At 43.4% G+C, this 72,089-nt stretch overlaps 1 protein-coding gene across 2 annotated transcripts; it reads left to right on the forward strand.

Moving 5' to 3' along the window:
- The first annotated feature begins 1,875 nt into the window (after nucleotides 1-1,875).
- Nucleotides 1,876-44,853, forward strand: LOC121569769 (carnitine O-palmitoyltransferase 1, liver isoform-like). Of its 2 annotated transcripts, XM_045221313.1 has the most exons (19): nucleotides 1,876-2,011; nucleotides 6,102-6,244; nucleotides 9,629-9,768; nucleotides 11,253-11,427; nucleotides 12,197-12,298; nucleotides 15,471-15,608; nucleotides 15,778-15,855; nucleotides 16,869-16,976; nucleotides 18,718-18,805; nucleotides 18,998-19,193; nucleotides 21,534-21,722; nucleotides 22,895-23,000; nucleotides 23,594-23,710; nucleotides 30,505-30,669; nucleotides 35,471-35,599; nucleotides 36,787-36,942; nucleotides 42,528-42,641; nucleotides 42,800-42,892; nucleotides 43,243-44,853. In XM_045221313.1, the coding sequence occupies exons 2-19, from the start codon at nucleotides 6,104-6,106 to the stop codon at nucleotides 43,351-43,353; spliced, it is 2,346 nt and encodes a 781-aa protein (XP_045077248.1). In that variant the 5' UTR covers nucleotides 1,876-2,011; nucleotides 6,102-6,103; the 3' UTR covers nucleotides 43,354-44,853. The 2 variants fall into 2 exon arrangements, with proteins under 2 accessions (XP_045077248.1, XP_045077249.1); XM_045221314.1 differs by lacking the exons at nucleotides 42,528-42,641; nucleotides 42,800-42,892; nucleotides 43,243-44,853 and adding an exon at nucleotides 37,414-37,741.
- The last annotated feature ends 27,236 nt before the right edge of the window (nucleotides 44,854-72,089 follow it).

Consider the following 72,089-nt stretch of genomic DNA (forward strand, 5'->3'; position numbering starts at 1 on the left):
TATTTGCAGATGATGGTGCCTTATGGAAGAGCGGAAGAAATGTGCTATACATAGTCAGGAAAGTACAGGAAGCAATTGATGAGGTAGAGCGGTGGGCATTAATGTGGGGATTCAGGTTCTCTGTAGAGAAAACTCAAACAGTGTTATTTACCAGGAGGAAGGTGGGAGATGAGGTATGCTTGAGGTTATATGGGAGAAACTTGGAGAGGGTGGGGGCCTTCAGGTTCCTTGGGGTATACTTTGATACTAGACTGACCTGGGCAGAACTCATTGAGAGAGTGGTGGGAAAGTATAAGAAGGTGCTAAATGTGATGCACTGTCTGACGGAGAAGGAGTGGGGGGCTGGGCGTTCCTCATTGAAGACCATGTATGTTGCATTGATCCGATCTGTAATAGATTATGGAAGTATAGCATATGGTTCGGCAGCCCGGACCTCACTGGAAAGGCTAAATGTCATACAGGGGCAAGGACTCAGCATATGTAGTTGGGCGTTTTGGACGTCCCCAGTGGCTGCATTACAGGTGGAGATGGGGGATATGCCGTTGCAGAATAGGAGACAGCAGCTGGCAATGAATTATTGGGTCAACCTACAAGGACATGGGGAGTCTCATCCTGCGAAAGGGATTTTACAGGCATGCTGGGAACATGAGCGAAGACCGAACACGAGCTTTGGGTGGGTGGGTAATACCCAGGCGAAGGAGATGGGACTGTATGGAAGGGAGTTTAGTCCAACGGTAGTTATTCCTGTAAATCCACCATGGCTACTCCCGCCTCCAGTAGTTGATCTAGAAGTGTTGGAGAGACTACAGAAAGATAGGGAGGGGGTTGATCCAGCTGATTGCTTTAAGAGACGTCTGGAAATTGTGTATCAGGATTTTGTGGCCATTTACACTGATGGTTCAAAAGATTCAAGGACAAGACGTACTGGGTCAGCATTTGTAGTGCAGGAGTGTGGGGTGGAAGTCAGGAAACGTATTACAGATCATTTGGCTGTATATACGGCGGAGCTGATGGACATACTGTTGGCCTTGCAGTGGGTGGAGGAAGTTAAGCCAGATAGAATAGTTATTTGCTCTGACTCAAATGCAGTGTTAATGATCTCCAGTCCTTTAGCTCACGTAGCAGACAAGACCTGCTTTATGAGGCGCTACAAACCCATGGCAGGATTAAACAGATGGGTATTCAGATAACATTTACTTGGGTTCCAGCCCATGTGGGGGTGGAGGGGAACGAGGCTGTAGATGAACAGGCTAAACAAGCACTTAGTAGTGGGGATGTTGATGTTGAAGTGTCAATGAGCAAGGCAGAGGCAAAAAGACTGATATATATACAGTGATGGTGCAGAGATGGCAGGAGCAGTGGAATATAAATAATAAGGGAAGGCATTTATTTCAGGTACAGAGGAAAGTCGGGGAGGGGGGAACGGCAGGAAGGGACAGAAGAGAGGAGGCTATTTTTACAAGATTAAGGGTGGGACACAGCCAGTTGAATAAGACATTAAACGTGATAGGAAAGCATCCATCAGGAAAGTGTGATTATTGTCAGGAAGTAGAGACTGTGGAGCATGTATTGCTACAGTGTGGGCAGTATCAGAGGGAAAGAGAGAGGATGCGATTTAGTATGAGGGAGAAGGGGATACAGGAAATTAGTTTAAAGATTATTTTGAGCAGAACGTCATTAGATATAGTTTCAAATATTTTGCTATCTTTTTTAAGAGAAACGGGGTTGGCAGGTAGGATTTAGTTTCTCCCTGTCTCTGGCCCACATTCCAGTACGATAGGTGGCGGTAATGCACGATAATGTTGGATGCCAACCGCCGATGAACCCCACTGAAGAAGAAGAGGAGTTGGCAACACTGCATGTACGTGGCTCTCTGCCGCAGCTGCCCATCTACTCCAGTCAGTTTTCACTGGGAGTGAGAGGAGTCGTTGGATGAAAGAGAGAGATTCGGTGTTTGAATAACTCCTTCTTTGGTGTGCTTTTCCGGCAAGACATTTCAAGACTAATACAGGTATTTCTAGCAACTGTTTGGCTATTCGTTGTGGTTTTCCTTGGGCGTGGGTTTTCAGTCTACTTGGATACATGTTCTCCCATATGCACATTTCATTGATGCGCCCGCAACTGTGCATGTGTTGGCTTTTGTTTGTAGCGAGCGATGGATGTGCGATATTGAATGAACCCACCATTCGTTCGAGGGACGCGGAACATAACCGTTTCTGACGAATATACGATACAGTAATTAAATAAAATATTATATTCCAATGGAACAGTAGGCTACTTTGTCAGTGCTTCATGAGTGTCGCGTGCTTTTGGACCTCTAACAGCCAGGTGAAAGAATTATAGAGTCGTTAAAAACAGTACTTTTAATTAATTTGTTATAGGCCTATTTTTCATTTGTCTAAGTGGGGTCTATAATATAATCATAATCATACACATTATGCCTGTAATCAATTAAGAAAACGTATTTTTTATGCTTCTTGGAGGAAATTGAGATGGACATGACAACCTGTCGCTAATGGCAACTATGAAAGCCGATAACGATTCATTGCTGTTGCCCCTTCAATAACTGGCAACACCTTGCAACCAGTGGTGTAAAGTAGGCTACTTAAGTAAAAATAGTTTAAAGTACTACTTTCGTTTTTTTTGTGTATCTGTACTTTACTATTTATATGTTTTAATACTTTTACTCCACTACATTCCTGAAGAAAATAATGTACTTTTTACTTCATACATTTCCCCTGACACCCAGAAGTACTCGTTACATTTTGAGTGTTTAGCAGGACAGGAAAATGGTCCAATTTAACGCACTTATCAAGAGAACATCCCTGGTCATCCCTACTGCCACTGATCTGGGGGACTCACTAAACACATGCTTTGTTTGTAAATTGTGCTGGAGTGTGCCCCTGGCTATCGGTAAAGGAGAAAAAAAAAAAAAAAAATTCTATATATATAATTTTAATTCGTGCCATCTGACTTAATATAAGGAATTTGAAATTATTTATACTATTACTTTTGATAGGCTACTTAAGTATATTTTAACAATTACATTTACTTTTGATACTTAAGTATATTTAAAACCAAATACTTTTAGACTTTTACTCAAGTAATATTTTACTGGGTGACTTTCACTTTTACTTGAGTCATTTTCTATTAAGGTATTTTTACTTTTAGTCAAGTATGACAGTTGGGTACTTTTTCCACCACTGCTTGCAACAAGTAGTTTTTTTGGCTAAAACGTATAATAATTCCCTAGTTTGTAGGAATGTTGCATAAGATTAGACTATTGGCTACAAGTAGGCTAGGGCCTAAGTAGGCCTGTAGTTTTCATATAGAAAAGTCATAACATAACTGAAAGGTGTTTGCTGATAGGCCTACACACATTTCTCTCCCTCCCATCCCTGAGGACCTAAGCCCTAGGACCATGCCTCAGGACTACCTGGCCTGATGACTCCTTGCTGTCCTCAGTCCACCTGGTCGTGCTGCTACTCCAGTTTCCACACTTCTGCCTGCGGCTATGGAACCCTGACCTGTTCACCGGACGTGCTACCTTGTCCCAGACCTGCTGTTTTCAACTCTCTCTCTCTACCGCACCTGCTATTTGAACCTCTAAATGCCCGGCTATGAAAAGCCAAGTGACATTTACTCCTGATGTGCTGACCTGTTGCAACCTCTACAACCACTGTGATTATTATTTGACCCTGCTGGTCATCTATGAACGTTTGAACATCTTGGAGAAAAATCTGGCCTTAATGGCCATGTACTTTTATAATCTCCACCTGGCACAGCCAGAATGGGACTGGCCAACCCTCAGAACCTGTTTGGGGTTTTAGGCTGGGTTTCTGTATAGCACTTTGTGACATCTGCAGATGCTTTATAAATACAATTTGATTGAAAAAAAGGTAGGAAGTGGAAGGGCAACTGTTTAGCCCTAAATGTTAAAATACATCTTCCCTTCACTTGAATTTCGTGCACATTCCATGTCACTGCAATCAGAGATGGGTGGAAAAAGTAGGCCTATCCTTTATATTCTGTATAATACATACCTACACACACAGTTAATTAGTCAATTGATTTAATTTATTATCAATTAACATGCAGTATAGACAACTATGCACGCACACCACATGTTCCCGCAGTTTTGGAGTCTGCGCATTGTGAATAGAGTATTTGTAACATCCCATTCACGTGCAAGTTAACTCCCGGAGCGAGTTCTTTATTTTCTCCCAATGATCACGCCAAACCTGATTTACCACATAGTAGATCATTTTCAAGACACCTGTTTGCATGTTACTGGGTACAAAGGTTATTTTGTAAACATGAAACTTGTTTCACCACCTTGCCAGGAAAAGTAGCCTACTTTTATAGTTGTATTTCCATAGTTTTATTCAGTGTGGTTTACAATGTAAAGCTTCCAAGACCCCACCTAGAGAGCTATAGCTGGGGGGGCTATACACACAGTATTGAACCAGTGTTCTCTGAAACAACTCCCAATGACTTTGAGAATGTAGATTCATAACTCAGTAACTCATCTTGTTTGTTGGCAGACTATAGAATTCAATGTTTGAACCTGTTCAGGCTTCGTGGATGCAGAGCAGGCATGTAGTCTTTCACTTGCAGAGAGGAGAGGAGCGGGAGGCATGCCAGCTGCCTTCCCCTGAGCATGGAAGATTGTTACGCTAAACAACAATCCTCTCCTTCATTCTCTCAATACCTCAATTGTTGTTATTCTCTGTGTGTGAGTGTCACATGCACATTCTTTGTGTATTTCATCAGTGTGTGCACACCTCCACATTTTGGTGTGTGTGCATGGATTCTTTGTAATTTACAGTGTCACCTAGTTCAAGCACCCACTCCCTCATTCCTCTCAATCTCACTGTCTCTCTCGCTCTCGTAACGTGTACGCTGGGAGTCGGGAAGCAAGTACAGGGAGTGAATTGAATAATTAAATAAAACATGGAACAAAACAAACACATGAAACACAGGAACAGACTCAATAACACCTAGGGAAGGAATGTAAGGGAGTGACATAAGGGGAGGTAATCAAGAAGGTGATTGAGTGCAGATGAGTCATAATACCACGCAGGTGTGCGCAATGAACAGTCAACTGGCGACCTCGAGCGCCGGAGCGGGAGTAGACGTGACAGCTCTTCTTACTTTCTCTCGCGCTTCTTACTGTCTCTTTCTTTCTCTCACGCTTCTTACTGTCTCTTTCTTTCTCTCGCGCTTCTTACTGTCTCTTTCTCTCTGGTTGTGAAAGAGACAGATGGGAAGAGAAAGAGAGGGATGCAAAAACCATCAGAGTGAAGGGAGAAATATGCATTGCTTGTTCCAACATACATACCCCATGTCTCGTGCAGTTTGAGCTACTCTAGGAAGTGACGTTGCAAGCTAGCTCAGTGCGGCCCCCTCTCATTGAGTATCTCAAATTGAAGGCCGACAGGGTACTGCAGGCTGCAAATTAACGTTATAACTTCTTCTGTGTGCGATTATAAAAAAAAAAGTAATCGGTTCAAGGATATACTTCTTGTAAAATAGAAGGAAGTATTGGTACCATGATTGTGTTCAGATTTATATAATTTTTATATCCATGAAGACCGCCATACTCCCATTGACTATAATGGGGAATCCTGCTTTCTGAAAACATTGCCTATGGTCGGCCAGGGCTCTCCAACCCTGTTCCTGGAAAGCTACTCTCCTGTAGGTTTTCGCTCCAACCACAGTTGTAATTAACCTGATTCAGTTTATCAACCAGCTAATTTATTAGAATCAGCTGCACTAGATTAGTGTTGGAGTGAAAACCTAGAGGACAGTAGATCTCCAGGAACAGGGTTGGAGAGCCCTGAGGAAGACCATCAGTAGAATATTTTATGCAACTGCGTGGTCCTGTTTCTATAGTGATGGTACTGTAGTTGTAACTGTGATTTCCTGTTTAATAGATGATTGTATGTGACTCTGATCCTGTTTCCATAGCGATGGCAGACGCCCACCAGGCGGTGGCATGTGTGACTAGTCTGTGACTCTAGACCACCAGTAGAGTGAAATATGTGAAAGTGACTAAATAGAGCAGATTATTGTATGTAACTCTGGTCCTGTTTCCGTAGCGATGGCGGAGGCCCACCAGGCAGTAGCGTTCCAGTTCACCATCACCCCAGAGGGGATCGACCTGCGCCTTTCCTATCAGGCCCTGTCCCAAATCTACCTCTCTGGCCTGCGCTCCTGGAAGAAGAGGATCAGCCGCATGAGGGTAAGGAAGGACCAATGGGGGGTGAGGGTGGTTGTGGGTGATAACAAGATGGTGCCGAAAGACATGGTCACCCTATTTTTAGCTCAGAGACAACTTTGCATTCTTTTTGTGTGTGTTATTTCTTACATTATTTGCTCAGAACGTTTCTTGCATTATTACCTACAGCCACTGTACAACAGGATTATAGCCTGCCTGGTTGGCATGAAAATGAACCACGGAAAAAGCGTCCTCCATTTGCTTTTTAAGTGCATAGATGACATGTATTTTCCCCCTGCCCCTGTGCAGAGACAGGTGCATAATAATGGTTCATTCTAAATCAAAACTAATTTCACACATATATATTATTTAGTATTTAGATTAAATTAAGAATAGTCTGATAGGTGACAATTATCACTTGTGAATAATGCCCAGCGTGTGCAGTAAGGCAAGAAACATCACATGCTTTTTTTTGTGTTACTTTTTCAAATCATAGTCGCACACCTCATGTAGCCTAGCCCATAGGCCTATATGTTTTGATAAGGTTTGTATCGCAACTAAAGTGGCCAAATAACTTCTTAAAATGAAGCACATTAATCTGCTTTACAACCAGTGTAGAGCCTAACTGGTAAATGTAGGTGGCGCGTGAGTTTCAAGTTTGGGGAAGATCATTTTCACCTTAAAAATGCACCTTTATATTAAAGCATTACATGCATAATCACATTTCTTTCTCGCACAGAAGGACAAGTTGACCAATAGAATAGGTAAAATGTTGTACTATGGGGGATAGTAGATTGACATAGGCTAGTGTGTTTGCTCTTCGTTAGGCCTACTCATCTTGTTGGCTGACAAAAAGTAAATGTGGACAGTTCTTCTAACATCTTCAATATGCGCCTCGGAACTCGATAAGAAGGACACGCGCAGTTGCGTCCCAGATGTGTCTGTCTCCACTTCGGATCTAAGATGCCTGTGAGAAGGATCCGATCACGTGACAGGCATTGGCTAATAAGAATTGAGATATCTGAGAGAGCCATGTGAGTGATGCTTCGGAGCACGGCAATTGGCAGCTCTGAGAAGGGAATTATAATTATAGATTATATTCAAAATAAAAAACTGATATCACATTTACTTAAGTATTCAGACCCTTTACTCAGTACTTTGTTGAAGCACCTTTGGCAGCGATTACAGCCTCAAGTCTTCTTGGGTTTGACACTACAAGCTTGGCACACCTGTATTTAGGGAGGTTCTCCCATTCTTCTCTGCAGATCCTCTCAAGCTCTGTCAGGTTGGATGGGGAGCGTCGCTGCACAGCTATTTTCAGGTCTCTCCAGAGCTGTTCGATCGGGTTCAAGTCTGGGCTCTGGCTGGGCCCTCAAGGATATTCAGAGACTTGCTCCGAAGCCACTCCTGCGTTGTCTTGGCTATGTGCTTAGGATCTTTGTCCTGTTGGAAGGTGAACCTTCGCCCCAGTCTGAGGTCCTGAGCGCTCTGGAGCAGGTTTTCATCAAGGATCTCTCTGTACTTTGCGCCGTCCATCTTTCCCTCGATCCTGACTACTCTTCCAGTCCCTGCTACTGAAAAACATCCCCACAGCATGATGCTGCCACCACCATGCTTCACCATAGAGCGGGTGCCAGGTTTCCTCCTGACGTGACGCTTGGCATTCAATCTTGGTTTCTTGGTTTCATCAGACCAGAGAATCTTGTTTCTCATGGTCTGATAGTCTTTAGGTGCCTTTTGGCAAACTCCAAGTAGACAGTCATGTACCTTTTTTACTGAGGTGTGGCTTCCGTCTGTCCACTCTACCATAAAGGCCTGATTTGGTGGTTCCAAACTTCTTAAATGTAAGAATGATGGAGGCCACTGTGTTCTTGGGGACCTTCAATGTTGCAGAGATTTGTTGGTACCCTTTCCTAGATCTGTGCCTCAACATAATCCTGTCTCTGAGCTCTACGGATAATTCCTTCAACCTCATGGCTTGGTTTTTACTGACATGCATTGTCAACTGTGGGACCTTATATAGACAGGTGTGTGCCTTTCCAAATCATGTCCAATCAATTGAATTTACCACAGGTGGACTCCAATCAAGTTGTAGAAACATCTCAAGGATGATCAATGGAAACAGGATGCACTTGAGCTCAATTTCGAGTCTCATAGCAAAGGGTCTCAATACTTATGTAAATAAGGTATCTGTTTTTTATTTTAAATACATTTGCAAAAAATAAAAACCTGTTTTTTGCTTTGTCATTATGGGGTATTGTGTGTAGGTTGATGAGGAAATTGTTTTATTTAATCCATTTTAGAATAAGGCTGTAACATAACAAAATATGGAAAAAGTCAAAGGGTCTGAATACCTTCCGAATGCACTGTATATGAGAACATGAGTGTGTGTCTATGTATGAGCGAATGTATGCATGTGTGCTCATGTTCTGTGAAATGCAATATGTAGGTGCTACAGAGCCTGATGCAGAGGGAAACGAGCTGCACTGATGTTTAAAATATGTCAACAAAGACCTTTTTGTTAGCACATTACTTATTTTGCTCTGCTCATGATACAGCTGTGCAGATAAGTGTTCCTGCTGTTTTGTGAGCTTGTGTCGCATGGCTTTTTTCATGCAATGTCACTTCCCTCATGTTGTCTATGCTGTAGTGCTCAACTAGTTTAGAAAACTTTAATGTCCTCTGAGGCAATTCATTTTGCAGCAATCATTACATACAGACAAAACCACATTTAAAACAACAACAACAGACATCAAAGGATATTTACAAGGAAAGAAGGCTCAATAATGGCTAGGCCTACATGTACGTTAAAGTATTGAACTAGTGTTCAAGCCGACACACCGCCCAACCTGATTTCTATGGTGTCCCTTGTGCACGCTCAAACATTGTTATGGGATGTTGACTTGAAGCAAAGCCGCACCCGTTCTTAAAGTTTTTGTTTCAATTCCAACGTTGGATTGTTTACTTTTTTGTGCAGCAGTTCCTTCTTCAAACTCCTGCTGAACTTGCCCCAGGCATGTTTAAGAGTTTGAATTGGGTGATGTTGAGATTAAGGGTTCTCTATGTACAGTATGTACCACATCTTCCTCTACACCTATCTATCTAGGTATATGTACAGTATATTCATATCAATATACAGTATATCACCATCTCTATGGGTTCTTCGCTATTTCACCCTTAAGCATATTTACTACTTTCTTTACTCTTCCTCAGGTAACAATATCCAATTAATCCTATATACTGACACTATATGTTTTTCTACTGGTCTTTAAGTATCCTGTACACTGACCTTTACCTGTATATTTTCTACCAGTCCACTGACCTTTACCTGTATATTTTCTACCAGTCCTACCATTTAATATTCTATGTACAGTATATTCATACTGTGCTCTTCTTCTGTGGTGACAGAACAGGGTGATCAAAGGGGTGTACCCTGCCAGCCCTTCCTCCTGGCTGTTTGTTGTCATAGCAATCCTGGCCACCATGTACACGCGCTCTGACCCCTCCATGGGCCTCATTGCCAAAATCCAGGAGCACCTGCCTGTCAGGTAACTAGCTACATCACTCACTACCTCTCCCTGTGAGGTAACTACACATGAGCATCTACTACACACACTGTCCTAGGGAGGAAGAGAGAGGCAAGTGGGGAGGGAGGGAGGGAGGGGAGATGGTTACTTTGTGTAGTAGATGCTATACACGTTGACTGACTGAATACAGATAATATACCACGGCTAAGGGCTGTTCTTAGGCATTGCCTTATTGCTATTATAAACTGGTTACCAACATAATTAGTACAGTAAAAATACATGTTTTGTCATACCCGTGGAATAAGTTCTGATATACCACGGCTTTCAGACAATCAGCATTCAGGACTCGAACCACCCAGTTTATAATGGGTGTTATACTACACATGACCTATCCTCTTATTAAAGCTACATCCTGGGCTTAGCTGACTATAGTCATGGCTGACTCACTTTACCATTTATGTATACTCACATTCCTGCGCACTCCTCCCTTTCTCCGCCCATGATAACATTCATTGAGTAAATGTAAAGCGTGTGTGAAGTATTTTTTCCCCCTGCCCCTGTTCCTGCCATTTTAATAATGGGCCATTCTAAATAGAAACATTTGATATATTAGTAAAGACAAGATTCAATTGAGAATAGTCTGATGGGTGAAAATATGATCACTTTATGAGAGAAACGCTGTACAGCCTGAGGCAAGGAACAGCTCAAGCTTTTTTAGCGACTTTCTCAAATCATCAATAGCCTGTAGTCGCATCATGCAGCCCATATCTTTTGATTTCTAAGACATTCTAAGGTTTGTATCATTCATAACTAAAGTTTCCAAACAACTCTAAATCTAGCATATAGGACCTTTTTCAAATGATCACTTTTTACACTCAACATATCCACTTCATATGCACACTCGCTCCGGAATGGGAAAAATATATCTTCTATTTTATTCAGCTGTTCAATTATATTCTTATTACTATAAAATCACATAATATAAAATAATGGCATGGGATTTATATTGGCATGGAGCATAGCCAGATAACATACAGTAGGCCAATGCATATTCTGTTCTTCTGAAATACATTTTCTTAATATCCTAATGTTTCTTTAGACCTGACTAAAATAAATAATGGATTTATTGTGATGGGGTATATTAAATTGATTTATTAGACTTTTTTTAAAGGTAGATGTTCCAAAGGTGTGCATCAGTGGCTTGTATGCAGCTTGTATGCATGGAGGCCTGGAGATGCTAAATGTGATTATGTTAATTGCAGTCAATTACCGTGACACTGGCAGTCTTTTTCATGACAATAACCGGCTGACATGGGTAGGGCTCGTTCTGAAGATTCCTGCCAGTACAGGGCTCTAATCTTCTACATTTGACCATATTACTTATTTTTCTTTTATCCAGTGAATGTTTTCTTAGTCTCTCACAGACCTACAGCCATACTGACAACCAGTCTACTAGTGTAATGAATTAATTTGATGTATTCTCTCTCCCCGCCCCCCACCACCAGTAGTCTGTCTCTGAGTGTACAGGGCCAGACCATGCTATCAGTGCTTGTGTTCAGTACCCTGCTGTGGCTATCTCTCATCCTGACCCTGAGGTTCTGTCTCAAGCTGCTGCTCTCCTACCACCGCTGGATGTTCGAGCAGCACGGACGCATCTCCACCACCACCAAAGTCTGGGTGGTATGTATGCTATGCCAGAGACTGTGGAAACGTTAATGAGGAAACACTCTTTGTACTTCTCACTCCAGCACTGTTGTTCGTTTTTCTGTAGTATATGGATGGATGGATTAATAGTGGTATTGTAATTGCTGGTAGTGGTATTTGTGTCAATAGTACATGCAGTGGCAAATGCATTAACAGAAGAGGTAGCTGCAGTTGTACCACAGATAGAACAATGACACAAATATTTCACTGGATGTATAAATGTGAAGCATCCACTTTGCGTTTCCACTCACTACCAAATATGGTAGAGAGAGGAAGCCCACTGGCCGGCAGTGGGAGAAGGTGGATTTTGGCCGACATTCTGCACATTTTCTCATCGATGAAACATTTGATCTCAATACAGTTTTTTTGTTCCCAAAACTAGAATCTGTTATGAACAGAGTGGACAAAGTTTTGTAGACTTTACCCGTTGCAAACGTTTTTTTAAAATCGCGTTGTTTAGAAGGAGTGCAAAGGCGAATTGAGTTATTGCACCCACACACTTCACAGAGTAGGCGTTCTCTAATGGAAATATGCAGATGCATGCTAGAACACGCCAATAGGATTTCGCTAGCTGGTGCTTGGCTTTGCCCACCTCCTTGCTTGTTCTGCCCACAATTACTTATTTGTTCCCATTGGAAACGACAGGCTGTGGTCTATCTTCGTTTAGTTATAAAAAATATTTGGTTGTACTGTGATTGTAGTCTTAAATTAATCTACTATGTTCTCTCTCTCTCCCCTCTCTCAGACCCTGGTGCGTCTGCTGTCTGGCAGGAAGCCTCTCCTGTACAGCTATCAGACCTCTCTACCTTGCCTGCCCGTCCCACCCATCAAAGACACACTGGAGAGGGTGAGTGTGCACATATCCAGGATCAGCTTCCCCCAAATGCACAACCAACCTAAGTGTCCAGTTCACCATAGTGGCGGAGAGACAGTACCTACAGAAAGTATTCACACCCCTTGACTTTATCCAATTTTTGTTGTGTTACAGCCTGAATTTAAAATGGATTACAGTGAGATTTTGTTTCACTGATCTACACACAATACCCCATAATGTCAAAGGGGAATTTTCGTATGTATATATATTTTTAAAGAAATTAATTAAAAATGAAAAGCTGAAATGTCTTGAGACAATAAGTATTCAACCCCTTTGTTATGGCAAGCTTCTAAAGCCATGACATCATTTTCTGGAATTTTCCAAGCAGTTTAAAGGCACAGTGAATTTACTGTATGTAAACTTCTGACCCACTGGAATTGTGATACAGTGAATTATAAGTGAAATAATCTGTCTGTAAACAATTGTTGGAAAAATACTTGTGTCATGCACAAAGTAGATGTCCTAACTGACTTGCCAAAACTATAGTTTGTTAACAAGAACTTTGTGGAGTGGTTGAAAAACGAGTTTTAATGACTCCAACCTAAGTGTATGTAAACTTCTGACTTCAACTGTATATAAAAAAAACGGAAATATCACATTTACATAACTATTCAGACCCTTTACTCAGTACTTTGCTGAAGCACCTTTGGCAGCAATTACAGCATAGAGTCTTCTTGGGTATGACGCTACAAGCTTGGCACACCTGTATTTGGGGAGGTTCTCCCATTCTTCTCTGCAGATCCACTCAAGCTCTGTCAGGTTGGATGGGGAGCGTCGCTGCACAGCTATTTTCAGGTCTCTACAGAGATATTAAATCGGGTTCAAGTCCGGGTTCTGGCTGGGCCACTCAAGGACATTCAGAGACTTGTCCCGAAGCCACTCCTGCGTTGTCTTGGCTGTGTGCTTAGGGTTGTTGTCCTGTTGAAAGGTGAACGTTCACCTGAGTCTGAGGTCCTGAGTGCTCTGGAGCAGGTTTTCATCAAGGATCTCTCTGTACTTTGCTCCGTTCATCTTTGCCTCGATCCTGACTACTCTTCCAGTCCCTGCCGCTGAAAAACATCCCCACAGCATGATGCTGCCAACACCATGCTTCACCGTAGGGATGGTGCCAGGTTTCCTCCAGACGTGACACTTGGCATTCAGGCCAAATAGTTCAATCTTGGTTTCACCAGACCAGAGAATCTTGTTTCTCATGGTCTGAGAGTCTTTAGGTGCCTTTTGGTAAACTCCAAGCGGGCTGTCATGTGCCTTTTACTGAGGAGTTGCTTCCGTCTGGCCACGCTACCATAAAGGCCTGATTTGGTGGAGTGCTGCAGAGATGGTTGTCCTTCTGGAAGGTTCTCCCATTTCCACAGAGGAACTCTGGAGCTCTGTCAGAGTGACCATCGGGTTCATTGACCAAGGCCCTTCTCCCACGATTGCTCAGTTTGGCCGGGCGACCAGCTCTAGGAAGAGTCTTGGTGGTTCCAAACTTCTTCCATTTAAGAATGATGGAGGCCACTGTGTTCTTGGGGACCTTCAATGCTGCAGAGATTTTTTGGTACCCTTTCCTAGATCTGTGCCTCAACATAATCCTGTCTCTGAGCTCTACGGATAATTCCTTCAACCTCATGGCTTGGTTTTTACTCTGACATGCATTGTCAACTGTGGGACCTTATATAGACAGGTGTGTGCCTTTCCAAATCATGTCCAACCAATTGAATTTACCACAGGTGGACTCCAATCAAGTTGTAGAAACATCTCAAGGATGATCAATGGAAACAGGATGCATCTGAGCTCAATTTCGAGTCTCATAGCAAAGGGTCTGAATACTTATGTAAATAAGCTATTTCTGGTTTAAATTTTTTATTAATTTGCACACAAATAAAACTGTTTTTGCTTTGTCATTATGGGGTATTGTGTGTAGATGTGGAAAAAGCACTGTACAATTATCTGTAAGGTCCCTTAGTCGAGAAGTGAGTTTCAAGCACAGATTCAACCACAAAGACCATGGAGGTTTTCCAATGCCTCGCAAAGAAGGGCACCTTTTGGTAGATGGTTGAAAAAATAAAAAGGTATCCCTTTGAATATCCCTTTGAGCATGGTGAAGTTATCAGTTATGCTTTGGATGGTGTATCAATATACCCAGTCACTACAAAAATACAGGCATCTTTCCTAACTCAGTTGCCGGAGCGGAAGGAAACTGCTCGGGGATTTCACCACGAGGCCAATGGTGGCTTTAAAACAGTTACACAGTTTAATGGCTGTGATAGGAGATAACAACTGAGGATGGATCAACAACATTGTAGTTACTCCACAATACTAACCTAAGTGTCAAGAAGAAGGAAGCCTGTACAGAATAAAACATATTCCAAAACATGCATCCTGTTTGCAATAAGGCGTTTTAAGTAATACTGCAAAAAATTTGGCGAAGAAATGACATTTTACCGACACAAAAAGATCCCGCCATGTCAAATGAACAAATTATCTGTCGCCGTTTAGCACATTTTACTGAAACTTCCTGTTTACATCACAGCTGTCGTGATTCTTTTTTTTATACAGTATGATTTTACTCGCATAAAAACTGGATGGATACATGGTTACTGGGAGACAAATTCACCTTTCAGCAGGAAAATAACCTAAAACACAAGGCCAAATATACAGTAGAGTTGCTTACCAAGATGACGTTGAATGTTCCTGTGGCGTAGTTACAGTTTAGACTTAAATCGGCTTGAAAATGGCTGTCTAGCAATGATCAACAACCAACCTGACAGAGTTTGAAGAATTGAAATGGCTGGTTGTCACATGAAAACTGACAAAGATTGAACATCCGTTTTATCTTGGTCATTGCAGCAATTGAATTTTAAATGTATTTTCCTGAATAGAATGTACTGAATCAGAGTGGAATGGGTGCAACATTGATACCTGGGGTGTATTCACTAGGAACCAAATGGAGGCAAACAGAACGAAACAGGGAGGGACCTAGCAGAATATTTCCAATAGAAACTCTTGTTTTTGTTGCGAAAATATGTATGTTCGGAGTAAACGGTTTCTGTTGCAGAATGTTTTGCTAAGGTGCTATACGTTTTGCTATGGCGTACAACTAATGAAGACGCCACAGTACAATGCTTTGAACCGAGGTGTGTGGTGTGTCTCTTTCCCTTAGTACCTGGAGTCAGTGCGTCCGTTGCTGAGCAGTCCAGGGTTCGAGCGGATGACTGTGTTGGCGGCTCAGTTTGAGAACAGTCTGGGGAACAGGCTGCAGCGCTATCTCAAGCTCAAAGCTCTGTGGGCTACCAACTATGTGAGTTGACTCACTGCTGCACACACACACTGTTTGTTTGTTCACAAACACACACACACACACACAGAGTTCGCTCATTCACTTAGGCTCATAGTTGTTGTAGTATAATGATTTCACTTCTAATCTCTCGCTCTCCCTCTCGCTCTCCCTCTCTCTCTCTGTCTGTCAGGTGAGTGACTGGTGGGAGGAGTACATCTACCTGAGAGGACGAGGCCCCATCATGGTCAACAGCAACTACTATGGCATGGTACTGCTCTTCCCACGATACACTATAGATATACACTGGGTATACAAAACATTAAGAACTCTTTCATTTTACATGTTAGATTTTTAAAACATTTTAGTCATTTAGCAGACGCTCTTATCCAGAGCGACTTACAGTTAGTGAGTGCATACATTTGTCATACTGGCCCCCCGTGGGAATCGAACCCACAACCCTGCCATCGCAAGCACCATGCTCTACCAACTGAGCTACAGGAGGCCATGACATTGTCTGACCAGGTGAATCCAGGTGAAAGCTGTGATCCCTTATTGACGTCACTTGTTAAATCCACTTCAATCAGTGTAGATGAAGGGCAGGAGACAGGTTAAAGAAGGATTTTTAAGCCTTGAGACAAATGAGACGTGTATGTGTGCCATTGAGGGTGAATGGGCACGACAAAAAATGGAAAGTGCCTTTGAACAAGGTATGGTAGTAGGTGCCAGGCACACCGGTTTGTGTCAAGAACTGCAACACTGCTGGGTTTTTCACGCTCAGCAGTTTCCCGTGTGTATCAAGTATGGTCCACCACCCAAAGGACATCCATCTAACTTGACACAACTGTGGGAAGCGTTGGAGTCAACATGGTGTTCCTAATGTTTGGTATACTCTGTGTACACTTTAAATATACTGTTATACTGTCTATGTGATACACTCTCCTCTCTTCCGCAACATATACCACCCTCCTTCATGCCTTCAGTTCTCAGACCTTCACTCCTACCTTTCTCCTTCCAACCCTCCCAAAACCCTAGAGTGCCCTCTCCCTCCCCTGTCCCCTCTCCATTGGCTTATTGTGACATTCCAGAGACAGGGCTGGGGCAGGAATTCCTCTACTACCGGAAATGCTGGGAATGTTGCCCCCGGAAACCTGCTCTAGTGCCACATGTCCTTACCGGTCTCTCTACCTCTCTGTCTCTCCCTCTGTCTGTCTCTCACTCTCTTTCTATTTCCTTTTTCTCTCTCTCACCTCCATCTCTGACCCCTCCCCTCTCCTTCACTAGGACTTTCTGTATGTGACTCCCACGCCCATCCAGGCAGCGAGGGCCGGCAACACCATCACTGCTCTGCTGCTCTACCGACGCAAGGTCAACACTGAGCAGCTCAAACCTGTGAGTACTGCTACTAGTACTAGTACACATATACACTGCACTACACAACCACCAGTACAGAGCTGTACCCTTTTCTCACTACTAATCCGAGCCAAGCTGTACTGAGCTGACCTGGTTATGCATGCTATTATTCAATGAGAATTTATCAAGTTAACGATCCAAGGAACCCATTGGAATAGTAGTGAGATTCCCCTAACTGTCTGTATTGGACTGCTGTTGCTGCAGACATAGTTTATATGAATAGAACTGACGTCACTATGGGAAATGATAGTCATTCATAAAGGGTTTGTCCAAAATGGCACTCTTTTCTCTATATAGTCCGCTACTTTTGACCAGAGCCTTATGGGCCCTGTAGCGGCCTATAGTAGTAGTGCACCTTACAGGGAATATGGTGCCATTTGGGACGCATGCTGTTACTGTATGAATCACATTCATATTGTGCATCCGTCTTGGGTGAGTCAGTGGGGTAAAGGCCACAGATAATATAGGTCAGTGAAGAGGTTTATGTAAAAGAGAGCTCCTCATTCCAGGTGTGGTTCCTTCCAGCCTGTGGCTGGTCAAACCAGATTCTGTCTTACTGTCATTTACAGCATTTTGTCAGTTTGTAGATGTGGGTGGGTGTTGTCAAAGAGGAAGAGAGAGGCCCAACTCGGTGCAAAATCTGTCTCCCTCCAGCAGGTGGCGATTTTTCATTGTTTCACCCACAAAGCAAGAAGTTTTTGTATGGAGGTCAACGAGTGTTGAATTGGTCAAATAAAAAATGTATGGCATATTTGCTACATGAGGTTTATTTGATCTAATAAAAGTTTCGTAATGCTTAAGTTGTTACGAGTGTACTGATATAAGTAGGAAATGTGACATCCTGGCAACTTTGAGAAAAAACACTTTATATCAGACTTGTCTCAATGGCTATGCATATTCATGGCATGAGGCTAGTAGCATAACATCTCTCTTCATTGAATACAGGTGGTTGACATCAACAACCCACATCGAATATTCAAAAAAGGATTACAATAATGAGATGTATCCACCAATCTAAAGAAAGGATAGGCGGGAGCTAGAAGCCCGGCGTGCCGCTTTGTGGAAAATGACTCACCCAAGACGGATGCCCAATATGAATGTGATTCATACATTGTTAGGGCGGAGAGACATGTATCTTGTCAGTATATCCATCATCTTTCGTGTCATGAATACTACAGTATCTTACCAAACTGGAGCACTGAGTTATGAATTAGATAATAATAAAAACAAATATATATTAATAATAGATTATTATTATGATAATAATAATAATAGAGAAAACATCTCAAGAGTTCATCCTGCAAAATGCCAAATAAATAAATGAATAATAGCCAGCCAACTTTGTTAAACACTGTTTTCTTCTAATTCTTCATTGTCCTCCTTTCCTCAATTCCTACTTCATGAAGGATATTGAAGATGAACATGGGTTGTTTTGGTGTATCTACTCATATTAGCTGGCTATTTCATCGAAGCAGCTGTGTGAAAGTGTTGTTTGAAGGATCTTTAACCGAGTTCTATAGAATTTTTCTGCTGATGTGGTCTTTTTTTTACGGAACTCTGCCACTGACTGTCGTCAATGACCTCTGCCACTGACCTCTCTCTTTCTCTCTCTCTCTCTCATTCTTAAATTCATATTGTCATGGATGAAATTAATGGCATTTGAGGTTAAACAATGTGAAGATAATATAACTACCAAACAGTTTTTCTCTCACTCTCTCAGAGTCGTGTTCCAGGTACAGTCATCCCTCTGTGTGCAGCTCAGTGTGAGAGGATGTTCAACACTACTCGCACTCCAGGAGAGGAGACTGGTAATACACCCACACACACACACTCACAAAAGAGACTGAGTGGCAAGAAAGTCAGTTTTGGAATCTTTATTTGATAGCATTGACCATCAAGGAAATGAGACAACAGTATGAGTAGTGTTCTACATCAGCCACTAACCAACTCACGCGCTCGCTCGGTCTATCTCTTTCTCTTGACGCGTGTCTCCTCTCCAGACGTGCTGCAACACTGGCAGGACAGTGAATTTGTGGCAGTCTACCACCGGGGGCGCTACTTCAGGCTGTGGGTCTACAAGGCGGGGCGTCTCCTCTCCCCTAGAGAGATAGAGTACCAGATCCAGAGGATCCTAGATGACCCCTCACCCCCCGGACCTGGAGAGGACAGGCTGGGAGCACTGACTGCTGGAGACAGGTGTCTAGTGGTGGGGGGAAGAGGGGTGTGCGTGAGCGCCTGTACACATAGGTGTATGTACCCACTGCAACTACAGTTCTCTGCATTTTCATTACCAGGATATCCCCCTAAATATGACAGTGTAGTGTTTTGCATGATCTGATGTATGGCTACTAGATGGCCCTACAAAGCTCATGTTCATTATGCCTGAGACGGCTATAGATGTGCAGACTTTGGCTTGAGAGATCAGACAATGATAGCACTGCAGGATAACAGACATGGGTTCAAATATGATTTGAAATCTTTCAAATACTTTGACCATTCATGGTGTGCCAGGTGGACAGGGTTTTCGTTTTCGGGACCATTGTATTGGTCCATTGAGCCAAGCACGCTCAAACAAGCACAACTAAAGTATTTGAAATGATTTCGAATAGTATTTGAACCCAGGTCTGCAGGATACCACAGACAAGTAGAGCTTCCATCAATCACCTCAAAGTCTAAGTGGTCTGACTACAACTTGGACAAAATGGTGGAAAGGAAGCGTGTAGAGAGGAGTAAACAGAGAGATGGAGAAGTCACGAAGAGGAAGAGAAGACGAGAAGGGTCTAAAAATTAAGCAAAAGGGAAGTAGAGAATGGAGAGATGGAAAAGAGAAATGCAGAGTATGTTGGTTGAGAATGCATGGAGGGAAGGGAACTGAACTGTGGGACAGGGGATCGAGTGAGGCTAAAGGTGAGATGAAGTGAAAGAGGAGAGGAGGAACAGCGGTTAAAGAAATAGAAACCTCCCTTTTTCAGGACCCGGTCGTTTAGAGATAATTCATAAAAATCAAAATAACTTCACAGATCTTCATTGTAAAGGGTTTAAACACTCTTTCCCATGCTTGTTCAATGAACCATAAACAATTAATGAACATGCACCTGTGCAACGGTTGTTAAGACACTAACAGCTTACAGATGGTAGGCAATTAAGGTCACAGTTATGAAAACTTAGGACACTAAAGAGGCCTTTCTACTGACTCTGAAAAACACAAAAAGAAAGATGCCCAGGGTCCCTGCTCATCTGCGTGAACGTGCCTTAGGCATGCTGCAAGGAGGCTTGAGGACTGCAGATGTGGCCAGGGCAATAAATTGCAATGTCCGTACTGTGAGACGCCTAAGACAGCGCTACAGGGAGACAGGACGCACAGCTGATCGTCCTCGCAGTGGCAGACCACGTGTAACAACACCTGCACAGGATCGGTACATCCGAACATCACACCTGCGGGAGTTACACCAGGAATGCACAATCCCTCCATCAGTGCTCAGACTGTCCGCAATAGGCTGAGAGAGGCTGGACTGAGGGCTTGTGCGCCTGTTGTAAGGCAGGTCCTCACCAGACATCACCGGCGACAACGTCGCCTATGGGCACAAACCCACCGTTGCTGGACCAGACAGGACTGGCAAAAAGTGCTGTTCACTGACGAGTCGCGGTTTTGTCTCACGAAGGAGGATGAGCGTTACACCGAGGCCTGTACTCTGGAGCAAGATCGATTTGGAGGTGGAGGGTCCGTCATGGTCTGTGGCGGTGTCACAGCATCATCAGACTGAGCTTGTTGTCATTGCAGGCAATCTCAACGCTGTGCGTTACAGGGAAGACATCCTCCTCCCTCATGTGGTACCCTTCCTGCAGGCACATCCTGACATGACCCTCCAGCATGACAATGCCACCAGCCATACTGCTCGTTCTGTGCGTGATTTCCTGCAAGACAGCAATGTCAGTGTTCTGCCATGGCCAGCGACGAGCCCGGATCTCAATCCCATTGAGCACGTCTGGGACCTGTTGGATCGGAGGGTGAGGGCTAGGGTCATGAGTAAGACTCTCTCTCACTCACACTCAAACACGACACACACGCACACGCAGACACATAAAACGACTCTGTTCATATCACAATTAGTAAATACTCACATTATTTCCTGGGGACGTGGGTGTGGTAGCAGCAGCACACCCTTGTTCTCGCCATTGTATCTTTGTGTCTCTAGTCAATCCTCATCTCGTCATGATGACTGCTAATAGGGTTCAGCTGTTGAGCAAGAAACATTTCCAACCACACGGTTGAATTAGTCTGGTCATGGGGTGTTTTGTCCTGGCATGTCCCATGGGATCACTTTCACACTACTGTCACACTAAGTATTCTTAAGTTTCATTATCGCTATACATACTGTTCTGCATATTCCCATATGTTCAGTAAAATGGCAGATTCTTGTCAGATTTGGTTGCTGTTGATATTGATGTCTTTCTGTAAGTAAGAAGTACAGTACACTGTGTTGAGGCTACCTTTTTAAATAAAGTTTGGTGTGATTTGGATGCGTTTTGTCCCAGGGTGCCTTGGTGTACTGTAAGAAAGCAGTACTTCAGCTCAGGGGTGAACAAGCGCTCGCTGGACTGCATCGAGAGGGCCGCCTTCTTTGTCACCCTGGACGATGAGGAGCAAGGCATGATGGGAGAAGACCCAGTGGGAAACCTGGACCGCTACGCTAAGTCCCTCCTCCATGGAAAATGTTACGACAGGTGTGTGACTGTGTGGTGCAGGCGTATTAAAATAAGCTTTTATTTTGTAGAAATGTATAATCGTGGTGGAGCTTCTACCTTATTGCTAACACCTTACAGTTCTGTGAACATTGACAGGATAGGGCCAACGGGAAGGGCTAGGGAGTGAATTAGAACCAGTTAATAGAGAGTGTCCAACTCTGCCTTTCCCAGTTTCCACGCAACGAGAGAACATTCAATCCATCTCACTCTTCTACAGGAGGGTCTGGTACTAGGGTTGCGTACCAAATGGCATCCTATTCCTTATATACTGTAGTGCACTACTTTTGACCAGGGCCTCTGCCTAGGCCCATAGCGCTCTGGTCAAAAGTAGTGCACCATATAGGGTGCCATTTGGGATGTGGCCTAGGCCCACAGGGCAAAGCTGTTAGTGAAGGACATCTGCTCTTCAGCTCTATCATAGTCTACCGGTATCTAAATAAATAAAAATAAATATGCCATTTAGCAGACGCTTTTATCCAAAGCGACTTACAGTCATGCGTGCATACATTTTTGTGTATGGGTGGTCCCGTGGATCGAACCCACTACCTTGGCGTTACAAGCGCCGTGCTCTACCAGTTGAGTTGAATTGTAAACAGATGGAGTCTTCATCTGGTCCATTTGATCCTCTCTTCCTTTCACACGTGCTGTACTGTAGGCTTACACACACATTAGCACGCACACACACACACACACACACACACACACACAAACATGGTATGACAACCTGATTGAATTAGCAGCAAATGTCCAAGAGCACCAGCTGCTTAAGTGAAGTAATTGACGGATATATACCATCCAGGGACATGGTTCTGGTTGTTTAGAATTATCGACACCAGGCCCAAATTCCTCTTGTACACCCTCTTCTCCCCCTCCAAATCAAGTGCTTCACATCTGTGTCTAAGTTCCAGTGGTTTCCTGTCTGTATGGCACTCATACAAAACAAAATATAATACAGTATTGAACTCTCAATTAGATTGATGAGTAAATATTAGTCTGTTTTGGCTGGAGCAGGACAGTGGTGGGTGGTCAGGGGATATATATTTCTGCTTTGATAGTGTGTGGTCAACTCTCAACTAAAAGCACTAAGCTAATTGATCTAGCTCTCTCTCTCCTCTCTCCTGACCCCCCCACCCCCTCTCTCTCTCTCTCAGGTGGTTTGATAAGTCCTTCTCGGTGGTGGTGTACAAGAATGGGAAGAATGGGCTGAATGCAGAGCACTCCTGGGCCGACGCCCCGACAGTGGCACACCTGTGGGAGGTGTGTGTGTGTGTGAATGTATATCTGTCAAACACAGGCATAATCAAATGGCACTTTATTAGGACCTTTTCTTCTGATCTTTTTAGCTACAGAACATAGAAATGTGCCGTTTTCACATTGTGTAGACACTAGTATGGTGCTGGAGATAACGAGGTTAAAACAGCCCAAATGACCTGTCCTCAATGGAGATAAAGCACTTGGTTTAATTTAGAATAATCTGATCTTGCAGATTTTAGTGTGTGTGTGAGGTAGACTACATATGGCCAGATATGTGGCTAAAAGTACATGTGCTTAAATAGAGGTTGGCCAAGATCAGGATGTTCCAGTTATTATCCAAATGGGATATTCTCAAGCTTTGCTTCATCAGATAGCGGCCAGAAGTGATAAATATATTCGTTTTTGACATACATTTTCTGTGTGTTCTGAACTCTTTGTTTATGTTGAAGCCACTGAACTTTGAGTCTGATTTTAAGTGTCTGTGTGTCTCTGCGTGTCTGTGTGTCTCTGCGTGTCTTTGTGTGTGTGTGTGTCTACATGTTGTCTGCATGTGTGTGTGTGTGTGTGTGTAACAGCTGCTCTCTGTCTGTCCTCAGTTCACCCTGGCCACAGATGCCTTCCAACTGGGTTACACAGAGGACGGCCACTGCAAGGGAGAAGTGGAGCGCTCCTTACCGCCCCCTCAGAGACTCCGCTGGGACATCCCTGTGGAGGTGAGAGTGCTGTGTGTGTGTGCATCGTTCCCTAACACACCCTCAGACCAGGGTTTCCGTTAGGAAAATGTGGCGCCGGACAACGTGACGGGGAAGATTCAAATGTACCGTCCATTTGAGAAATTTACCGGCATAACCCATTAGGGCGTCCACCCACGGTGCTCAGAATGACAGAAATCACATTTAGATTATGGTAATGCATCTTAACAGAACATGTAACTCATGTAATGAAGCAGCCGATAAAACGTTGTTTTCAAACATTTGCCAAAATGCAATTAGCGGGAATACACCATTCTAAACAGCGCATCTGAAAGCTGTTCCATATGTGACAGAGATGAAAATCTCTGTTAGAAATTTAGAAAGAGGGGTACTCTAAAGATGCAACAGCTAGGATGTGCTGCTAATGTGACTAGGATTGTGCCTTTGGCTTCTGGACAACAAAATAACATTGATATGAAAACCAATAGAACAGGAGAGTAATGGCATAGCGGTGGGTCCAATAGGGAAGAAAATGGACATACATTTGCCAAAATGATATAATTACTCCTGTCTATATAGAAATAATTAAAATCATTCAAAATACTTCACCAGAAAGCATGACTTGGCCACAGAGGAATCGAGGATCATTTGCTTCTTTTTTTAAAAATAGCTCATAGGCCTATGCCTATTTGGGAAGCCCTCAATTTGGGCAGTGTGCGTGGCAATAGGCCTAGCTGATTATTGTGTGTGAAGATAATGTGTCTTGAGTATCATTAAAACATTTTGAGACAAGAAGAAGGGAGGGGTGTGTGGTGACGATCTAGGCGAGTCTCCCACCAGTTCTTACGCATTCATTGTTTGAATAGTTTGCCCTTTTAATTTTTTACAAATCAATTCCCCATTACATATGTAATCCCTGTAATTTGTTTACATTCATTTCTCTTAATGCATGCATCAATTAGTCATTTACCGTTCTAATTCTCGGAGTGGGAACATTGTTTGCGGAGTTCACAACCTGCTACACTTGTGAGAAACAAGTTTTGGTTTATTTAATCATTTCGGAGATTTGTAAATTCTTTCATTGTCTTTTGTTTGGAATGCTCCATGAGTATGTGTCTGGTTTCTCTGTCCTGATAATGTTGAGGGAGGGCGTGTGCAGTACCTGGCCTGCTGCATGGAAATGTAGGAAAGTGTTTTGTTAACGTCATTGCGAATGATACTATATTAAAACTATAGTTCCTCACAGTAAGCTATTTGAAAAATCTTCCAATCTCCCCCTCGATAATCACCAATCCTCGGTGTGAAAGAGAAATGGAAGTTATAGGCCTACTGCTGTATTGGCTATGAGTTCCATGCGCTCGTTTCTTTAGCCGCCAATGGATCACGGTGTATCAATGTGTCCATATGGCAGAGGCTAGCGATCTTTCATTAGTCTACTTTTTAGATTTTTGTCATGTTTTTAAGAAACAAAAACATTAATTAAATGAAGTTGTTCCACGAAAATCTGCATATGAAAATTATAACTGGCACTCAGAATGGTAAAAATGGTAGGATAAATTGTAAGCTTACCCAAACTTTAAACTCACGCGCCGCCTATTAAATTGCATCCACATTTTCATGGTTGGATTTAGCCTATAGGCTAATTTGAAGCAAGGTAAGAGATCCCTCATAATATGAAATAAAACATTCAGGTTTCAAACAATGAAGTATTTTTTTCAAAATGCATACTGCCTCTAGCTCACATTGTAAAGTGGTGGGTGACGTGCTGATAGCCTGTTGCCTGTACTTGAATGGTGAATGGGAGGCGTGCTTCAGTTACCAGTTGAGAAATAAAAATAGTCACTTTTTTGTTATCGTGCACCAGCTGAGGAGGTGCAGGAGAAATCTCACTCAAAATAGGCTCTGTATGCTGACTAACGAAAATACACAGGCCAATTTAATTCCACTAAATTAGGCAAATTAACCTATAGACCAATAACCTTTACCGGTCAAATGTATTTCCATCGACTGCTTTATTCCATCAATTCATAAAAAGCATACATTTGCATTTAGATTTTCTTTCTCCACGTCATTTTGGCCGGCAACAGCTTTATTGATCGACTTTTCATTTTTTTTTATCGGCCAAAACCCGACAATTGCCAGCTAACAGAAACCCTACCGCAGACATCATTTGGGAGGGGAGCGTGTCCGTGTCTAGTGTCACTTGAAACACCCTGACAACATTGTCCAGCTCCCTCTCTCCTCTTCCTTTAGGGCTTGGATCAGTTCCTCTCTCTGTTTCATTCCAAGACTTCATGTCCATTGAAAGTTCTGAACCACAATTAATACATGTTGAGGAACCAATTCAGTGGCTTGAGTTGAATCTTTTAGTCAAAGTATGATGCAAAGTGTTAGCATGACCTCCGTGAGCCACAATTGGGTGAAAGTAGGGCTGTTGCGGTGACTGTATTACCGCCACACCGGCAGTCATGACCGCAGTAAAATTCTACGTGACCGTTGAGTCACGGTAATCTCCTCTTATGCACTCTGGACACGCATTGGTAGTACCCAACTCGCTATTGATCATCAGGTCACTAATGGCCTGGTATTCAGGACTCTTGTCCCTTTAACCACTCTGACGTCAATTAAAATGCAATCCAAAATCACATCAAACACATCATCAAAACAGTATGTGCTTTTAAAACTCCCCTCACTGTGATTGATCAATTTGAAGAAAGAAGTTCAACAACTGGTTGAAACTGAGTGGAAAACATGGTCGTTGTGGATGTTGTTTCAAAGCCTAACACAACAAAATGGACAATGCTTTCTAAGGTGATGATTGCATGACAATAACCGGCTGACAAAATGTCATGACCACCACAGCCCTAGATGAAAGGCCTTCTCTTTTTGTCTTTCATCTGTTTATTTTCTTTCATCTGAGAGAAGTGGCATCTCTCTCTCTCTCTCTCGCTCTCTTGCTCTCTCTCTCTTTCTCTCTCTCTTTTTCTCTTTCTCTCTCTTTCTCTCTGTCTCTGTCTGTCTGTCTGTTTGTTTGTTGCGGTTGGAGTTTTCCATTTCCTCCTCTCAGTTTCTACCGACCCACAACATTCAGATAGTCAGGGAAATCCCCCCCGCTCTACCTCTACTTCCTCTACCTTCCACCTATATCTCCACCTTCTCTACCTACTTCTACCCCAGCAGTGCAGTGCTCTCCTACCCTGGCCTCTACTGTGTTAACTGGCTGTCTGTGGGAACGCTGGGGTGTTTCATTCCTGGAAATTACCTCAATGTTCAGCAATGACTGGCTGGCTGGTTGACTGACTGGTTGACAGTTACAGAGCTCAGAATTTAGCATACATAATATACAGCCTGGTCGCCTAGTGACCGGGTAGTTTTGGGGGACTTTGCCCCTGTTAATTATTAGATGCTCCAACATACTTGCAGCATTCCTATGCTTATTAGAATAGTGTTTACCTTGAGGCTTGACTCAAACGGAAACACAACTAACTGCCACTGCCCCCTCTCGACCATTCCTGTTCTCTCTCTCTCTCTCTCTCTCTCTCTCTCTCTCTCTCTCTCTCTCTCTCTCTCTCTCTCTCTCTCTCTCTCTCTCTCTCTCTCTCTCCCTCCATGCCATCTCCAGTTGTCTCAACTCTCAATCTATCTGCTTCATTTTTTTACATTTTAGTCATTTAGCAGACGCTCTTATCCAGAGCGACTTAGTTTTCTTTTTATACTGGCCCCCCGTGGGAATCGAACCCACAACCCTGACGTTGCAAGCGCAATGCTCTACCAACTGAGATACACGGGGCTTCATGAGGGCTTCTGTTTCTCAAATTCCCCTTATTAGTAACCCTCATTATCTTATTCCTTCCTCTTACCCCTTCCTCCACTCCCTACAGTATGCTTTCATCTTCTCCCCTTCATTTCCCCATCTCCTTCTCTCTCTCTTGTTGTTGGAAGCGGCCTCTGTCTCTGAACTGAAAATAGAAATCACATGTGGTAAACTCTGGTCTACTCTGCCCTGGCTGGTTGGATCAAACTCTTAAGTACTTGTGTGTCATGCCACTGCACAGAAAACTACTCTCGATAGTAATGTCTGCGATGTTACAGACTGAAGCATTGGCTTTACTGAATGTTGTTGTCCATGCTCAAGTCTACTCTCCACTTTGATTGAGTTTCATTGCTCTGCAAGAGTAGCTTCTGGTTTTCAACCCAAGGAAAGAATAGAGGGGTATCCTACAAATCAGGTTTGAGGAGTTAGTGAGGTAACTTTAATCAACTCCCAGTTCAACTCTGGATAACCAGTCATACGAATGTGGCTCACCTTTTAGCCAGGTACATTTCAATGACAACTAATTCTTCAGAACTAACCTGCGCCGGGGTCGGCAAAATAAGCACACCAAAGACTGCATTAACTTCAAAAAGCCATTCAAGGTTATCTATGTCCTTTAACAGCAGTGATAAGTTACCGTCAGTGACAGTCTCTCTTGACCACTAACTAACCATGGCCATCATTAAAACTATCATAATGTAACTATTACTGTATGCAAAGTGGAAGGACGTGTGGTTCTTCTCAAACTCACAGAGGGGTTTCCATTATCACACAGACACACACACACACACGCACACGCTTATGTAACAGGTTTAGGCCAGGGTGTCGTGGGTGGTTTTCCATCCTTAAATTAATTAATTTTAAAAAACAGTTGACAAGTGAGTGTTTGTCTAGAACACCAAACCTGGTTCTTAGCCTGACCCAACCCCTGGGAACCAAACTTCCATGGGAAGATCTGTGCCAGCTGACCTGCCACATCTAATTAGTGATTAGCCCAACACTTTTCCAATAGCTCCGGCCATCGGTTAAACCGCCAATAAAAGACTCATTTTCAGCCAGCTACTTTTTCCACGTCATAAATGAACTAGGCTATTTTTCATTTAAAAGTTTCAAATCGCTAGTCAGAAAAGTCAGTTGAGCCTTCTCCAACTAGAATGAACGATATGCATCTTGTAGAGATCTATTGATACAGATGCCGTATCTTAATTTGAGCCAGTTTCACACAGCATGAAAATAATCCTGCAGCATCAGGAAATGTGAATTGTTATGTGGATTATAATTAACAGACATTTTTTGTAGGGGTTGATATATTTTTCTTAAGGGCAAATCATGTCTTACATTTTAAAGTGGAAATTACACACTTTAGAAGCCTTTTTAAACCTTGAATACACTACAAGTTTGCATTTCCTTCTGTGCAGGAACGTTCCTGCAACAACAGGGTAGTCAAATTAAGATACAGCATCTGTAGGACAGGCGCCTATCAGTCACAAAGCGAGCGATGACGGGGAAACACTGCTGGTTTGAGAGTTTGCTGTCGGTCCCGCCTCCCAGTACATGTGTGATTTTGTGTGCGCTGTGGTTGGTTGCAGTCACATTTCTTTACACTGAGGAGAGAGCATGATGCTCCTTCATAGTCTCTGTGAGTGAATTTGCACGTCCTATGTAATGTAAGTGGTAATGATGAGTCGAAATCCACTTAACAATAATTAGGCTTTCTGGCGCATAGGCTATTTACTGTGCTTTAATTGACGACCGAACAGCAAGTGTTGACTGACTAGTTTATAAAAGGTGTCGAACTGACTGAATAAAGTCGTCTTCTATATCTCTTTGCCATTTAATAAATCATACAACGTAGTTATACACTGATTGTACAAAACATTAGGAACACCTGCTCTTTCCATGACCTAGACTGACCAGGTGAGACAAAAGATTTGTGCCTTTGAACAGGGTATGGTAGTAGGTGCCAGGCGCACCGGTTTGTGTCAAGAACTGCATCGCTGCTGGGTTTTTCACGCTCAACTGTTTCCCGTGTGTATCAAGAATGGTCCACCAACCAAAGGACATCCAGCGACCTTGACACAAAGGTGGGAAGCATTGGAGTCAACATGGGCCAGCATCCCTGTCGAATGCTTTCGACACCTTGTAGAGTCCATGCCCCGACGAATTGAGGCTGTTCTGAGGGCAAAAGGGGGTAAAACTAAATATTAGGAAGGTGTTCCTAATGTTTTGTACACTCAGTGTATGTCTATGGAATCGCATCGGTACAAGTAAACCAAAGATCTTGTTTCTATTTTCCTAGGATATGAAGACCATGTCGGTCGGGACTTGACAGTATAGCCTACCGAATCGCATCGGTGAGAGAGCCCTTCATTTGGCTCCCTAATTTGCATACTGTTTTTTTTTTTTGGGGCGATTATCTATAGTTAAATTATGAAAACATTTGATGAAGCTAGTGAATCCTCACTGCAGGAACAATTGGTAGTGGAGAGAGAGTCATTCTGGTCCAAATATGATAATGATTTAAAAAAATATATCTGTAAAATCAGAAAGATATAATACTTTATATATTTCAAGATACAGTGCATTCAGAAAGTATTCATATATTATTACACATTTTGTTGTTACAGCCTGAATTGAAAATTTATTAAATTGCTTTTTATATTTCGCCAATCTACACACAATACCCCATAATTACAAAGTGATAACAGGTTTTTAGACATTATTGAAAATGAAATACAGAAATATCTAATTTGCATAAGTATTCACAGTCAATACTTTGTAGAAGCACCTTTGGCAGTGATTACATCTGTAAGTCTAAGAGCTTTCCACACCTGGATTGAGCAACATTTGCCCATAATCTTTTTCCAAGTTCTTCAACCTCTGTCAAATTGGTTGTTTTTCATTGCTAGACAACCATTTTCTCTCTCTCGCTCTCTGTATCTCTCTCCCTCTCTCTCTCCATGTCTTTCCTCCCCTCCTCTCTCCATCTCTCTCTCCTCAGGTTCAGGAGCAGGTGTCCATCTCTCTGTCTGTGGCACAGGCCCTAGCTGACGATGTGGACTGTCATGTCTTCCCCTTCAGGGACTTTGGGAAGGGACGCATCAAGAAGCTGAAGATCAGCCCAGACGCCTTCATTCAGTTGGCTCTGCAGCTAGCTTACTACAGGGTGAGTTAAAGGGAATGTCCTTCATACAGTTGGCTCTGCAGCTAGCTTCAGGGCCGTGCACAGACCATTGGGGATGCTGGTGCTCTTGGGGGTGGGGGAGGGGCTATTTTCTAAGATTCAAGAGCTTATGAAATTAGCTAGTTTGATGTGCAATTCGTTACATTTAAAATTAAAACACAATTTATTATGAGACTCAAAATAACATTTAAAGTATTTCATTAAATTATCAAATCCACCAGGCTACGAGGGCAAAAGGGCAGGTTGCCGGGCACTGATTGAGCTCTATCTGTGCGCGTGCCTGGCTAGCTTACTACAGGGTAAGTTAAAGGGGATGTCCTTCATTCAGCTGGCTCTGCAGCTAGTTTACTACAGGGTAAGCAGGACATTCCTAGAACATATACAACATTGAGAATACCCTCTACCCTATGACTTCCCCTATTCATAGATTCCAATTGACGTAACACAGCGTTGCAGCGCTTTCTTTAGGACTCTGTCGTCCATTGTGGTCCATTGCCTAAAACACACTGTATTAATCAAAGCTAAAACAATCCATCTGAAAATAATGTTGAATAAAAACATGTTTATTGAATATTAAAACATACAATCTACTTGCAGTGAAGCCGCTCAACATTTACATTACATTCAGTAATCTAACAGAGTCACATCCAAAGCGACCCACAGACGCAACCAGGGTCAACGCCCTGCTCAAGGGCACGTCGACAGATCTCCCACAAGGTCAAAAACGGGGACCCAAACCAGCGACCTATCAGCCACCGGCCCAAGCTCCCAACCGCCAGGCCACCAGCCCTCCAAGATCTCCCCCACAGTTCCCTGAGAGCTGCCCCTCGTACCATTTTACATCTAACTAAGATTTTGTGTCACGAAAGCTAGCATTATTTGTCCAACATTAGCTAACTAGCGTTAGCTAAGCTAGCTAGCTAACTAGCGTTAGCTAAGCTAGCTAGCTAGCTGAGCCAGCCAGTCATATTTCATATGAATCTAAATGGATGCTGCTAACCTAGTGCATCACACACAATGTTGAATTCTTCCAACAAAAGCTAGCTAGCTTCTGTTGCTAAGTTAGTATCTAGCTGACATTATAATGAGTTTTCACGAATCAGCTGCCTGTTGCCGCGACTCACGTGAGTCAAAGCAAAGGCATCCCATGAGCTGCTGCTGTGCACAGATGATCAAAAGCAGCAATCGTGGAGAAACATGCTGATATACAGACTGATTTCTGATCATTTAATTTAGGGGCAGCATTTCTACAACTTTAGGGTAAATGAAACAAGCTAAGCAGGCAATTTGTCAGAAGAGGTAGAGTTAGCTAGCTTAGTAGTAGCTACAGTTGAAGTCGGAAGTTTACATACACCTTAGCCAAATAGTTTTTCACAATTCCTGACATTTAATCCTAGTAAAAATTCCCTGTCTTAGGTCAGTTAGGATCACCACATTATTTTAAGAATGTGAAATGTCAGAATAATAGTAGAGAATTATTTATTTCAGCTTTTTGTTTTTTCATCACATTCCCAGTGGGTCAGAAGTTTACATACACTCAATTAATATTTGGTAGCATTGCCTTTAAATTGTTTAACTTGGGTCAAACGTTTCAGGTAGCCTTCCACAAGCTTCCCACAATAAGTTGGGTGAATTTTGGCCCATTCCTCCTGACAGAGCTGGTGTATCTGATTCAGGTTTGTAGGCCTCCTTGCTCGCACACGCTTTTTCAGTTCTGCCCACACATTTTCTATAGGATTGACGTCAGGGCTTTGTGATGGCCACTCCAATACCTTGACTTTGTTGTTCTTAAGCCATTTTGCCACAACTTTGGAAGTATGCTTGGGGTCATTGTCCATTTGGAAGACCCATTTGCGACCAAGCTTTAACTTCCTGGCGGATGTCTTGAAATGTTGCTTCAATATATCCACATAATTTTCCTTCCTCATGATGCCATCTATTTTGTGAAGTGCACCACTCCCTCTTGCAGCAAAGCACCCCCACAGCATGATGCTGCCACCCCCGTGCTTCACGGTTGGGATGGTGTTCTTCGGCTTGCAAGTTACCCCTTTTTCCTCCAAACATAACGATTGTCATTATGGCCAAACAGTTCCATTTTTGTTTCATCAGACCAGAGGACATTTCTCCAAAAAGTACGATCTTTGTCCCCATGTGCAGTTGCAAACCATAGTCAGGCTTTTTTATGGCGGTTTTGGAGCAGTGGCTTCTTCCTTGCTGAGCGGCCTTTCAGGTTATGTCGATATAGGACTCATTTTACCGTGGATATAGATACTTTTGTACCTGTTTCCTCCAGCATCTTCACAAGGTCCTTTGCTGTTGTTCTGGGATTGATTTGCACTTTTCTCACCAAAGTACGTTCATCTCTAGGAGACAGAACGCATCTACTTCCTGAGCGGTATGATGGCTGCGTGGTCCCATGGTGTTTATACTTGCGTACTATTGTTTGTACAGATGAACATGGTACCTTCAGGCGTTTGGAAATTGCTCCCAAGGATGAACCAGACTTGTGGAGGTCTACAATTATTTTTTTCTGAGGTCTTGGCTGATTTCTTTTGATTTTCCCATGATGTCAAGCAAAGAGGCACTGAGTTTGAAGGTAGGCCTTGAAATACATCCACAGGTACACCTCCAATTGACTCAAATTATGTAAATTAGCCTATCAGAAGCTTCTAAAGCCATGACATCACTTGTAACGGCTGTGCTGGCTGTTGCCTCCGCTTCCCTGAGTGGGGACGGAGGGACATAACAACTATGACTGCCCTGAGTTCAGTCCTACGGGACTTTGCTCTCTGTCTGGCCCTTACCTAGTTCACCGATTAATCTGGTATTGTGATACCATATTGGAGTGATTCAATATAGTGCTACATAACGAAGGTTACGTATGTAACCACGGTTATGTAAGCTATTGGATCACTTCAATCCTCTTTGTCGGTGATCTACGGCGCCTCGAAAAGGACACGAGGTGGAAGTAGTGTGGCGGCAGGTATTTAAGTGGGTCAGCCGCAGCACTACCCTGTACGTGGTCCTCTGTAGCTCAGCTGGTAGAGCACGGCGCTTGTAACGCCAAGGTAGTGGGTTCGATCCCCGGGACCACCCATACACAAAAATGTATGCACGCATGACTGTAAGTCGCTTTGGATAAAAGCGTCTGCTAAATGGCTTATTATTATTATTATTATTATTATTATTATTATCTTCACAAGGTCCTTTGCTGTTCTTCTGGGATTGATTTACACTTTTCGCACCAAAGTACGTTCATCTCTAGGAGACAGAACGCATCTCCTTCCTGAGCGGTATGACGGCTGTGTGGTCCCATGGTGTTTATACTTGCGTACTATTGTTTGTACAGATGAATGTGGTACCTTCAGGCGTTTGGAAATTGCTCCCAAGGATGAACCAGACTTGTTGAGGTCTACAATTATTTTTCTGAGGTCTTGGCTGATTTCTTTTGATTTTCCCATGATATCAAGCAAAGAGGCACTGAGTTTGAAGGTAGGCCTTGAAATACATCCACAGGTACACCTCCAATTGACTCAAATGATGTAAATTAGCCTATCAGAAGCTTCTAAAGCCATTAAATCATTTTCTGGAATTTTCCAAGCTGTTTAAAGGCACAGTCAACTTAGTGTATGTAAACTTCTGACCCACTGGAATTGTGATACCAGTAAACAATTGTTGGAAAAATACTTGTGTCATGCACAAAGTAGATGTCCTAACCGACTTGCCAAAACTATAGTTTGTTAACAAGACATTTGTGGAGTGGTTGAAAAACGAGTTTTAATGACTCCAACCTAAGTGTATATAAACTTCCGACTTCAACTGTATGTCAGTAATGTCTCATCTACAGTTTTTAAGTGCTGTGAAAAGCTCGCTAGGAGCGAGATATGGATCACAACCGAGTATTTCAATCTTGTCAAGATTTCTTGTTTTTCCAGGTGCAGTTAGATGGGCGATCTTGGCGTCTTTGTGACCACACTAGTTGCGCCAGAATGTGCGGTCCTAAAGATGGTGGACACAACAAAATTGAACAAAATGGAACTCAAAGTGAAGTCGCTGGTCCCTATGAATATTATCTAATCTAATACACTTTTGGATTCCCCTGGCAAATGTTCAACTCTTTGAAAGACACATTCAGAATGCAGATGTGGATATTACCCAAGAATAATGTTTTCCTCCATCACACATACTGTCTCTCAAGCACATTAAAAAATACCTGTAGCTGATTTATTTGGTCGGTTTACTTTCTTATTTATCAATTTTAATTCAATCTCTGGATTCCATGCATGCTTTAGTCTTGGGTAAGTAGCTAAATTTGCCTTCTGAATCCTTCTCTGCCAGCTCCCTACTAAAATCACTTGACATGGTATCTTCCCCAGTTTTCCTATCCCCTCTCACTATTCAAACATGATGACAAACTGTTAGAAATTTTTGGAAAGACCAGGGACTAGTTGAAGTCATGCCACTGGTGTCAGTGACCTCTAGTAAAAGTCTCTTTCATTCCTTCTGTCAAGGAAACGATAATTCCTCGTGTTTGTTTAAGAGGTTGCTAACATTACTAGACTGAATACAATGTGTTAGAATACAAGAACGCTTTAGTTACCTTGCAACTAGGAATGGAATTGGTGTAGTCTACCACGGAAATTGGCTATTGCTGTATAATAAAAACGGTCATATAGTGCAGTATGCTGAGCTGTACAAGGTTTGTAATTACCGTCCATGAGCAGTGAGAAGAATACTGATAATTTCAGCTAATTATACTGATAATGTTCCCTTTGTCTCCCAGGATCGTAAGACGTTCTGCCTCACCTACGAGGCCTCCATGACACGGCTGTTCCGAGAGGGGAGGACTGAGACTGTAAGATCCTGCTCCAATGAGGGCTGTGCCTTTGTCAAAGCTGTGGAGAGCGGAGAGGTAGGCTTAATGACTGGGGTTGTTTTAACGGTGCTCGTAAGTTCTTCTAGAACCTTCCTAGTGGCTCAGTGAAAATAGGTTTTGCAGGCTTTTCTGTGTTATCGATGCTGAGTCGCGTTCACTTCGGAATGAATGTGTTCACACTTGATAGTGAAACAGATTTCACTCCATTATGAATAAGGTAATTTAGGAAGAAATGGGTTTCAGTCAAAGTGATTTGCATTCATTCTTCAGACACGGATTACTTTTACGGCTGCAAGATTAATTGAAATTGTGATATTGACATGTGCAATATCCATATGTCAAGAGGCTGCAATATTAGCCTTTCTTTGACACTCCATTAAAGTGGGCTCAGCAATATGACATTGCCACGAGCAGCACTGCAGATATTGACATGAGTGCGATGCAAGACTTTTCTCTCACACAGTCACACAGAGTATTTGCGTGTGGGTGTGCTTCACGCCAGTGTTTCCTCTGCAGTCATTTAACTGTGGTGCTGCGCCAGTGCAAAATCATTGCAGCCATTTCCCAATTGGCAGGTTACCCCATGTTACCCTAACAGGTAGGCCTACATTATATTCCCTGTGTGTTTACACGTTTGTTGGGACGTACATTTAATCAGTAGGATGCTAATTAGTCTAAAGATTACATTTGGGATCTAGCTAATGATAATGTCCAGTTAGCACAGCATGTATTAAGTCCTATTAGCTCATTTTAGAAGTGCTGTTCTCTAACTTGACACTTGTCTCATGGAACTATCAAGTTTTCATCCAAGTGTTTGAAAATCACAAGTCATAATCTCAATTGCAATATCTAGCTCCAGGTTTATGGGATATTTGTTCATACCTGATGGATAACTGCACTTAACTCCATTATCTACACCTCACAGAGTTAAACTACTATAAATCCTTAATCTGAATATTCTCAACTAAAGAGAGAAAATACTCTCCAACAGTAATTAACATAAATCCATTAAAATACTGAGGATCAACTCTATAATAATCTCCTAGCCTAGCGGAACCAGTTTCACTCCATAAATACTTACATGATCCTCTTACGGGGGTTTCACTCTCATATTACATTTTTATTTTATTTATTTGAGTAACCTCTTTCGCCCCACTACTATCATCAACTGTAATCATAATTCATCCTATCTCGCTTCTAACAGACAGGTTATCTTATTACAGGGGCCGGAGCACTGCAGGCGGCTGTTCCGATTGGCTGCCGAGAAGCACCAGAACCTCTACCGATTGGCCATGACAGGGTCCGGCATTGACAGGCACCTCTTCTGCCTGTACGTGGTGTCTAAATACCTGGGGGTGGAGTCACCGTTCCTAACAGAGGTAGGTACTAACATGGCTAACATGCTAGCAAGAACAGTATCCCCCTTCCCAGCACACCCCCATTTTCTGTACACAAATATGCGCACAAAGATGCAATTCGTTAACTTTAAGTTGCGGTGCTTGGGTACATTTACTGTTGAAGAAAAATACCCTTTATTATAAAGCCATAATTGCAGTTTTTAGAATTTCCACACATGTTTTTAGCAGGTATGGTAGAAAAATTACAAGATTATGTTTAATACTATTTATGCATCGAATGGTTGTTTTATGCAATGGAATAGGGTTCTTAGAACTCTCTCATCTGTGTCTGTGAACTCAGTTGAGCTTGGGCTGGCAATTTATTTATGATGGGCTTGGTGATAAAACCAACAGCCATTCCATTCTATGATTAGTGGTGCATGTGAGGGGGAGATGTATCCGGTCTGACTGAGCCTGCATTCCATAGAATGAGTTGGTGTTTGTGTACTATAGGGTACCAGGGAGGAGATGGCTCGGGTATGGATAATGATGACAGGAACCTTGTCTTGGGGGCCAAACCCTGGTTTCCATACAATGAGAACAATCTTCGTGGCAAATGCTATCTGGCTGGGAGATGCTCTTTTTCTCATATACCAAGCCTCACCTTTTGACCCATTCCACACATCTGCTGTTTGTCATGTAGACTAAGAGGGTGTATCTTTGCTATGAAAGATCTTTGTATTCTCTGTATGTCGGCGCTCTCAGCCCAACACTCGAGTGTTGGGTCGACCAGACTTATTATTGCAGAGCACTCACTCTATTCACTTGTGTGTGTGGTGTGACCTGCTCCCAAATTAATACATTTTGAATAAAGTAATATCCTAATTGACCTTCTCTCCTCATTATTGATTAGAATTTCCACGACACAGGGTCCCCAAACAATTGGCCTATGATAAACGCATTTCATGCAATTCTACATAATTTACATGACAGAAGACATTATTAGCAGAATATTTTTTAATACCACATAAATGACCAAAATGACTGGCTACTCTGACACTGAAAAACTGAGATCAATAAAAACGACCTGGTCTTGAATGCAAACAATAGCCCAGGCCAAGCCAATGAAAAGACACACAGATTGTACAATATTAGTGTATATCTACATTTACATCATTTAGCAGACGCTCTTATCCAGAGCGACTTAGTTAGTGAGTGCATACATTATTTTTTATATATTTTAAAAAAGTTTTTATTTTTTGTATTTTTATTTATTTATTTATTTTTTATTTCATACTGGCCCCCCGTGGGAAATGAACCCACAACCCTGGCGTTGCAAACGCCATGCTCTACCAACTGAGCTACATCCCTGCCAGCCATTCCCTCCCCTACCCTGGACGACGCTGGGCCAATTGTGCGCCGCCCCATGGGTCTCCCGGTCGCGGCCGGCTACGACAGAGCCTGGATTCGAACCAGGATCTCTAGTGGCACAGCTAGCACTGCGATGCAGTGCCTTAGACCACTGCGCCACTCTCTCTCTCTCTCTCTATATATATATATATATATATATATTAGTACCAGTCAAAAGTTTGGACACACCTACTCATTCAAGGGTTTTTCTTAATTTTTACTATTTTCTACATTGTATAATAATAGTGAAGACATCAAAACTATGGAATAACATATATGGAATCATTTTTTAACCCAAAAAGTGTTAAACAAATAAAAATATATTTTAGATTCTTCGAAGTAGCCACCCTTTGTCTTGATGACAGCTTTGCACACTCTTGGCATTCTCTCAACCAGCATCATGAGGAATGCTTTTCCAACAGTCTTGAAGGAGTTCCCACATATGCTGAGCACTTGTTGGCTGCTTTTCCTTCACTCTGCGGTGTAACTCATCCCAAACCATATCAATTGGGTTGAGGTCGGGTGATTGTCGAGGCCAGGTCATCTGATGCAGCACTCCATCACTCTCCTTGGTCAAATAGCCCTTACACAGCCTGGAGGTGTGTTTTGGGTCATTGTCCTGTTGAAAAACTAATTATAGTCCCACTAAGCGAAACCAGATGGGATGGCGTATCGCTGAAGAATGCTGTGTTAGCCATGCTGGTTAAGTGTGGCTTGAATTCTAAATAAATCACCAACAGTGTCACCAGCAAAGCACCCCCACACAATCACACCATCTCCTCCATGCTTCACAGTGGGAACCAGAGATCTGTTCACCTACTCTGCGTCTCACAAAGACACTGCGGTTGGAACCAAAAATCTCAAATTTGGACTCATTGGACCAAAGGACAGATTTCCACCGGTCCAATGTCCATTGCTCGTGTTCCTTTAGTAGTGGTTTCTTTGCAGCAATTCGACAATGAAGGCCTGATTTACACAGTCTCCTCTGAACAATTGATATTAACAGATGTGCCTTCTTAAAAGTGAATTTGTGGAATTTCTTTCCTTAATGCGTTTGAGCCTATCAGTTGTGTTGTGACAATGTAAGGGGGGTATACAGAAGATAGCACTATTGGGTAAAAGACCAAGTCCATATTATGGCAAGAACAGCTCAAATAAGGAAAGAGAAACGACAGTCCATCATTACTTTAACATTTTTACATTTACATTTTAGTCATTTAGCAGACGCTCTTATCCAGAGCGACTTACAGTTAGTGAGTGCATACATGATATTTTTTAATTTTTCATACTATTTTTCATACCCCGGTGGGAATCGAACCCACAACCCTGGCGTTGCAAACGCCATGCTCTACCAACTGAGCTACATCCCTGCCGGCCATTCCCTCCCCTACCCTAGACGACGCTGGGCCAATTGTGCGCCGCCCCATGGGTCTCCCGGTCACGGCCGGCTACGACAGAGCCTGGATTCGAACCAGGATCTCTAGTGGCACAGCTAGCACTGCGATGCAGTGCCTTAGACCACTGCGCCACTCGGGAGATGTAAGACATGAAGGTCAGTCAATAAGGAACATTTCAAGAACTTTGAAAGTTTCTTCAAGTTCTGTCGCAAAATCCATCAAGCTCTATGATGAAACTGGCTCTCATGAGGACCGCCACAGGAATGGAAGACCCAGAGTGACCGTTGCTGCAGAGGATAACTTCATTAGAGTTACCAGCCTCAGAAATTGCAGGCCAAATAAATGCTTCACAGAGTTCAAGTAACAGACATCTCAACATCAACTGTTCAGAGGAGACTGTGTGAATCAGGCCTTCATGGTCGAATTGCTGCAAAGAAACCACCAATAAAGGACACCAATAAGAAGAAGAGACTTGCTTGGGCCAAGAAACACGAGCAATGGACATTAGACCGGTGGAAATGTGTCCTTCGATCTGGAGTCCAAATTGGAGATTTTTGGTTCCAACCGCCGTGTCTTTGTGAGATGCGGTGTGGGTGAACGGATGATCTCTGCATGTGTATTTTCCACTGTAAAGCATGGAGGAGTTATGGTGTAGGGGTGCTTTGCTGGAGACACTGTCTGTGATTTATTTAGAATTCAAGGCACACTTAACTAGCATGGCTACCACAGCATTCTGCAGCGATACGCCATCCCTGGTTTGGGCTTAGTGGGACTATCATTTGTTTTTCAACAGGACAATGACCCAAAACACACCTCCAGGCTGTGTAAGGGCTATTTTACCAAGAAGGAGAGTGATGGAGTGCTGCATCCGATGACCTGGCCTCCACAATCCCCCGACCTCCACCAAATTAAGATGGTTTGGGATGAGTCGGACCGCAGAGTGAAGGAAAAGCAGCCAACAAGTGCTCAGCATATGTAGGAACTCCTTCAAGACTGTTGGAAAAGCATTCCAGGTGAAGCTGGTTGAGAGAATGCCAAGAGTGTGCAAAGCTGTCATCAAGGCAAAGGGTGGCTATTTGAAGAATCTCAAATATAACATATCTTTTTTTGTTTTAACTTTTTTGGTTACTACAGGATTCCATATGTGTTATTCATAATTTTGATGTCTTCACTATTATTCTACAATGTAGAAAATAATAAAAATAAAGAAAAACCCTTATATATATATATATATATATATATACTGCTCAAAAAAATAAAGGGAACACAAAAATAACACATCCTAGATCTGAATGAATGAAATAATCTTATTAAATACTTTTTTCTTTACATAGTTGAATGTGCTGACAACAAAATCACACAAATTATCAATGGAAATCAAATGTATCAACCCATGGAGGTCTGGATTTGGAGTCACCCTCAAAATTTAAGTGGAAAACCACACTACAGGCTGATCCAACTTTGATGTACTGTCCTTAAAACAAGTCAAAATGAGGCTCAGTAGTGTGTGTGGCCTCCACGTGCCTGTATGACCTCCCTACAATGCCTGGGCATGCTCTTGATGAGGTGGCGGATGGTCTCCTGAGGGATCTCCTCCCAGACCTGGACTAAAGCATGGAGCGAGACATGATGTCCCAGATGTGCTCAATTGGATTCAGGTCTGGGGAACGGGCGGTCCATAGCATCAATGCCTTCCTCTTGCAGGAACTGCTGACACACTCCAGCCACATGAGGTCTAGCATTGTCTTGCATTAGGAGGAACCCAGGGCCAACCGCACCAGCATATGGTCTCACAAGGGGTCTGAGGATCTCATCTCGGTACCTAATGGCAGTCAGGCTACCTCTGGCGAGCACATGGAGGGCTGTGCGGCCCCCCAAATAAATGCCACCCCACATCATGACTGACCCACCGCCAAACCGGTCATGCTGGAGGATGTTGCAGGCAGCAGAACGTTCTCCACGGCGTCTCCAGACTCTGTAACGTGCTCAGTGTGAACCTGCTTTCATCTGTGAAGAGCACAGGGCGCCAGTGGCGAATTTGCCAATCTTGGTGTTCTCTGGCAAATGCCAAAAATCCTGCACGGTGTTGGGCTGGAAGCACAACCCCCACCTGTGGACGTCGGGCCCTCCATACCACCCTCATGGAGTCTGTTTCTGACCGTTTGAGCAGACACATGCACATTTGTGGCCTGCTGGAGGTCATTTTGCAGGGCTCTGGCAGTGCTCCTCCTTGCACAAAGGCGGAGGTAGCAGTCCTGCTGCTGGGTTGTTGCCATCCTACGGCCTCCTCCACGTCTCCTGATGTACTGGCCTGTCTCCTGGTAGCGCCTCCATGCTCTGGACACTACGCTGACAGACACAGCAAACCTTCTTGCCACAGCTCGCATTGATGTGCCATCCTGGATGAGCTGCATTACCTGAGCCACTTGTGTGTGTTGTAGACTCCGTCTCATGCTACCACTAGAGTTAAAGCACCGCCAGCATTCAAAAGTGACCAAAACATCAGCCAGGAAGCATAGGAACTGAGAAGTGGTCTGTGGTCACCACCTGCAAAACCAGTCCTTTATTGGGGGTGTCTTGCTAATTGCCTATAATTTCCACCTGTTGTCTATTCCATTTGCACAACAGCATGTGAATTTGTATTGTCAATCAGTGTAGCTTCCTAAGTGGACAGTTTGATTTCACAGAAGTGTGATTGACTTGGAGTTACATTGTGTTGTTTAAGTGTTCCCTTTATTTTTTTGAGCAGTGTATATCAGTAATACTAGAGGTGTAGTGTTGAGTTGTCTAACTGATCCTTCCGTGTGTCTGTCCATCTAGGTGTTGTCGGAGCCCTGGCGTCTCTCCACCAGTCAGACTCCGGTTCAGCAGTTGGAGCTGTTTGACATGAAGAACCACCCAGACTTTATATCCCTGGGGGGAGGCTTCGGCCCTGTGAGTAAACACACACCTCGACTCAGGCACACACACACACACACACACACACACACACACACACACACCTCTACCCAGACTTCAACTACCTGGGGGAGGCTTTGGGCCTGTGAGTACACACGTCCTTTTGCTACTTTTCCCACTTCTTACTGTTCCAGGTGGCAGACGATGGCTACGGAGTGTCGTACATTATCGTAGGAGAGGACATGATCAACTACCATGTATCCTGCAAGCACTCCTTCTCTGAGACGGTTAGTGTGTGTTATACACTCGCTTGTATTGGTGACAGATGTTATCATGCATACAGCAAATGGAAACGTTGACAAGCGGTACATTTTGTCTCTTTAAACGGACACAAATCATGCATGGCCAGCTGAACATTATGAATGTGCCCTTTATAAAGACCCACCCCCCTCTCTCATCTCCCTTTATCTATCTACTGTATCTATCTCCCTCCCTTCTATCTGTACAAGTTTTTAACCCCCCCCAAATAATCAAGTAAAATCAATATATGTCTCTCTCTCTTCCTCTCTCTCCATCTTTTTAACTCTCCAGAAATAAACCAAGTCAAATCATTGTATCTCCTCTTTCTCTCTCTCAGGACTCACACCGGTTCGGGGCCCAGATCAGTCGGGCTCTACAGGACCTCCTCTCTGTGCTTACCCCAGCTAAGACTGAGAACCCACAGGCCACGGACAAGAAACAGCTGTGAACAATTACAGGGAAAGAAGGGACCATGGGGTGGGATGGCGGTAGGGAGTCGCTTTGTTTTTGATAGTGGGAGAATATTATATTGAGCGTGGTTGTGTATAAAGAAAGCCCTAAGAGATTCGGTGTGATGGAATGATGAATTCTGAAAATGAAAGATGTTCCCTTCTGCTCAAAAATGGAGCGGTGGATAGAGAGAGGTGAAGAGATTGAGAAGTGCAATAGGAAGCAAGGGAACTAACAAGGATGAGGCAGAGAGCAAGGGAATGAGGGATGAGAAAGTGGGGGATAAATCTCCACAAAAAGAAAAGAGAATGAGTAGAGGTTTCACCCATAGAGAGAACATGGGTCAGAGGTCAGACATGGGTCAGAGATAGGCAATAACTTTTTTCTTGTTTTTCTTTCTTTGTGAATACTCACCATAATGGCATTATTTTCTATAGTATCATCTTGAATGTGAACTACTGTCGGAAAGAGTCATGTTTATTCGTGTAATGTTTTATTGAAAAGTCCTTCAGTTGGCCTCAAAGACTTCCCTAGTAAAAAGCTATAGGAGAAGCAGTGGAAGTTGAAAGAAGCGGGACTGACTTTTAATGTAGGTTTAACTCTATTCTCAAGTGACTGGAGAACACTAACTGAATGGGTCGGCTGCAGTGAACATCATTAGGATGTGATATCAGGAGCATGGTTGGGGTCAATTCCATTTTAATTCAATCAATTCAGGGAATAAATTCAAATTCTGTGATTTTAAAAACAATTGCATTTTTCTATGATTTCTCAATACATACGAGAAGGAGAAGCTCTTATTAAAATGTTCTGTTTTTATATTTTAATTAAAAATCACTTTATTGAAGTGTAATTGATCCCAACCCTGTACAGGATATCTGCTTAATTATTTGGCTTGGGAGCATCTCCAGGGCTCGTATTCATAAAGCATTTCAGATTAGGAGTCCTGATCTAGAGACAGTTTTGCTTTTTAGATCATAATTAATAAGAGTATATGGACAGGGGTGGACCTGTTCCTGGATCAGCACAACTACTCAGATGCTTTTTGAATACTGGGCACAGTTCATTTGAGTTTTTAAACATCCTCAACGGTAGAAATCCACTGTTTCGAACTGAAAGACGATGAGCCTACGCATGATGTTGCACTATTTAAGCAAACACATCATCGTTTTAGTCAAAGCATGCTACAGTGCATTTTTTTCCACATTTTGTTATGTTACAGCCTTATTCTAAAATTGATTACATTTATTTTTTTGCTTCTTAATCTACGCACATTACTCCATTGTGACAAAGCAAAAACAGGTTTTCAGAAATATTTGCCAAAAAAAACGTTAATGTTACATTTACATAAGTATTCAGACCCTTTACTCAGTACTTTGTTGAAGCACCTTTGGCAGCAATTACGGCCTCGAGTCTTCTCGAGTAAGACGCTACAAGCTTTGCACACCTGTATTAGGGGATTTTCTCCCATTCTTTTCTGTAGATCCTCTCTAGCTCTGTCAGGTTGGATGGGGCGCGTCGCTGCACAGCTATTTTCAGGTCTTTCCAGAGATGTTCGATCGGGTTCAAGTCTGGGCTCGGCTGGGAAACTCAAGGACATTCAGAGACTTGTCCCGAAGCCACTCATGCATTGTCTTGGCTGTGTGCTTAGGGTCGTTGTCCTGTTGGAAGGTGAACCTTCGGCCCACTCTGAGGTCCTGAGCACTCTGGAGCAGGTTTTCATCAAGGATCTCTCTGTACTTTGCTCCATTCGTCTTTCCTTCGATCCTGACTAGTCTCCCAGTCCCTGCCGCTGAAAAACATCCCCACAGCATGATGCTGCCAGCACCATGCTTCACCGTAAGGATGGTGCCAGGTTTCCTAAAGACGTGATGCTTGGCATTCAGGCCAAAGAGTTCAATCTTGGTTTCATCAGGCCAAATAATCTTGTTTCTCATGGTCTGAGAGTCCTTTAGGTGCCTTTTGGCAAACTCCACGCGGGATGTCATGTGCCTTTTACTGAGGAGTGGCTTCCGTCTGGACACTGCCATAAAGGCCTGATTGGTGGAGTGCTGCAGAGATGGTTGTCCTTCTGGAAGGTTCTCCCATCACCACAGAGGAACTCTGCAAGTCTATCAGAGTGACCATCGGGTTCTTGGTCACCTCCCTGACCAAGGCCCTTCTCCTCAGTTTGGCCGAGCGGCCAGCTCTAGGAAGAGGCTTGGTGGTTCCAAACTTGTTCCATTTAAGAATGATGGAGGCCACTGTGTTCTTTGGAACCTTTAATGCTGCAGAAATTTTTTGGTACCCTTCCCCAGATCTGTGCCTTGACACAATCCTGTCTCGGAGCTCTACGGACAATTCCTTCGACCTCATTGCTAGGTTTTTTCTCTGACATGCACTGTCAACTGTGGGACCTTATATAGACAGGTGTATGCTTTTCCAAATCATGTCCAATCAGTTGAATTTACCACAGGTGGACTCCAATCAAGTTGTAGAAACATCTCAAGGATGATCAATGGAAACAGGATGCACTTGAGCTCAATTTCGAGTCTCATAGCAAAGGGTCTGAATACTTATGTAATTAAGGTATTTCAGTTGTAAAAAATAAAATAAAAAAAGTTTTCACTTTGTCATTATAGGGTATTGTGTGTAGATTGATGAGGAAAATGTTTTATTTAATCACTTTTTTGAATAAGGCTGTAACGTAACAAAATGTGGAGAAGTGGTCTGAATACTTTCCGACTGCACTGTATATTTGGGCTTGATGTGACAAATCTGAACTGCCCACTTCATGCAAATCCATTTTCAGCTTACATTTAGTTTCAGGGCTGTATTTTATTGGAATGTCATCACCCACCATCATGGCATTGTTTATTAATCAGAAACCGCTGCAAAGTTATTCCTCATTGAGATTGTCCACTTGGCCACCTAAGTCATGAAGCAAATTAAAATGGGGGGGGTGCAACTAAAGGCATCAGCTAAAGAAAATTCAAGGAACTTATAGTCACATGTAATTTGCGGCGTTCATGAGCGAAGTCATTGTATCATTTCACTTCCCCTGTGAGAACCATGAGCATGGGCTGATTTGGCTTTGCTGTACCCCAGCCAAACCTGCCAGCAGTCTACCTACTGTACCAAAGGTTGCACTGTGTCCATTACAATGTCGAAAAATGCATAACAGCTATCTTTCAATAGTTATCCATATTACCGGAGCTTCATCTTATTATTTCTAACTGTTTTTATGGCAGATTCGTGGCCACAATTTGTGGAAGATGCCATAACTTTGGAGATAATGATAGGTGGCGACGTCAAAGACAGGCCCGTGGTTTCCTTCTGTGGTGAAGTTTTCCCTAAATCAATGCTTATGACAAATCCAGCTCCAGAATCAGCCATAGAGCTACAGTAGCTAATCTTTTGAATACGGTGGTAACAGATAACATTTAGCTAGCTAGCTAGGTAAGGTTAGCTAGCTAGCTTGATAATGCGAGCTAACTACACTGACAGCTGTCAGTGCCCTACTTGTTGATGATTAAGTCGAAATAGTGGCAGCAACTTCCTCTGGGGGTCCTTTAAGTTCCCCAGAATGGGATCATCTATAGCAGAGAGGAAGAGGCGAAGTGAGAGGTTACACTCTCGCCAAATACTTTCCAAAATAAGCCAATGCGTTTCTATAGGCTTATTTTGAATCTAAGCTTGTCGCCTGCCTTCCCGCCTTCGGGACAACGACTCTCATTGTTAGGGCGGAGACATGAGCGTCTCGTCATTATATACCGGGCTCCCGAGTGGCTCAGCGGTCTAAGGCACTGCATCTCAAGGCTTGAGGCGTCACTACAGACCCCCTGGTTTGATTCCAGGCTGTATCACAACCGGCCGTGATTTGGGAGTCCCATAGGGCGGTGCCCAGCGTCGTCCGGGTTTGGCCGGTGTAGGCCGTCATTGTAAATAAGAATTTGTTCTTAACTGACTTGCCTAGTTAAATAAAGGTTAAATAAAAATAAAATATAGATCTTTGTCTATAGGTTGCCGACCCAGCAGCACTAGTTTAATGTATATGTTAGTGTTTCCCAATCCTGGTTCTGGGAACTCAAAAAGGGTGCAACATTTTTTTTCTTGCCCTAGCACTACCACACCTGATTCAACGAATCACTTGATGATGAGTTGATTAGTTGAATCAAGTATGTCAGTGCTAGGGCAAAGAAACTAAATGTTTCCCAATCCCCAGGACCAGGATTGGGAAACACTGGTGATGCTCAGAACCTAGGTGGATGGAACCTAATCCATGTTTACTTTTTTTGTTTATTGTATGTATAGTAAGTAATAATAATATGCCATTTAGCAGATGCTTTTATCCAAAGCTACTTACAGTCATGCGTGCATACATTTATTTTTGTGTGTATGGGTGGTCCCGGGGATCGAACCCACTACCTTGGCATTACAAGCGCCGTGCTCTACCAGCTGAGCTACAGAGGACCACAATGCTCATATTAATGTCAGTCATTTTGCATATTAAGAATTATTTAAATGTAAACGTGACTGTGAAAATGCCTTTAACCAATGGTAATGGTAGTATGAATTAAATACTTTTCATGGCCTAGTACGTACTGTTTGTGAATGACTACCACTAACAACTACTGTAGAAACATGACAAAGTTGGCTGCTGTCTTGGCTGCTGATAAAGAAAATCCAGGAATTATAGGTTGGGAGGCCATTTCAGCTCCGTCAATTCTGGAGAAGGGCTGAGTTTCAAGTCTTGGATTGGAGCAATGCCCTATCAGGGCTATTCAATGTTGGTCCTGGAGGGCCAAATCACTTCTGGTTTTCATCTTCTCCTTCTAATCAGGGACTGATTCAGACCTGGGACACCAGGTGAGTGCAATTAAAAACCAGAAGTGTTTTGGTCCTCCAGGACCGGAATTGAACAGCCCTGCGGCCTAGTTGAATGAGAATATGGTATACATTTACCAACCAGATATAGGACTGAATCCAATTCCCTTGAATTGACAGCAGTCACTGGTGGTGGTAGTGTTAAGGAGGAATTGACTCGAAGCTTTGCAGGTAAAAAAGAAAGAGAAAACCCTGTGCACACTATTGCGTCTACAGCCAGATGCTGGTTTTGGCAGTAGCAATGGTGTAAACAAAAAACACACTGCAGGCACATTTTTTTTTAATGAAATCTATGGATCAACATGTTGCCATCAGCCTATAAACAACAATGCAACAAATGAATTGGTTCTGTGTTGTGATTTTCCCTGTGAGTATAACTCTGTGTATATCATTCATTGAGCATGCATGAGCTGCCATGGACACACAGCTGCTCCAACCTAATACGATTTCGAAGTGATTTGGGTAGATACTGTGATATCAAAAAGCACCCATGGAGCTCCACTCCATATCTTCCTCGACTATCAGAACATATTTGTTAACTGTTTTCACCAGAGAAATTGCTCCCCAGACAGATGACATAATCCATAGTCAATTGTGATTAAAAAAAAAAAGGAATTAGGTTATAACAATAGGATACAAGATACACGATAATATTTTTTTACTGCAAATCATTTCCATTCAAAGACATTCATATTTCATCATAATTCCGTGTGGCTTTCATGCATCATTCACCCCTGCGGAAACGGATACTAACGCTATCGAGGCCACCACGTGTTGGCTTTAAGTGTCCACAGAGTAAAGGGGATTTTTGCTATTTTTCAGCTCTGAATTTACAGCCCCCTGCACTGACCGCAAAAGACCTGAACTGCGATTCTGCGGATGGCATTTAAGCAGGCGTCTTTTGCCTATTATTTTCACCTGTTGATTTATTTGCGGTGAAGGTTAGAAATGTCTACGTCGGTTTATAACGCTGGATTAGAACTCCAATAACATAATATTCCGTCAGCGATATGTGAATGTAGCCTAGTGAAGCTATAAGGGGTCGGTGAGGTTTCAATGCAGACCGTCTGGGGGACATAAGTCCCTAGAATGTCCAAGGGGGACAGGGACCTTTTTATTGACATTTAGGGGGGAAGAGTAGGAGGGCCGGGGGCGGCCGCTTAGGCTAAAAGACCTCTAGTCTACAAAAGTGAAAGTAATGTCAAAATGCGCGCTTGTACGACGTCAAGAGCAGACACAAGGTAAGGGGTGATTTTCGATCTAATTCTGTTTTGCCATGACAAAATCTTTGTAATTCAATAGGTTATGGTCTAGTTAATAATAATATTTTACTCAGCCTAACTGTAAAAGCCTATTATACCAGCGGTAGGCATTTAGGCAACTAGATTCAGACGCAGGACGATTTTTGTTGGAGCAGATGATCGGGCGAATACTTGTGAACAGATTTCCTAAATTAAACTAATTTTTAGCTGAATTCCTGGTGATTGTACAGTCTTTTTTTATTATTTATTTTTATACCAAAAACTAAAATACAAACGTTTGGGGGTGATTTTTTTTATTTATTTTTTTGTGGATAAATTCCCATGTACAGAATAAAAATGTAAACTCTACTGATGTGAAAATGGAGCTTTACACTCATTGGCACATGCACTCTAGCTCTGTCGTAGCCGGCCGCGACCGGGAGACCCATGGGGCGGCGCACAATTGGCCCAGCGTCGTCCAGGGTAGTGGAGGGAATGGCCGGCAGGGATGTAGCTCAGTTGGTAGAGCATGGAGTTTGCAACGCCAGGGTTGTGGGTTCGATTCCCACGGGGGGGCAGTATGAAAAAACAACAACAATAATAATAAATAAATAAAAATGTATGCACTCACTAACTGTAAATCGCTCTGGATAAGAGCATCTGCTAAATGACTAAAATGTAAAATGTAGCCAACAGCTAGCAGATACAGTGCGGGTACATGGGGATGGGCAACTGGCCCCATGCCCCTCTTTCGTAGGTCCGCAGACCAATTTCACAATAAAAAAAATTATAAAAAATTGTAACTCACTCGGGGTCTGAATTTAGTGTTGACATTTAGAATAATAGAATACACAATGTGCAATTTGGTTGTGCATCAGCAGTCACTCAATTAGCCCATGTCAGCAAAAAAATAATGTATTGGTAAATTAGTCCAGCTTTCTAAACTTGTAGTTAGCATGGTCGAATTACCATGATCATTAGTTATCATATTAAAAACAGAAAACATTTGTCTCCATCCTATGGTAATATGTGTAGAATTGCAGGACATTAGCTGTAAAACTGCAAATTTTTCATAAATTCATAATTTAGGCCTATTTAATCTGTAGCTTTACTGAATGCTTTCCCGAGTCGTAGTCGGAGGACCACACACGGTCATCGCGTGACACCAATTTTACTTCGATATGATGGTTATTATATTAATATCATTAACCAGGTTTCCATCCACAGTTTTTATGCAAGTAAAGTCATATGTATACAAAAAAAATCACGACAGTTGTGATGGAAACAGGAAGTTTTCGTTCAATTTTATAAATGCAGACTGATCATTTGTTCGTTCGACATGGTGGAATCTTTTTGTGTCTGTAAAAATAATTATGTGAGAAATGGCGGTGGAAATTCCTTTATGCGAAAATATTGATATAATAACCAAAATATCGAAGTAAACTAGGAGTCACGCGATGATATGGTGTGTGGAACCCCCACTAAAACTAGGAAACCATACAGTTTTATTAGGCTACAGATTAAATAAATTATGAACTTCACAGGGCGGTGAAAGTGTATGGTGATGAACTTGATGCTCATTTCCAATAAAAATTACTTATTCTGGTGACATGATGATCGACGCTTGACTGCTGTTAGACAAATACAAATATTCTCTATTTTAACCATAATACATTCATAATGTAGACCAGCCTATCCACCCACTGGGCACACCACCTTATTTCAACATGGAAATGTGGGTAATATTTAGTTGTGATGTTGATCAATGAGATTTCAACATTTATTCACCCACTCAAAAAGAAAGCCAACGGTTATTTTTTAATTTCGGTAGTATGGAGTATGAAAACTATACTCGATTTAATCAACTACATTTTGAGAACAAATATGCCGTGTTCGAGAGGATCAAAACCGTAATGTAGGCTATCATGGGTAAATTGTGACTGACTGACTGATCTACAAATAATAATGAGTCGTTATTTATAATGCAAAGTTAATTGTAGATCAGTCAGTCGGCAGTCACCTGCACTCTAGGCTGCAATGTCAAACAAGCACATAGTGGCGGTGAGGAGGAGTCGTCCACTGTGTCCGAAAGCGAATTCACCATACATTTTCTGTATTCAGGCTTCACTCAAACATCGTTTTAAACTTTGTTTTACTATTGACAGTTAAAGCTGATTTCGGGATTTTATATTGATTTGTTCTCAAATATGTCATTTGATTTATTAGTTTCAGTCTCTGAATTGTTTAATCAAACTTTAAGCCACCAGCTCCTGATATTGGGACATAAAACTTGTCTCCTGAATTAGCCCAGTACGCATGTGCGCCCTCCTGGCGCGGGCGCACATGCGCACTAGGCCTGAGCTAGTTTTCCCCAAGAAAATAGCAACGAAGGTTATGTATGTAACCACGGTTATGTGAGCTATTGGATCACTCCAAAATGGTATCCTTCTGCGTGGCAGGAAACATTCAGATTTAAGAATTTCAGATTAGTCCCATGTATAATATATAATATAATATGCCATTTAGCAGACGCTTTTATCCAAAGCGACTTACAGTCATGTGTGCATACATTTTTACGTATGGGTGGTCCCAGGGATCGAACCAACTACCCTGGCGTTACAAGCGCCGTGCTCTACCAGCTGAGCTACAGAGGACCACGTACAGGGTAGTGCTGCGGCTGACCCACTTAAATACCTGCCGCCACACTACTTCCACCTCGTGTCCTTTTCGAGGCGCCGTAGATCACCGACAAAGAGGATTGGAGTGATCCAATAGCTTACATAACCGTGGTTACATACGTAACCTTCGTTATGTAGCACTATATTGAATCACTCCAATATGGTATCACAATACCAGATTAATCGGTGAACTAGGTAAGGGCCAGACAGAGAGCAAAGTCCCGTAGGACTGAACTCAGGGCAGTCATAGTTGTTATGTCCCTCCGTCCCCACTCAGGGAAGCGGAGGCAACAGCCAGCACAGCCGTTCCGACCTCATTGGCGGGGGCAACAATGACTCTATAGTACCTACGATGTAGCTACTCCTCTAGTAGAATGCGCCACTATAGCAGATGGCAGAGGCCGGCTGGCCAGCCGATATCCTGTAGTAATAGTGTCCACAATCCAATGTGAGAGTCTTTGTATCGATAGGCTCTGGCCCAGAACTCTCTCACCATAGCCATAGCAAACAAATAGCCGATCAGACTGTCGTATTGCCTGTGTCTTTGTAATGTAAGTGTCCAAGGCCCTGACCCGGACAGAGCATACTTGGGGGGGGGAAAACACCCAGCTCACCCGCAGCCGTGGGAGGAGCATATGAGGACAAATGTAAGGTCCGGTTAACATGTCTGTCAAACAGGACCGGCAAGAATGAAGGGTTAAGACGGAGGGTGACACTCCTCTTGACAGGACCCATTCTGAAAAACATTCAGTGCTCACTGAAAAGTCATGAAGTTCACTCACCCTCTTAGTGGAGGTAATAGCCAACAGGAATGCCACCTTAATGGATAGGTGCTTCAAAGTCATTGACTCTAGGGGCTCGAGGGCGGCTTAGCAAGCGCTGACAGCACCATGTCAATGTTCCAGTTTGGCACCGAGCGGGCCATTGCTGGACACAGACGTCGAACTCCCTTCATAAATTTGGAGAGCAATGGGTAGCCAGCCATGGGTCTCTCTTGGCCTTGGTCATGGCATGCTGAGTTAGACGCTAAATACACTCTCAATGTGAATGCCGCTCGGCCCGCAGCGAGCAGTGACTGTGAAAACCGTAAAACCGTTTGCACATATGGCTCTCAAACCAGGTACAGAATATGCTCCACCACATTTGATTTGACGCATTGGTGGAAGAAACCATGGCGCTCTGCAACATGTTCACCACATTGTCCTGCAGGCCTAGACTGGTCCACTAAGACCTTTCAGAGGCCAAGCCCAAAACTGGAGGCGGTGCGGGTCCGGATGCCACAGTGTCCCCCCAGCCTGAAGAGGTCAGGCCTTAGGGATAGATCCATGGGGTCCCCGAGAGGAGAGACAACAGAAGGCTGAACCATGTTGGTCTCAGCCAGCAAGGAGCTATCAAGAGCAGCTGGTGGCCAATCAAGATGACCCTGTCTAGCGTAGTTGTGATCAGGGGAAATGGTGGGAAAGCGTAAAGCGGCGTTGCCAGCTAATCGTGTGCAAGGGCGTCCAGACCCATAGGGTCCGACATCGAGAACCATCTGGGGCAATGAGTGTTCTCCTGAAATGCAAACAGGTCCACCTGTGCTCTCCCAAACCTATCCCAAAGCTGTAGCACCACCTGAGGGTGTGGACTCTAGTCCCACTCCCAGCGGGCCGTCTCTCGAGAGCATGTCCGCTGCATTGTTCAGGACCCCGGGGATAAGTGTTGCTCGCAGCGATGCCAAGCAGGTCTGGGCCCACGGCAAGAGCTCCCAAGCCATTTGATCAGGAAATGCTGTCCTACCAGGTAGGGCTGGAACTGTTGAAGAGTTACGCGAACCACCCTGAGCTCCAGCACATTGATGTGTTGACCACTCCATGGGGGGGGGGGATCCAGCGGTCATCTGCCTCTGAACACGGCACCTCAACCCGTCAGAGAGGCTTCAGTGCACACCAGCTCTCTACCGTGGACTCTGATCAGGCTCACCCCCTTTAACAGGAAGGAGCGGGATAGCCACATCGATAGGGTCCTCAAACATGGACTCATCACCAACAGTTGACTGTATCTGTTTTGGGTGCCGGCCATGGGAGTTGAACCATGGGAGTTGAACCATCGCTGGAGTGGCCTGATGGAGAATGCCCAGCGGAACCAACAGTGAAGCCATCGTCAGTAGGCCGAGTAACTGTTGGCAATAACACTGACATGGCTCGTCAGAGCCAGAAACAGTTGAGGTAGGATAGGATTTTGTTACTCTCACCTGAGGGAGACGTGCCCTCATGAGAGTCAAGTCTATGGATATCCCGAGGTAGATCATTTAGGGCAAACCAGATGGGATGGCGTATCGCTGCAGAATGCTGTGGTAGCCATGCTGGTTAAGTGTGTCTTGAATTCTAAATAAATCACTGGCAGTGTCACCAGCAAAGCACCCCCACACCATCACACCTCCTCCTCCATGCTTCATGGTGGGAACCACACATGCGGAGATCATCCGTTCACCTACTCTGCGTCTCACAAAGACACGGCGGTTGGAACCAAAAATCTCAAATTTGGACTCATCAGACCAAAGGACAGATTTCCCCCGGTCTAATGTCCATTGCTCATGTTTCTTGGCCCAAGCAAGTCTCTTCTTATTGGTGTCCTTTAGTAGTGGTTTCTTTGCAGCAATTCGACCATAAAGGTCTGATTCACGCAGTCTCCTCTGAACAGTTGATGTTGAGATGTGTCTGTTACTTGAACTCTGTGAAGCATTTATTTGGGCTGCAATTTCTGAGGCTGGTAACTCTAATGAACTTATCCTCTGCAGCAGAGGTAACTCTGGGTCTTCCTTTCCTGTGGCGGTCCTCATGAGAGCCAGTTTCATCATAGCGCTTGATGTTTTTTGCGACTGCACTTGAAGAAACTTTCAAAGTTCTTGAAATGTTCCTTATTGGCTGATCTAAAAGTAATGATGGACTGTTGTTTCTCTTTGCTTATTTGAGCTGTTCTTGCCATAATATGGACTTGGTCTTTTACCAAATAGTCGTTTCTCTTTTCTTATTTGAGCTGTTCTTGCCATAATATGGACTTGGTCTTTTACCAAATAGGGCTATATTCTGTATACCACCCCTACCTTGTCACAACACAACTGATTGGCTCAAACGCATTAAGAAGGAAATAAATTCCACAAATTAAATTTTAACAAGGCACACCTGTTAATTGAAATGCATTCCAGGTGACTACCTCATGAAGCTGGTTGAGAGAATGCCAAGAGTGTGCAAAGCTGTTATCAAGGCAAAGGATGGCTACATATATTTTGATTTTGTTAACACTTTTTGGTTACTACATAATTCCATGTGTTATTTCATAGTTTTGATGTCTTCACTATTATTATACAATGTAGAAAATAGTAAAAATAAAGAAAAACCCTTGAATGAGTAGGTGTGTCCAAACTTTTGACTGGTACTGTAGGTTGACACTCCTTCATCTGAAGTCATTCGGAAACATTCAGTCAACCAGGGCGTCGACACTAGAAGACCCTGAGACATTTGCCGCGCCAGAACTATAGTGGTGGCCAGCATCGGAATTGGAGTTCGTAGCCTTCCATCACTGAATTCAGTGCCCATGGGGACTCCACTTGCCTCTCTCAGTTTGGCCTTTGGGCCTGTGAGAAGCTGCCAATGCCAGCGGCAAGCACCTCAGGGTGACTGCAGAGTGCCACCCTTAGACGCAGTCCGCTCCCTGTGGGCAGGGACACCTCGCATTTCTGAAGGCGAAAAGCCATACTGGAAATGGTAGTTTCTCTTTGTGGGAAGAAGAGATGGGTAGTGTATACCCTGCAGTATAACACATTAATATGGCAACTCCAGCTTCACACTGTGTAAGACCAGCAGTTTAATCTAGCTGTTATGTGAGTTTCTAAGGGAAACTAGGATAGTTACTGTATGTACTGTAAACTAATGTAACAAAAGTATAGGAAACCCAGCAATATACTGAAACCCTCAGTGTAAAAAAATAAAATAAAATGTTGTCACATACACGTGTTTAGCAGATGTTATTGTGGGTGTAGCGAAATGCTTGTGCTTCTAGCTCCGACAGTGCCGTAATATCTAACAACTAATATCTAACAATTTCACAACACATACCCAACGATTAATGCTCATTCACACCAACAGTGGACGAATCATGTTCAATGAGAATGTGGAGAAATCCTTTATCCGCGTGCTCAAGAGTGACATCTAGTGGTCAATACAGCTAGGTTTAAATCAAACACAGGATTGACTACAAATCAATCAGTGTGTGTGTGGGTGTGTGGCGCTGTTGTTGAGTATAAACACACCTCTTCACCACACACTAATTACGTGCCCCGAAAAAAAACACACACTGCAAGAGACTGGTGGGATGTTTTGTATACACAGAGATAAAAGCAATACCAATGAAGGGAAAACCAATGTAAATATCACTGTGCCTTTTTCATTTACACAAAGTCAGAGATGTGTTTTCCAGAAATCTCTTTGATGATTTGCAACATTGGGAGATTAAAGGTATTCACCTTTTTTGGTTGTCGCTCTCTCTGCTTTTATATCTACGACATGTTTCACTTACTATGAGTGTAATATGCGGTTGTCGTATCCAGCTACCTTAAGTTGAATGCACCGGATAAGAGTGTCTGGTAAATGACTAAAATGTTTTTGTTTTTAAAGACAAGAAAAAAAGTAATGTTCCACGTAGGCTACATATACTATCATCAATAGGACATCAGATGAAGGGCTCTATTCAATCTGTAAAGCTGAAGCGTTACAGATTCCTCGATAGAAATGTAAAGGTAATTTACGATTGAGCCGTCATATGCAGCGTTTACCGACAATGCAGTCTCCGCTAAAGTGGGAAGATTGCCTTTAAATTTCAATCAAGTTGTAAAGCTGAACTACCGAAAAACATAAGGAAAGAGCAGGAATACAGTGCTATGAAAAAGTATTTGCCCCCTTTCTAATTTTCTCTACTTTTGCATATTTGTGATACTGAATGTTATCAGATCTTCAACCAAAACCTAATATTAGATAAAGGGAACATAAGTGAACAAATAACACAACAATGGTTCCAGTAATGCCTGGCGAAAACCAAACTCTGCATTCCACAGTAAGAACATCATACCAAAGGTCAAGCATGGTGGTGGGGGTGTGATGGTTTGGGGATGCTTTGCTGTCTCAGGACCTGGATGACTTGCCTTAATAGAAGGAACCATGAATTCTGCTCTGTATCAGAGAATTCTACAGGAGAATGTCAGACCATCCGTCTGTGAGCTGAAGCTGAAGCGCAGCTGGTTCATGCAGCAAGACAATGATCCAAAACACAAAATCAAGTCTACATGAAAATTGCTAAAAAGCAACAAATTTGAAGTTTTGGAATGGCCTAGTCAAAGTCTAGACCTAATCCCAATTGAGATGTTGTGGCAGGACTTGAAACGAACAGTTCATGCTTGAAAACCCACACGTCACTGAGTTAAAGCAGTTCTGCATGGAAGAGTGGGCCAAAATTCCTCCACAGCGACGTGAGAGACTGATCAACAACTACAGGAAGCATTTGGTTGGATGTCATTGCAGCTAAAGGTGGCACAACCAGTTATTGAGTGTAAGGGGGAAATTACTTTTTCACAGAGGGGAATTGGGTGTTGCATAACTTTGTTTATGAAAAAAATGAAATAAATATGTAATTGTTGTGTTATTTGTTCACTTATGTTCCCTTTATCTAGGATAGTTACTGTCTGTACTGTAAACTAATGTAACAAAAGTATAGGAAACCCAGCAATATGCTGAAACCCTCAGTGTAATAAAATAAAATAAAATGTTGTCACATACACGTGTTTAGCAGATGTTATTGTGGGTGTAGCGAAATGCTTGTGCTTCTAGCTCCGACAGTGCCGTAATATCTAACAACTAATATCTAACAATTTCACAACACATACCCAACGATTAATGCTCATTTTCTGTGTAGAGTATTCACACCAACAGTGGACGAATCATGTTCAATGAGAATGTGGAGAAATCCTTTATCCGCGTGCTCAAGAGGGACATCTAGTGGTCAATACAGCAAGGTTTAAATCAAACACAGGATGGACTACAAATCAATCAGTGTGTGTGTGGGTGTGTGGCGCTGCTGTTGAGTATAAACACACCTCTTCACCACACACACATTACGTGCCCCGAAAAAAAACACACACTGCAAGAGACTGGTGGGATGTTTTGTATACACAGAGATAAAAGCAATACCAATGAAGGGAAAACCAATGTAAATATCACTGTGCCTTTTTCATTTACACAAAGTCAGAGATGTGTTTTCCAGAAATCTCTTTGATGATTTGCAACATTGGGAGATTAAAGGTATTCACCTTTTTTGGTTGTCGCTCTCTCTGCTTTTATATCTACGACATGTTTCACTTACTATGAGTGTAATATGCGGTTGTCGTATCCAGCTACCTTAAGTTGAATGCACTGGATAAGAGTGTCTGGTAAATGACTAAAATGTTTTTGTTTTTAAAGACAAGAAAAAAAAGTAATGTTCCACGTAGGCTACATATACTATCATCAATAGGACATCAGATGAAGGGCTCTATTCAATCTGTAAAGCTGAAGCGTTACAGATTCCTCGATAGAAATGTAAAGGTAATTTACGATTGAGCCGTCATATGCAGCGTTTACCGACAATGCAGTGTCCGCTAAAGTGGGAAGATTGCCTTTAAATTTCAATCAAGCTGTAAAGCTGAACTACCGCGAAACATATAAGGAAAGAGCAGGAATACAGTGCTGTGAAAAAGTATTTGCCCCCTTTCTAATTTTCTCTACTTATGCTTATTTGTGATACTGAATGTTATCAGATCTTCAACCAAAAAAAAATGCCCAAATAAAAAGGTAGTAAACCCAAAATGGCTTTGTAAATAAAAGTATACCAGTGACTGAGCCTACGAGTGACTAGAGAAGGCCAGCCAACCCTGGTATACAAAGTACAGTGGTGCGTAAGGGTTTTGCAGTTTAAAATAAATCTCAAAGTACCATGATAAAGAGTGTCAATTGATCTCAAACACTGAGCGGAAGCATTCATATATAAAATATCCCCATAGTCTAGTAAAGGCATAAATGTAGCTGATACTAGCCTCCTTCTGGCTTCAAAAGAAAAACAGGCCTTATTCCTAAAATAAAATCCCAATTTCAGCTTCAATTTTTTTGTAAGTTGTTGAATATGCAATTTAAAAAGAGAGGCCGTCATCAATTAGAATTCCAAGATATTTATATGAGGTTACAACCTCAATCTCCTTGCCCTGACAGGTAGTAACAGGTGAAAGGTTCAGAGGTCTATTTCTTGCATTAGAAAACACCATTAGTTTAGTTTTGTCAGTATTGAGGATAAGCTTCAATTGACACAAGGTATGTTGAACAGTATAAAAAGCAGTTTGCAAGTTCTGGAAAGCTTTTGTAAGAGATGAGGCACAACAGTAAATAACAGTATCATCAGCATAAAAATGAAGTTGTGCATTTTGGACATTTTTGTCTAAATCATTAATATAAATAGTGAATAAGAGAGGACCAAGTACAGAGCCCTGGGGCACACCATTCAGGACAGACAATTTAACAGACATAAGCCCATCAAATTGAGTGCACTGAGTTCTATCAGACAGATAGTTAGCAAACCATGCAACTGCATGCTCCGAAAGACCTACACTCAACAATCTCTGCCTTAGTATAGCATGATCAACTGTATCAAAAGCCTTAGAGAGATCAATAAAAAGCTGTTTTTTGTCAAGGGCTTCAGTGATATCATTTAAAACCTTCATGGCTGCTGTAATTGTGCTATGCTTCTTCCTGAAGCCCGATTGATACATTGATAAAATAGAGTTAGTAAATAAAAACTATTTTAGCTGTTCACTTACAAGGGTTTCAAGTATTTTCACCAGGGGTGACAGCTTTGAGATTGGCCTATAATTATTTAAAAGAGTTGGATCTCCCCCTTTTAAAAGTGGTAGGACAAATGCTGACTTCCAGATCTTTGGAATTTCATTACATTCCAGGGTTAGATTGAACAGATATGTAAGTGGTTCAGCTATGAAATCAGCTGCCAGATTTAAAAAGCAGGGATCCAAAAGATCAGGACCTGCAGGCTTTCTTTGATCTAAGGATTTCAGGGCTTTATGTACCACCTGCACTGAGAATGGCAGAAAACTAAAAGTTTGACCAGCTCTCACTGGTTCATCCACACAGGGTTGTACAGAGACAGAGGACACTGGTTCATCCACACAGGGTTGTACAGAGACAGAGGACACTGAATCAAACAGCCTACCAGATGATACAAAGTGCTCATTGAAACAATTCAGCATTTCAGTTTTGTCATATATAGCAACAGAGTCCTTCAAAACACATGACGGTAATTCATTAACATTACTGTTACCAGACATAGACTTAATAGCATTCCAAAACTTTCTAGGGTCATTCAGGTTATCAGTGGTAACAGACATAAAATATTCAGACTTGGCCTTCCTGAGAAGAAAAGAACACTTGTTTCTTAACTGCCTAAAAATAAGCCAATCAGCATCAGAACAAGATTTCCTTGCTTTAGCCCAGGCTAGATTACGGTCGTGAATAATACAAGACAGCTCAGAAGAAAACCATGGATTATCCCGCCCTTTAACCCTGAACCTGCGGAATGGTGCATGTTTGTTTACTATTTGGAAAAAACCATCATGAAAGAATATCCAGGCAGTTTCCACATCAGGGAGCAAGACAATGATCCAAAACACAAAATCAAGTCTACATGAAAATTGCTAAAAAGCAACAAATTGGAAGTTTTGGAATGGCCTAGTCAAAGTCCAGACCTAATCCCAATTGAGATGTTGTGGCAGGACTTGAAACGAGCAGTTCATGCTTGAAAACCCACACGTCACTGAGTTAAAGCAGTTCTGCATGGAAGAGTGGGCCAAAATTCCTCCACAGCGACGTGAGAGACTGATCACAACTACAGGAAGCATTTGGTTGGAGTCATTGCAGCTACAGGTGGCACAACCAGTTATTGAGTGTAAGGGGGCAATTACTTTTTCACACAGGGGAATTGGGTGTTGCATAACTTTGTTTTTGAAAAAAATGAAAAAAATATGTAATTGTTGTGTTATTTGTTCACTTATGTTCCCTTTATCTAATATTAGGTTTTGGTTGAAGATCTGATAACATTCAGTATCACAAACATGCAAATGTAGAGAATATTAGAAAGGGGGCAAATACTTTTTTATAGCACTGTAACTCTGTAAAAAGACCTGTAAACAACATGGACTCAGGCTACATATTATAGCACACTGGGTGTCATAGCTGGAGAGCACAGATCATCAGACAGGAGAAAACCGTATTACAGTCAGCCTTCTGTGCCAGTACCACACCCCTAGCTACCGAACTAAAGGAAAACCTAAATAATCCCACAGGAAACACACTGGATGTCAGTGCCAAACCTCACTCAGCAGATTGGGCTTGTCAAACCCAACACACCAGATTGCATAGGATACTCCTATGAAAACAGTTTTACTAGACTTCCCCAGTATTTTACAGTCACTCCTCGAGAGGCCTTCTCTTCGTGAAACAGGTCAAACTAAAGCAATCATATTAGGGTTATGACAATGGTGTTATGATTTAACTGGATAAGAACCCAAATGCAGACAAGTACACCAAGCCAGAGAAGTTTTAACAGGTTTATTTACAATGTTCACAGTCCAGGTTTCCAAATATATGGGAAGAGCAAGTCCAGGTACAGGGAGGGTAACAGATCCAGATCAGGGCAGGTGTGGTACCGTAATGTCCTAGTGTCCGTGGTGAGTCCAAAAGAGAGGTCCGGTAATGGAGAGCAGGATGGTGGTGGCAGGAGTGAAGCGGAGGCAGGAGTCAGGTTCCAAATATCTGTGGCACAGGAGAAAAAGTAAATAGAACAGACCAAAAACACAAAGAGCAAAAATAACCAGGTTGAGTCGTCAGCGAGACTAACATGGTCGTCTTGACTATGATCTGACGATGAGTGGTAAGTTTGACCGGGTCTTAAAGGCTGAGGTGATATGGTGAATGAGCTGCAGCTGGAACCCTGACTCCCGCACACCAGACTTCACTCCTGCAATCAAGGACAGACAGAGGGGAGGGAGAGAGCAGAGAGAGCTACCTATCAGCAGTAGGCCTAACAGTACCCCCCCTCTACGGACGCCACCTGGCGGCCGACGGGGTTTATCGGGATGTAACCTATGAAACTCTCGGACCAGATCAGGATCCACAATGAAGCTCCTGGGCACCCAGGAACGTTCCTCGGGACCATAACCCTCCCAATCCACCAGGTACTGGAAACCACGACCTCGGCGGCGAACATCCAGAAGTCGCCGGACAGTGTAGACCGGACCCCCACCCACGATCTTGGGCGGAGGAGGGGGGACGAGAGGGCGGGCACAAAGGGCTAACCGACACAGGCTTAATCTGGGAAACATGAAAGGTGGAATGAACCCGTAGGGAGGCAGGAAGCTGTAGCTTAACCGCGCAGGGGTTAACAATAGACAGTATCTTGAACGGTCCTATAAAACGCAGGCGCCATCTTCTTAGACTCCACCTTCAATGGAAGGTCCCGTGACTTCAGCCATACCTCTTGACCAGGAGAGTAACCGGGAGCCTGGGACCGGTGACGGTTGGCTTGCCTCTGCATGTACGCCGAAGCTCGGGACAGAGCTACCCTGGCCTTCCTCCAGACCTTGAAGCAGCGGCGCATGTGGGACTGCACCGAGGGTACCGCAAGTTCCCTCTCTTGGGAAGGGAACAGGGGAGGTTGATAACCCAGAGCACACAGAAAAGGAGACAAACCAGAGGAAGCGTTAGTCAAGGTGTTATGAGCATATTCCACCCAGGGGAGCATGGAGCTCCATGACCCAGGGTTAGACCCAGTGACACAGCGAAGTGCGGTCTCCATCTCCTGGTTCGCTCTCTCGGCTTGCCCGTTGGTCTGGGGGTGATATCCAGAGGACAGGCTGGATGTAATGCCCAAAGCTTTACAGAAAGCTTTCCACACCTGGGAGACAAACTGGGGACCCCTGTCAGAGACAATATCCGTGGGTAGACCATGAGAGCGGAACACATGTTCAACCAAAATATCAGCCGTCTCTCTGGCAGTGGGCAGTTTAGGTAGGGCCAAAAAATGAGCGAACTTAGAAAAACGATCAATCACCGTAAGAATGACAGTCTTACCAGATGAGGGGGAAGTCCAGTGACAAAATCCATAGCGATATGCGACCAGGGCCGGCTGGGTATAGGTAGAGGTCGTAGATGACCAGCGCTGGCCTGGGTGGAGTTTTTACTTCGTGCACATACCGTACAAGCAGCAATGAAGGCTCGAGTGTCCGCCTCCATCGTGGCCCACCAGAACTTCCGTCGCACAAAGTCAAGGGTCCGCGAAACTCCAGGGTGACAGGTAAGGGGAGACGAGTGAGCCCACTGAAGTACCTGGGAGCGAGCAGACTCAGGGACAAACATCCGGTTAGGAGGACCCCTCCCAGGGTCAGCTTGATGATGTTGAGCCTGTCTAACAATCCCCTCGATGTCACATGTGATGACTGCAATACTGCAGGTAGGAGGCAAAATGGGTTCAGGGTTACTACCAGTATCAACAGCCGAATGAACACGAGACAGGGCGTCAGGCTTGACGTTGCGTGACCCAGGACGGTAAGACAGAGAAAAAATTGAATCTCCCAAAAAATAGTGCCCACCTGGCTTGACGGGGGTTGAGCTGCTTCGCTGACTGGAGGTAAGCCAGATTCTTATGATCCGTCCAAACGATGAAGGGTTGTTCCGCCCCTCCAACCAATGTCGCCACTCCTCGAGAGCCAGCTTAACGGCGAGCAGTTCACGATTTCCAACATCATAATTCCTCTCTGCCTGAGAAAGTTTCCTTGAGAGAAAAGCACAGGGATGCAGTTTGTTATCTTCCGGAGAACATTGTGACAACACTGCACCTACCCCAGTGTCGGATGCATCCACCTCCACGACAAACTGGCGGTCGGGGTCCGGCTGCATCAGAATGGGAGCCGAGGCGAAGCGATGTTTCAGTTCTTCGAACGCTGATTCGGCCCCTTCATTCCAAGCGAACGGTCGTGAGATGGAGGTGAGAGCGGTGAGTGGCGCCGCAATGCGGCTGTAGTCCTTGATGAACCTCCTATAGAAGTTCGCAAACCCCAGGAATCGTTGAAGTTGTTTGCGGGTAGAGGGAGCTGGCCAGTCCGTGACAGCAGAGATCTTAGCTGGGTCCATCCGCAGCTCCCCCTGAGCTATGATGTAACCCAAAAAGAGGTCTCAGACACATGAAATTCACATTTCTCCATCTTCACAAACAGTTTGTTCTCCAACAACCTTTGCAACACCTGGCGCACATGCAGTTCATGTTCCTGGGAGGACTCTGAGAAAATCAAGATATCATCCAGATAGACAAAAACAAACCGATTCAACATGTCCCGAAGGACATCATTGACTAGTGCCTGAAAAACAGCAGGGGCATTAGACAACCCAAAAGGCATAACCCGATACTCAAAATGTCCCAAGGGTGTGTTGAAGGCAGTCTTCCATTCATCACCCCTTACGAATGCGCACCAGGTGATACGCATTTCGTAGATCCAGTTTCGTAAAGATGGTAGCACCATGAAGGAGGGGAAAAGCAGAATTAATCAAAGGCAGAGAATACTTGTTCTTAATGGTGATGTTGTTAAGTCCACGGTAATCAATACAGGGTCTGAGGGTCTTATCCTTCTTAGCAACAAAAAAAGAATCCCGCTCCTACAGGTGACGAGGAAGGACGCATAATACCTGCCGCCAAGGAGTCCCGAATGTAGTTCTCCATAGCCTCCGTCTCCGGCCGGGAGAGATTGTACAGGCGACTGCTGGGGAGGCGGGGCTCCTGGCTGGAGGTCAATGGCGCAGTCGTAAGGCCGGTGAGGAGGAAGAGAAGTAGCTCTGTGTTTGCAGAAAACGGATGCCAGGTCATGATACACGTCAGGAACAGCAGAAAGATCCATGGACTCCAGTGGAGGTTGAGGCACAGTACTGGCAGGAGTCTGAGCAGAACACAAACAATTCACATGACAAAATGTGCTCCATGAAACAATGCTACCTGTCACCCAATCAATGTGTGGATTGTGTTTTATGAGCCAGGGGATACCAAGGACCAGGGGAGTCTGTGGGCAGTCGAGTAATATGGAATTGAATGTTCTCCTGATGATTTCCCGACACTCTAAGACAAACAGGAACAGTCTGATGGGTAATGCGGGTCAACAATTGTCCATTTAGACCCCTTAGCCTGCAGCGGACAGTCCATAGGAACAGTCTCCAAAGCCATTTGTTGAGCCCACTCTCTATCCAAAAAGCTTTCGTCGGCACCAGAGTCAATCAGCGCACTAACAGAGAAATTCTGGGACTGCCACTGGAGGGATGCCTGGAGCAGAATGCGGGGAGAAGAGGAAGAATCCGCTGCTCGGCTCACCAAAACTTCTCCCATTAATGATGAGTCGGCCCTTTTCCCGGACGAACTGGGCAGGAAGGAACGAAATGACCAGCTTCTCCACAATACAGGCAGACCCGAGCCTGAATACGACGTGCACGCTCCTCTGAGGACAACCGTGCCCGACCCACCTCCATGGCTTCGGGTTCAGTGCTCCTCGTATCGACTCGGGGAAGACACGGCTCTCTCCGTAGGGACGATGCAGGGAGGAGTTTGTTGATGACAGACAGGTTGCTTGGAACTAACACTCCTCTCCCGGCGGCGCTCCCGACTCCGATTATCCAACCTGATAGTGAGTGAAATAAGATTATCCAGCGTAGGCGATTCATCATATGACACCAATTCATCTTTTAAGGTCTCAGACAAAGCATTGATGAACACTCCTTGTAATGCCTCGTCATTCCAACCACTCACTGCTGCTAAAGTCCGAAACTCCACTGCCATCTCCGCCACACTCACGAGCCCCCTGCCGAAGAGAAAACAGCCGTTTCGCAGCCTCCTTGCCTCGTACGGGGTGGTCAAAAACCTTCCTCATCTCCGTGGTGAAGGCAACGTAAGCGTTGCAAATGTCCGACTGACTCTCCCAGACCGCGGATCCCCAGGCACGAGCGGAACCGCTAGTAGAGTTGATAAGGTAGGCAATACGGGCTCTTTCTGAGGCGTAGGTGAGGGGCTGTTGTTCAAACACTAACGAGCATTGAGTCAAAAAATCGCCACAGGTTCCCATGTTCCCGTCATAGCGCTCTGGAGCAGGAACAAAAGGCTCTCTGATCTGGGCTGAAGGGGTAGTAAGGGCAGATACTTGATTGGAGAGTAATTGAACCTGATTAAGCAGCACCTGACTGTCCTCAGCAATCGTTTTAAACAGGGTATCATGTTGGCCAAGTAAAATGCCCTGATTGGCTATGGCAGTCCAAATTTGAGTGCACTCTGGGGTGGTATCCGAGCTACTGTCTGCTGGGTTCATGTTGGTCAGATCATACTGTTATGATTTATCTGGATAAGAACCCAAATGCAGACAAGTACACCAAGCCAGAGAAGTTTTAACAGGTTTATTTACAATGTTCACAGTCCAGGTTTCCAAATATATGGGAAGAGCAAGTCCAGGTACAGGGAGGGTAACAGATCCAGATCAGGGCAGGTGTGGTACCGTAATGTCCTAGTGTCCGTGGTGAGTCCAAAAGAGAGGTCCGGTAATGGAGAGCAGGATGGTGGTGGCAGGAGTGAAGCGGAGGCAGGAGTCAGGTTCCAAATATCTGTGGCACAGGAGAAAAAGTAAATAGAACAGACCAAAAACACAAAGAGCAAAAATAACCAGGTTGAGTCGTCAGCGAGACTAACATGGTCGTCTTGACTATGATCTGACGATGAGTGGTAAGTTTGACCGGGTCTTAAAGGCTGAGGTGATATGGTGAATGAGCTGCAGCTGGAACCCTGACTCCCGCACACCAGACTTCACTCCTGCAATCAAGGACAGACAGAGGGGAGGGAGAGAGCAGAGAGAGCTACCTATCAGCAGTAGGCCTAACAAATGGGATACATTAATACGCCTTAGAGTCATGGTAACGAGTTTACTTTGGATTACGGTGTGTCTACCACAACATCTCTGTCATCCCCATTACATATGGTCTTATTCCTCCTATAACCTTGTCACCCCCATAACATTTGTCTTAGTGTCTCTACCATTACCATCTCTCTGTGTCACCCCCATAACATTTGTCTTAGTGTCTCTACCATTACCACATCTCTGTGTCACCCCATAACATTTGTCTTAGTGTCTCTACCATTACCATCTCTCTGTGTCACCCCCATAACATTTGTCTTAGTGTCTCTACCATTACCATCTCTCTGTGTCACCCCCATAACATTTGTCTTAGTGTCTCTACCATTACCATCTCTCTCAGTGCCACCCCCATTACACCTATCTCAGTTCCTCCCGTTCCATGTCTCCCATTAGTGTATCCTGCGTAAGGTCTCTCTCATGCAGTATCAACCCCATAGCATCTGTTCCACTGTCCCTCCCATAACATCTCAGTGCATCCTGTGTAACGTCCCTCTGTGTCACCCCCATAACATCTCAGTGTCTCCTGTGTAAAGTCCCTCTCAGTGTCACCCCCATAACATCTGTGTCTCCTGTTTAACGTGTCTCTTTGTCACCCCCATAACATCTCAGTGTCTCTTGTGTAACGTCCCTCTCAGTGTCACCCCAATAACATCTCAGTGTCTCCTGTGTAACGTCCCTCTCAGTGTCACCCTCATAACATCTCAGTGTCTCCTGTGTAACGTCCCTCTGTGTCACCCCCATAACATCTGTGTCTCCTGTGTAACGTCCCTCTGTGTCACCCCCATAACATCTCAGTGTCACCCCATAACATTTGTCCCTGTGTCTCTACTTATTCCACAGTTGTCAGTCTCCTCCATCCATATCATCTTGCTCAGTATCACCCCCAAAACATCTGTTTATGAGGCCATAGTGTAAGCCCCTTTATGTCTACTCTGGTAGGAGATTCCCTCCAGTCAGTCTACCACAGTAAGAGGTAGGTGCTCAGTGCGTGTCGACACGCCCTCGCCCCGTCAATCCCCTCCATTGTGTTTTCCTCCTAACCGCTGTAAACACCCTGCGACACCACGACCAAAACGCAGATGTGCTGAGCAGACTGGAACTTGTTTGATCATTCACACACCACAGCAGAACATGCTAGCTACCTGTCAATCACGCTGAGCTCACCTTGCCTTAGTGTGTGTGTGTGTCCTGAACAGAGACGAACATCTGATCTGAAGTGCAGAGAGAGAGGAAGAAGAAGGTGGGAGCAGAGAGTCTCCACTCTAACAGAAAACAGACAGGATGAATCAGCACAGCTTCTTCCTCTTAAGATTGATGCCCCTCTGGTCTTGTAAACCTCCAGGCAGACCTAGCTCCTGAGTGTCTATGGTCAGCTCTCCCCATTCCCAATCCTGTAACCTTAACCATTGGGGGATAAAAAGCCAATCGGATCCTGGATCAGGTCCTGTGGTTCATCTGAAGGTCAGGAGGGGGGGGACATGTATAGACAGTCATACAGGTGTGTGTGTGTGTGTGTGTGTGTGTGTGTGTGTGTATGTTGGTGCGAGGGGAAGACTTCAGTCAAGAGGGTTCGGGACGGATTCTGCTCCCATGGAGGTCATGTACTAAAGTACACTTTTGATCAGCAATATTTTGGGTTTCTGAAAAGCTTTTGGGAAAATACAGAAGTTACGCAAATGTGAGCTACAAGTCAAATCAAATCAAATTATTTGTCACATACAGGTGTTTAGCAGATGTTATTGCGGGTGTAGCGAAATGCTTGTGCTTCTAGCTCCGACAGTGCAGTAATATCTAACAAGTAATATCTAACAATTTCACAACAAATACCCAATACACACAAATCTAGTAAGGAATGGAATTTAAGAATATATACATATATGGACAAGCAATGACAGAGCGGCATGGACTAAGATACAGTAGAATATTATAGAATAGAATACAGTATATACATATGAGAAACATTATTAAAGTGACTAGTGTTCCATTTCTTAAAGTGGCCAGTGATTTCAATAGGCAGCAGCAGCCTCTAATGTGCTATTTAACGGTCTGATGGCCTTGAGATAGAAGCTGTTTTTCATTCTCTCGGTCCCAGCTTTGATGCACCTGTACTGACCTCGCCTTCTGGATGATAGCGGGGTGAACAGGCAGTGGCTCGGGTGGTTGATGTCCTTGATGATCTTTTTGGCCTTCCTGTGACATCGGGTGCTGTAGGTGTCCTGGAGGGCGGGTAGTTTGCCCCCGGTAATGTGTTTGGCAGACCGCACCACCATCTTTGAATGTATATATTTTTCTCATGCTTTGTTTACTCTTTTCCATATTATGTCTATATCCGATAAGCTACCCAGGAAAGGGCTGAAAATAGCCCAGATTTACAGTTGAAGTCGGAAGTTGAAGTCATTAAAACACGTTTTTCAACCACTCCACAAATTCCTTGTTAACAAACTATAGTTTTGGCAAGTCGGTTAGGACATCTACTTTGTGCATGACACAAGTAATTTTTCCAACAATTGTTTACAGACAGATTATCTCATTTATAATTCACTGTATCACAATTCCAGTGGGTCAGAAGTTGGGTCAGAAGTTTACATACACTAAGTTGACTGTGCTTTAGAAGCTTCTGATAGGCTAATTGACATCATTTGAGTCAATTGGAGGTGTACCTGTGGATGTATTTGAAGGCCTAACTTCAAACTCTGCCTCTTTGCTTGACATCATGGGAAAATCAAAAGAAATCAGCCAAGACCTCAGAAAATATTTTGTAGACCTCCACAAATCTGGTTCATCCTTGGGAGCAATTTCCAAATGCCTGAAGGTACCACGTTAATCTGTACAAACAATAGTACGCAAGTATAACCACGCAGCTGTCATACCGCTCAGGAAGGAGACACATTCTAGAGATTAACGTACTTTGGTGCGAAAAGTGCAAATCAATCCCAGAACAACAGCAAAGAACCTTGTGAAGATGCTGGAGGAAACAGGTACAAAAGTATCTATATCCACAGTAAAACGAGTCCTATATCGACATAACCTGAAAGGCCGCTCAGCAAGGAAGAAGCCACTGCTCCAAAACTGCACGAGGGACTGGTGCACTTCACAAAATAGATGGCATCATGAGGAAGGAAAATGATGTGGATATATTGAAGCAACATCTCAAGACATCAGTCAGGAAGTTAAAGCTTGTTCGCAAATGGGTCTTCCAAATGGACAATGACTCCAAGCATACTTCCAAAGTTGTGGCAAAATGGCTTAAGGACAACAAAGTCAAGGTATTGGAGTGGCCATCACAAAGCCCTGACCTCAAGCCTATAGAACATTTGTGGGCAGAACTGAAAAAGTGTGTGCGAGCAAGGAGGCCTACAAACCTGACTCAGTTACACCAGCTCTGTCAGGAGGAATGGGCCAAAATTCACCCAACTTATTGTGGGAAGCTTGTGGAAGGCTACCTGAAACATTTGACCCAAGTTAAACAATTTAGAGGCAATGCTACCAAAAACTAATTGAGTGTATGTAAACTTCTGACCCACTGGGAATGTGATGAAAGAAATAAAAGCTGAAATAAATAATTTGCTCTACTATTATTCTGACATTTCACATTCTTAAAATAAAGTGGTGATCCTAACTGACCTAAAACAGGGAATTTTTACAAGGATTAAATGTCAGGAATTGTGAAAAACTGAGTTGAAATGTATTTGGCTAAGGTGTATGTAAACTTCCGACTTCAACTGTATATATGTAGCCTTAGAAATAAGGTTAATGAAATAACTTGCTAACATCAGATAACATTAATATATTAGCCATTTCTGAGACTCACTTAGATAATTCATTTGATGATACAGCAGGGGCGGCAGGTAGCTTAGTGGTTAAGAGCGTTGTGCCAGTAACCGAAAGGTCGCTGGTTCTAATCCCTAAGCCGACTAGGTGAAACATCTGTCGATGTGCCCTTGAGCAAGGCACTTAACCCTAATTGCTCCTGTAAGTTGCTCTGGATAAGAGCGTCTGCTAAATGACTAAAATGTAGATATAAATATCTATAGAAGAGACAGGAATGCTTAAGGGGGAGGTGTTGCTGCATTCGCAAAGTATTCATACCCCTTGACTTTATCCACATTTTGTTACGTTACAGCGTTATTCTAAAATTGATTAAATAAAACTTTTTCCAAATCAATCTACACACAATACCCCATAATGACAAAGCGAAAACAGGTTTGTATAATTTTTTGCGCAAATCTATTAAAAATTAAAAAACATAAATACCTTATTTACATACGTATTCAGAAGCTTTGCTATGAGACTCGAAATTGAGCTCAGGTGCATCCTTTTTCCATTGATCATCCTTGAGAAGTTTCTACAACTTGATTGAAGTCCACCTGAGGTAAAATCAATTGATTGGACATGATTTGGAAAGGCAAACACCTGTCTATATAAGGTCTCACAGTTGACAGTGCATGACAGAGAAAAAACCAAGCCATCATTCTTAAATGGAAATAGTTTCGAACTACTAAGACTCTTCCTAGAGCTAGCCGCCCGGCCAAACTAAGCAATCGGGGGAGAAGGGCCTTGGTCAGGGAGGTGACCAAGAACCCGATGGTCACTCTGACAGAGCTCCAGAGTTCCTCTGTGGAGATTGGAGAACCTTCCAGAAGGACAACCATCTCTGCAGCACTCCACCAATCAGGCCTTTATGATAGAGTGGCCAGATGGAAGCCACTCCTCAGTAAAAGGCACATGACAGCCCGCTTGGAGTTTGCCAAAAGACACCTAAATACTCTCAGACCATGAGAAACAAGATTTTCTGGTCTGATGAAACCAAGATTGAACTCTTTGGCCTGAATGCCAAGCTTCACGTCTGGAGGAAACTTGGCACCATCCCTGCGGTGAAGCATGGTGG

Source organism: Coregonus clupeaformis, chromosome 7 (assembly GCF_020615455.1).
Source record: "Coregonus clupeaformis isolate EN_2021a chromosome 7, ASM2061545v1, whole genome shotgun sequence".
NCBI lineage: Eukaryota > Metazoa > Chordata > Actinopteri > Salmoniformes > Salmonidae > Coregonus > Coregonus clupeaformis.

What these genes read in the sequence shown, in the direction of transcription:
- LOC121569769 (XM_045221313.1), top strand. Translation starts at nt 6,104, where the DNA reads ATGGCGGAGGCCCACCAGGCAGTAGCGTTCCAGTTCACCATCACCCCA. An exon ending in CTCTGTGGGCTACCAACTAT is followed by an intron (nt 15,609 to 15,777) that starts GTGAGTTGACTC and finishes TCTGTCTGTCAG; the next exon opens with GTGAGTGACTGGTGGGAGGA. An exon ending in GCTGGGACATCCCTGTGGAG is followed by an intron (nt 23,711 to 30,504) that starts GTGAGAGTGCTG and finishes CTCTCTCCTCAG; the next exon opens with GTTCAGGAGCAGGTGTCCAT.